The 72,089-nt window shown below is 42.0% G+C and overlaps 1 protein-coding gene and 1 long non-coding RNA gene across 4 annotated transcripts; one reads left to right on the top strand and one right to left on the bottom strand.

Annotated features, from left to right (window-relative positions):
- Nucleotides 1-12,081: 12,081 nt before the first annotated feature.
- On the bottom strand, nucleotides 12,082-34,514 carry LOC109314432. Its single transcript, XR_002102284.1, has 2 exons — nucleotides 30,559-34,514; nucleotides 12,082-12,170 (listed from the first exon to the last, which is right to left on the bottom strand). It is a non-coding gene; the product is annotated as an uncharacterized LOC109314432 (long non-coding RNA).
- Nucleotides 25,396-58,381, top strand: CUNH1orf159 (chromosome unknown C1orf159 homolog). Of its 3 annotated transcripts, none has more exons than XM_019541603.1 (11): nucleotides 25,396-25,568; nucleotides 37,290-37,396; nucleotides 42,403-42,558; nucleotides 42,704-42,794; nucleotides 45,708-45,783; nucleotides 47,860-47,964; nucleotides 48,884-48,952; nucleotides 50,739-50,873; nucleotides 53,840-53,865; nucleotides 54,353-54,383; nucleotides 56,021-58,381. In XM_019541603.1, exons 4-11 carry the CDS (start codon nucleotides 42,723-42,725, stop codon nucleotides 56,116-56,118), a joined length of 612 nt encoding a protein of 203 aa, XP_019397148.1. In that variant the 5' UTR covers nucleotides 25,396-25,568; nucleotides 37,290-37,396; nucleotides 42,403-42,558; nucleotides 42,704-42,722; the 3' UTR covers nucleotides 56,119-58,381. The 3 variants fall into 3 exon arrangements, with proteins under 3 accessions (XP_019397148.1, XP_019397147.1, XP_019397149.1); XM_019541602.1 differs by lacking the exon at nucleotides 25,396-25,568 and adding an exon at nucleotides 36,605-36,651; XM_019541604.1 differs by lacking the exons at nucleotides 25,396-25,568; nucleotides 48,884-48,952 and adding an exon at nucleotides 36,605-36,651.
- The last annotated feature ends 13,708 nt before the right edge of the window (nucleotides 58,382-72,089 follow it).

Consider the following 72,089-nt stretch of genomic DNA (forward strand, 5'->3'; position numbering starts at 1 on the left):
GTGTGTGTGTGTGTGTGTGTGTGTGTGTGTGTGGTGGGGGGGTGCTGAGAGAGAGATGTCTTATTTTCTAATGCTCCATAGAGTTACTTCTTAACAGTTGCTGAGCTAAAAGGCTGTACACAAGATCAGGCCCCACTATGTTAGGAGCTGTATGTACACATGTATGGCACAAAGAGCTCATGGTCTAAGTCAGGGGCGGCCAATTATTTTGGGCGGAGGGCCACTTCCTGATCCATCAAAGGCCACACGACAGGCAGCCAGGGGCAAGTAAATATTAATTTTCTAATTTTTTTAGGGGCCCTGTGGGCCAGACAGAATGGCCTGGCAGGCTGCATCTGACCCCAGGGCCGCATTTTGCCCACCCCTGGTCTAAGTAGATAAACCAAGTCATGGTGGGGAAGCTGAGACACAGAACAAACTGACTTGTCCAAGCTCACACAGGAAGTCAGAGACAGAAGCAGGAATAGACCCCAAAGCCCCTGACTCACCAGCCTCAGTCTCTAATTCAAGTTAGCCAAGTTGCATATTATTCATCTGCATTTTGATTCCAGGACTACCTTGGGATAGGGCATAAAAAGTAACTCCAATGTAAGACCTAATCCTGTGAGCTGCTAAGGTTCCACGACACCCAGGCTGAGGCTGATCACTGCCTTTCAGGAATGTGGCCCCGAGTCTTTCATTTTGACAATCAAACTCTGATTCTGCCGTCACCTCTGAGCAAGCAATGGGGGATTCCTCCCAAGAAGCAAATGGAAACACCAGCAGTCAGTTAACAACCCACTTTAGTGTCCTGAGTTGTTGGTTGGGTGCAGGTAGTGGATCAGGAGAAAATCAGATGGCTCTGGGAAAGCATCCTAGTGGGCCTCAGATCACGGAGGACACTGCTCAAAAGTAGGATGTGACACCAGAGCAAGACAAGACGGTTTTGGCTGCAGTCCAGGCCCCTGCCTTTGTCGCCTGTTATCAGGGACAGATAATGCTGCAAACCAGACAGTAAAGAGGTTGGAGAAAAGCCAGCCTGGTGAAAGACATTGGGTTTCATTCTTCTCACTGGAGCAGCAGCTGAGAAGCATTTGGCTCATTTTCTTTTGCACTTTGCTTCCACCGGCTTGCCATGAGGTCACCCAGAACGTTCTGAGAAATACAGTGAGCTGAAAAACCTGCTATGCAAATCAAACCATAAAGGAATCAAGTCCTCCCCCATTTTAGCATATCTCTAGTACCTTGCTTCCACTCCGGCTCTTTCAGGACAGACAGAGGGCCATGTGCCTTGCACGCTGGTGCCCCTGGGTGGTCAGTACAAGAAGTGCCAAAAATGTGCATGAAGGCAGGGAACAAGCAGTGAGTGCATTTGCTGCAAAAGGAAGGACAGAACAGTCAGATGACAGGGGGCAAAAGAGGAAGACATGGGCAAAAAGCCTCCCTCTCAGCTGAGCCACTATGTCAAGAAAGCTTCTGGAGGGGAATCAGTAGCATCTGGTTGGAAACACTGGACTCAAAGGTCTTTGATAAGCTGCACCAGAACAGGACTAGAGAAAGGATGGGCACAAGCACCTCACAAAGGAAAATCAGACCTACATGATTTATTCTGTAGTGCAAACTGTGCTGAGCAAAGCCAGCCATGCTTCTCCTCAGCTCTGTTCACAAAGGGTTAGCAGCTAGGGTCTGTGCCCAGGCAGGCAGCTGTGGCAGGGGCAGAAATGGTGGTAGCAGTGGCAGCTCCCACCATTCTTGTGCCCCTCTAAGTGGGTACCCAGGGCTGGTGATCACCCGCTCCTAGCTATACTGTTGGCTGCCCATTTAAAATTACACATTTCCCTTTTTGGTTGCTCTCATCAGTTTTACGAGCCCTTTTGCTAGAAAATGACTCCTTAGTACTACAAAGCTCTCTGTCTCTACTACACAGCTTGTCTTGTCTTGTCATATTTGCAAATCAACGTGATCAAAGTGTGACGTCCCCCAGAGCCTAGCTGGCCCATCAGACAAATGCAAGTTAAACCACGCCGGCTTCTGTAGAACACAAGGCAGTGATGGGGCTAGTACCACATCTAGCTGCCTTTGACTCCCCAACCTGAATGATCATTTATACATTTACAGCTGGAGGTGGTCTTTGCTATGAGTCCAGAGCAAGGCTGCAACTTGCATCTCTGAACCTGTAGTGAGACACTTTCTTCACCAAGTGCATTGAAACCCACACTGAATCTGCCTGAACTGCCACTGTGCACACTGGATCTGAAGCTGGAAGCAATATAGTTGTGTTACACCAGGGCTATGCCTGGGCTAATCAATCAGCCCTGTCTCTCAGCAGAGCTGATTTAGCCCAGGTGGTGCCATACTAGCTCAGAGAACTATTTCTCTGTCCTGAGCCAGTACACACAAGGCTAGATCCCCACTTCTGATCTGAAATCCACTGATTTCAGTGGCGTACTATTTCTACATACACGGGGAAACATGATGACAATACTGCTGAAAAACTACTGAGACCACAAGGAGCTGGAGGAGAAGCAAGAGATTGCCTCTCCCATTCTTTTCAGTGGGAGACCCCCATGGAAAATGTATTTTGAACCAAGTAGCCAGTTCCTTTTTACTAGTGTCATTGTAAAATCCCATCAGAACAAATGGGGATTAATGGCTGCATCTACATGAGATGCTGACTACGTACTCATTACTGCGCAGTCATTTAGATGACCGCGCAGTAACCAGCATTACTGTGCAGTAGCATTGCCAAATGGCTTTTAGGTGATGCTGATGGTGCAGTAGCTTGTTACTACCGTGCAGTAGCATCGCATCACGTTTTGTGCCACATGATGCTACTGCGCAGTTACTGAACGGTCAGCATCTCGTGTAGGCGTGGCTAATTGGATGTGCTTGCTGTAACTCCCCTCAGGGTTGGTAGACGTTATATGTAAACACCTCCCTAAGCAAGACAAATGTATGAAGAGAGGTTATATGAGACCTGAAATATATTGTGATAATATTCTGTTTAATGTAAAAGGTTAAACAGCTGCAACACCACTGTGATGACTACCAAAGAGATCAATACTGTACCAGCTGATCCAAGATTTTTAAGACTGTTGTAGTGCTTTACTTTATTAAGATATATTCCAGAAATATTCAAAGATCATTTCTGAAATTGGCAGCATTCAGTTATGGCTAGAACAGTGAAGGTGGAATGAGATCTGTGTTCTGTTTCCAGCTCCGCCACGGATCAGCTGTTTGACCCCAGGCATGTCATTTGATCTCTCTCTGTTCCTTTGTTTCCCTTCCCACTATTTTTTATCTATTTTGACTATAAAGTTTTTGAAGCATGGGCTCTCCCTCACTATATGGGAGTACATCACTTAGCACAAAAGGATCCTCATCTCATTTGGAACTCCAGAAACTCCCCTAATACAAAGAAAAAATAACATGATAGTAATGCACAAACTATATGTCCTTGGCATTTGGTTCTCATGACTTACATCACAGCCATCTCTCTAAGAAGGACACATCCATCCCTGACTCACAGTTACATCAGCAATGTGTTTGTCACAGAGTCTCCAAAAATACCCCATCTTCAGCAATGGAAAAAGAATACGGATTGTGCATGTGATAGCGTTCTCTGATCTGCTGCCTCAACTCAGATTAGTAAAACAAAAAAGTCATAGAAGCAATCAGCACATTCACCCATTCCTCTACAAAGCCCAGTTCCTCTGTTCTTGCTAGGAGGGCATTGAACACCGGCTATATATAAAGCTGCTTTACAGAGCAGGAGCTGTTCAGTGAAGGCAAGAGCATGAGAAAGGTAACACATTTGCTATTCTCTACACTGTGCCATCAGTGAAATAAATGCTAACCTACATTTTTAGAACCAACAATGTTAGATGACTCGATTTTTGGCTCAGTGGCTCAAGACATGTTGAAGGGCCCTGATCCTGAGAAAGCAGGAGCTTGGTACACTCTGAAAATCAGGTTCTTTGAAAGCTTCTCAAGTTGGGCATACAACAATCAGTAGTCATTTCTGAGAGCATAGATCTATGTTCATAAGCTCTGAGGCCAACCTCCACAGTTCAGGTCTGGATCCAAACTCCTCTCCAAATCTACGGGGTTTGGACACTGGGCCCATGTCTAAAGCTAATGGAAGGTTTATTCCAAACCTTAAGACTCTGGGCATTCAGATATAACCTGCTTCACTTTCATCCCCTTTGCTCTCTAACCTCTTCCTCTCCTGCTTTTCCCCCTGTTTCCAGGCCATCCTTATCACCACCCTTCCTCATTGGTGAGTATGCATTAAGATAAGGCAAATAGATAAGTAACCTCTCACCTGCCCATTTACCTGTATAATCTGACAGTTTACTCCAATTAGAGCATGAAATACTTCTGTATCTTCATCCTGTTTAACCTAATTTGTAAAGTAAATATTTGCTCCTGGGGGTATCATCCACTGCTTGGGGTTGCATACAAAGGGGGTCAATTAGAGACAGGTCATTCTTCATCCTTCCTGAATTTGCAAGGTGTTTTGCACACATTACAGTTCTGCAGAGGTCATCCAAGCAATGTGCCTGAGAAAGTGGTGGGTTCTTCATCATTTCATATCTTTCAATCCAGACAGGCTGTCTTTTTCAAAGGCATAACCTAACTCCAACAGAAGTTTGAGGTTAGGAACAGAAATGGCTGGATGCATTGCTATGGTCCGTGTCATGAAGGAGGTCAGATCATAATACCTTGGAACCTCTGAATCAGTATTTTGGAGGTTAGTGCTAGAGTCTAACAACAGATGCAGTTCTAGTGATAAGCAAAGTATGATGCAGCCAGGAGTTCAAGTGAAGCTAAATCTGATGAAAGAGGCAAAGATATTCCTGAAACTGAATCTTGGTGGCCATATGATGACCTGACAAAGTACAGACAAAAGTATGAAACCAATTAAACTAAGTACAAGGTGTGTTCTCTGTATTTCTCAATGTGTCTTCAGGAAACATACCTGCATTGTTACCTGTTGCCTTTTCATGGGAACATGACTGGTTTTCACTTTCTGTTGCCCTGAAGCACCAAAGGTGGGATACATCATCCCACTTCACCTTTTCCCCACAGACTTTGAGATACCACTGAACTTTTGCTGCATGCAATGTCTGTCATTCTCTATCTAATGTGTTCCTATCAGCTAGCCATGGGCAAGGAATGGAGTAGGACAGAATGACTCTCTCTCTGAGAATGCAACAGTTTCTCTAAATGGCTTTTATCATATGTAATGTAATAGTCAAATGAACCCCAGGGATGACTATCCCTGAACCATAAGGAAGTTCAGAACCAAACTTGATCTCTGGATTGGGCTGAATTTAAAATTGCACAGACCTGTCCATTGGCAGGGCAGGGAGGAGTAGGTACCCCAACATTTTAGATCTTGCATCCAGATGAATCGTCTTGTGTTTCAGGTACTGGACTGCAATTTAATAAGTCTAGATTTACTTCCTGGGTCCTCCATGCATTTCTGAGAAAACTGTGACAAATCTTTGTGTGCCTCAGTTCCCCCGCTGTGAAATAAAGGACAATACCTTTTATTATTGCTACCTCTGTCCGCCTTGTCACTAGAGACTGTGAGTGTAAGTATGCTGACCTCATTAGAGCTAACTGAGCAGTTGGCCCATAATGCTTCAGCATCTATATATTGAACAACAACAGCAATAGAGGGAGGTACTAGGGGTACTTGAGGAGAGTCTTTAACAATTATAAAGTTGAATGTGATCAATCAGAATTTGGGGAAAAAACTGCTTTTGAAACAGCCAATTTGCATGAGAAATTCATAAACAGCCAAGTAACATTAATTCACAAGCTCCAGGGTAATAACATTTCTTCTAAAAGCAAATTATGTTATAGCCTGCTGAACAGATCTAAATGCCAAGCTACTTTCCTCTTATAAGAAGAGTGACTTTCTAGCTAAGTCTTGTTTTTCCAGCCCACTTTCCCATTAACTACACTTCAGACTCAAGAACGTGAGTGAACTTTGTTATATTCCAGTGTGTGAGCATACAAAAATGAAAGGTTATTAGTGCATTTCCAATCACAAGGACAGAGCCAACACTTGGCTTCTTTGCGTGAAACTCAGGTGAATCAAGGTCACAGCCATTTCTTTCATGTCTTTTAAGAAAAAAAATTAAAGAAAAACGACATGAAGAAAAGTAAAACGTACCTGTTTGGAAATTCATAAAGCGTTTAAGTAATAATCCATATCTGGATCAAAGAGAGAGACAGGATTGTCAGTCTAGTGGTTAGAGCAAAAGGCCTCTATTACATTACCCTACTCTTCCACTGACTTTTTATGTGAGCTTGGGTAATTCACATAGCCACGTTATGCCCTGGTTATGCTCATACGACATCTTATAGGTGATTTTTGAAATTGCTTAAGGACGGCCATTTTGGCTTTAGCTTTATTGATAACTGGTGACATCTAGCGGTCAGGTTTATGAACCTCGAGACATTTCCTCGTTGAGTTTCCTATTGTAACGTTTGGTTTCCCATTTGATCTTTTCTGTATGGCGAAGTTCTAACAGAAAATGCAGCAGGTAATAATATGACCCTGTGCATAAGAAAATAAAAGGGAATGGAACTTGACCTTTGCCTGTTACCTAAGACCTCACAGCTTTCTTTGTAAGGATCTCCTTGAAAGCTGCTAAGCAAAATCTGGCCATGTTGAGTGCTATTCTATAAAAGGCGCAGTAGAGTTGGGCTCCAAAGGAGCTCTTCTCTCTAAGCCACTTGTTTAACTAATGTGGAATGGAAGGTACATTCTCTGAACGGCTGGATTCCTTTATGTTCATAAGGTAATTTTGAGTAAATGGAAACGCACCTTGTTTTCAAAGGTGAGGTCATAAGCATAAGCCATTTCATTTACATTCAGGAGCTAAATGGGGTACTCTAGTACCTAAAACTGTTTTGGCACTTTGTTGTCCAGTTTGATATTTACATGTGGTATAGGTGCCTACTTTTTGTAATGCATATTAGTTGTATATTCCTCAAATGATCAAGTAGGCTTAGTGGATTATATTCTAAAGCAGTGATTTTCGACTTTTTTCATTTGCAGACCCCTAAAAATTTTTCAGTGGAGGTGCAGACCCCTTTGAATTGTAAATGTGGGTATTCACATACTTTTGATTGATCATAGTCATCTTTTATGGACCCCTTAGATATTGTCTGTGGACCATAAGGGGTCCATGGTCCACAGGTTGAAAACTACTGCTCTACAGTTTTTGGAAGCTCTGCTATTGACTTCAGAAACAGCTTGACAAGATTTGGAAATATTGCATCATTACTTCTGTGACGTGATATCACAAATCTTAAAAGGCAATTTTTATATACATCGCCAAAAATGCCTTTGGCAGATAAAGCTATAGTTTAACCAACATGCATAGGGATGAGAAATTAGTATCAGAAAGCACATAGTTTAAGAGGATTTAAACTATAAAGTCCATTTTATGAACCTCTAGAAACAGAAGGAATAGTTATGAGTGTCTGTGTGAAAAGATTAGAAATCATAATATATATTTATTAAGCATAAAATCATTTCAGTCTGGGTTTTGCCTTTGTCAAAACTTTGCTGCTTTTATTGCTTTATGTTCAGCCAAACCAAATAACTATCATTCCCTAAACTCAATCTCTGCTCTTTAAATTAGCATATGGTAAGGAATCAGCAGTGGAAAGTAAAATATGTTTACGTGCAACTTTATATGCAGAGAAGGCACTATTTGATCTCAGCAAAGAGGTTACAAAATGTAAACACAGTAATTAAGGCACTTGTTCTAATTGCAAGCAGTTAATTGTACTGTATACTACATAATTGAACCACCCTCTGAGCTACAAGCTTTACATTATTGCAACCCCTAAATAATCACTGGGGTTTATTTCAGGAGAGTTATCAATCCCCTCACCTGCTCATTAGGTGGAGTTCTCAGATTCCCCTACTATTGCATATGTATTATTATTAATATTATTATTCACTCTTTAACTACTACCCTTATGCTTGACAGGTAGTAGTAGTAGATTTTTTTTCCCAAAGAGCTAAAGAAGGGAACTGAGAAGGTTAACTGAAGATAATATGACAAGGGAACTGTTGAGGCACATCTTATATTGTTCATATTACACATAACTGACCCTGAGCCTCACTCTTTCCCAAATGTAGTTTTTTAGCTCATTACGTGACAGTAAGATGTCCCTTTTATGTGTGAGAGGATTTTGTTGATTCTTACAGACGCAATCCTGCTCCACTGAAATCAGTTTTGAAGTTTCCAAGAACGGGGCTTGAAGGACTCAGTTTTACCCTGTTTGTTTCTTTTAACAAAGGTTTCCTTTTAAATTCAACAGTTGACCTTATACTAAAAATGTAGAGCACCATTGTCAAAAAGGTAGCTTTGAGGAGTCGTGATAACTAAAATAAGTTCTTCATATATTACAATGGTATTTTTTCATTCTCCGTGTCATAAACAGACAAAGATACTATAGTAAAAGAGAAAGCATCCTGGGCTAAAACCACATGATGAGTTCCTGTGTTCTTTTCATGTTTTGGCAGGAGTGTTTAAAAAATCCTGCTGTGCTTGGATGGTTGGCTGCCAAACCACTCTGCCCTAGGATCTCATTAGGTCGTCTCCTCAAACTTAGGCCTGATCAAGAACTGATTGGGAAACCTCTGAGAAAAACTTCAAGCAGTTGTTCCTAAGAACCTGAATGCTCATTCTTGACTCTAAGACATCTGGTAGATATACTCTCCTTATCTAGACACTCAACTCTGGTTTCAAAGGATACACTGATGATTTGTCATTTCCTGATATAAACTGCTACATTATTGCTTTAAAACTCCTGCCACATTTCACCCTGAAAAATGGAAATAAACACATACATGGTAAAGCGCTCTGTGATCCTTCTGGAGAATGAGGGCTATGTAATTGCATTCTCCTGCCACTGGGTTCATGGTCTGACTAAAACGAGCAGTGGGCAGCAGTTGAATTCACTTGCAGCCCAGCAGGGCAATGGATTTATTTGTCTCAACTTGATCTTCAGAGCATGCCACAAATCATTTAGACTCAGTTCAGCATGACTTGCAGTGTGCAGAAAAAGGAAGTTAATCTAGCAGAAGAATGTAAACTGATGCTATTAAAGGACTGAGAATTTAGAAGGAGCTTCTCTTCAAGTGTCATTGATCCTTCACTTTTGAATACCCTTAGTCGACTGCTGGATGTACTGTTAATTGCTTCCTTTCATTTTACATACAAAACCACCTTACTGTCTCCAAAATGCATTCTCTTCACGTTTTTATGCTAATTAAGTGCAGATAGTCATTTTGTAGAGCTGTTTTTCTCTCCTACCATATTTCTTTCAAAGGGTTAACCCAGTTGTGTAACACCATGTCTTTAACAAGTAAACTAGTGGTAATTAAAAATGACGGCTTTGGTCTGAACAAGGACACAGTATTGTTTCATGTAAGGTCTTCCTTGCACCGATTTCTATGACAGCCAATAATTTAAAAGGGCTTAGTCACTATGTTTAAAACCTTCCTTTTCCTCCCTGCTTCCAGGGACTCATTGGTAGGCATTATACTGAAATCTGTTTCCTTATAAAGTACTCCTTTTGGGATGGCCTTATATTCAAACATAACTCCAAACACCCAGGAGCCACAGGGGTTTGACATCTAGATCCAAAGCCTGCAGCTCAGTCCCATGCCAAGTATGGATTTGTTTTTGCCAGAGGGTTGATTGAGTGCAATGTATTGGATTTTCCAACTCAAAACCGCAAACACTAGCCAGGGCAACAGTGACCGAGGACACATAGGGGACAGTTTTGATTCATGTAGGCTAGTACACAGGAAAGTAAAGGGCAACCACTCCTCCTTCATGTCAACCTAATAATATCACTTCTCCTTTCTGTTCCCCTATTAGTGTGATTCTGCTTGCAGGAGCAAAGTTGGTTTTAGGACATGTGACAAGTAAGAGGGCAGGGAAAGCTGAGCTATTGGACTTGGTCTGTAGGCTAGGTGTCTGAGATGCCCGGCAATTTGTCATTAGCTTCATGGGCTCATTTTGCCCATGATGGCTCAGTTACTATTCAGGGACTGAAAAACTATGAAAAACCACAAGTTTCTTGTAAAGCTGAGGGAGGCTTTGATAGGAAATCATGCTGAGCCTAGGAAAGCTGCAGAATTGAACTTAGGGCCCAATCCCTAAGTCACTGACAAAATTCCTCTTTACATCAGCGTCATGGGCTCATGACCTTAAAGAACGACATGGACAGTGCACACCAAGAAATGGAGGTGAAATCTGGGGGCTACCAGTCTTGAAGTAGCCACCCAAGAAGGAGTCTTTCTCTTTTACCTTCTGTTGTATATACTAGTAGATAGATCATTGCAAATCCCAGTAAAAGCAGCTCAGAGAACTACAGCTGGAACCCTTCTGTGCTGATCATTGCTGAAAAGAACTGAAGCAGCAATAGGACGTGCAGTCTCTAAAGCGGGTTTTACCAGCCTATGACGCACTATTAAACAATGTTATTAAACATTTACTCCCTCATAAAAATGTAATTACTGCAGCCCCTGCATAGGGAGAACTCATTTAAACACAATCTATATATTGTAGCTCTTGTTTGGTGTCATTGCTTGTTTTATGTTTTCTTGTCGTGGTAGTCAGCTTTTGAACAGTATGGGGTCAGACTAACCTTACCTAAGTTTTGCTTCAGCGTGCTTATTAGGTATACAGGCTCTCTCGTACCACCAGCTCAAGTTCACAGTAGAAGACTGTCTTCATAGAATAAGGGTGCAATAAGAAGATAAGGAGGCAGTGTCATATAGGAGGCAGGGCACTTGAGTAGAATCAGGAAGTCTGGGATATAATCTAGGCTTTAAAACTGACATAATGTGTAACCTTGGGCAATGCCCAAACTTTCCCAAAATGTCCATTAAACGCCTGGTCCATGGGCAATTGAAAATAATGTCATTCTTTACATTTACAGCATAATTTTTGAGTGCTTCCCTACCTGAGTGCACACTTAGAATTTGAGTTTTCAGAGCAGAATCACCATTTTGAGTGTTAATTCCTCTGTGCCTTAATTTCTCTGTCTTTAAAATGTGGGAGAAAATATTTACTGAGCTCTGAAAAGCAATTTGAGATCTGTATCTGAACATTACTAAGATTACTATTACTGCTGCTTCTATAGTCAGGTTGCTGCATCAAAACAAGTCTCCATTTGGGTGTTTTACAGGTAACAATAATTTAAATCAATGTTTATTGGCTATTAAACACTGGACAGTTTTTAGTGGCTGTGTCTTTTTTTTTCTGCTATACTTTTGATAGCAATAGGAAAATTCTTCAGCTGAGAGGAATGGATCTTTCTGAGGGGTTGATAATGTGATATGGAACATTTCAGCTCTAGGTAACCAATTTGTATCTAGCCCATGTCAGTCTCCTAAACAAAAAATCATTATCAAGTAATAGCTGCTCAACAGCCTATGTTAAATGAGTTGATGAGTCTCAGTTCCTAGTGGACAGGCGTCCACAACAGCGACACAGACTGAGGCACAAAAGCAAGCTGGTGCATAGGAGTGGGGAACATATGCTCCACTGACCCTGTAGCAAGCGCTTTATGAATAACTAGAGGTCTTCAGAGCTGTCAGTCCTAGCACCGTTCTTGAGCACTAAATTTCCTTTAAAAGTAAATAACAGAAACAACGAAGGATCTGTATGAGAGAAGTTCACAGGCGTTTATTTACCTCTGGTTGTGGAATTAGATAAAGCAGCCTCGCTACTGAATCATGAGTGGAAATGTGGATAATTCATGAAATTATATGCTCTGTTTAGCTTAATCATGGCTCAGTTCTGAATCTCTTGAAAGGATATTTACCTGTAGAACCAGATTACCTCTTGCTGTGTTATCTGAGGGCAGCATGTGCTTTGAATTAGATTTTCAAATAGTATCTCCTCCACCCATCCTCCCTTTACACAGTGGAGAATTTCTCATGAAGTAGGAGGCTTTTGACAGGTCGCAAACTGAAGTTAATTGCAACATTAGGCCTTTTCTCTCCTCATTCTTGATCATTTTAACAGAAGGCCCTTCTCCTATCATCACTGCAGATAATAGGTTTCTATTTATGACTCTCGCTCTCAATCAGAAATAAATTTCCTTACTGAAATTGCATTGTAGATGAAGGAGACCATCTGTAAGGAAAAATAAAACAACCTCAGTTATTTTATATCTGTAGTGCACATATGCAGAATTATTCACCGACCAAGGCAATTAAAATTTCAAATACTCACTTTTGCTGAATTAATTCTTGATCTGCTATAAATGTCATCTGGAGACACCTAATCAAAAGATTGATTTTCTTTTTGATGTGTAATAACTCGCACCGCGTCATTTCACAACAGTGATACACTACAATATGATGCAAAATAACACAGATTCATAACGGACTGTGTAGCCAATCATCCAAAAATCAAAGCGCTCGATTTTCTTACTGTAACTCCACGGACTTGGGTGGAGTTATTCTTGATTTACACCAGTCTGAGAGGAGACTCTGACTCACGGAGGTTTCTTTTTTTTTTTTAGAATGATAAAGATCATTTGGGATATGTCTGGAAATACAAGCAACCAAAAGAATTATAAGCTATCTGTGTCTGTCTTCATTCTGCAAAATATAGGAAAATGATGCCACAGCTTTTAGCACGTTGGTCTGTAAATGAGAGGTCTACCACGAGGGGTCTCTCCAGCACTGCTAACCATTCCAGCCTACCCCTGCAGAATGAGTCATCTCGTTGAAGCGTCTGGTCAGAAAGTTTTGATACTCTGAGGGCTGCGTTTGCTCTATCTGTTTTAAGTCTGCACAACCCCAAAGAGTCTGCTTATCATACAGTTTATATTATTATTGTTTTAGATTACACCCAACACATTATTTGTGGATATCTTCTGCTTTTGCATCCTTCATGCAGCAGAAATTCTTGCAGCCTCCTGGAAAATCGAGTTGTTTCTGAATCTCCTTCATTGGAGCCCAAATCTACACAGATCACATCTTTTTATTTGTCCTTTGGACCACAAAGAGCACCAAATTTCCCCTTTCTCTTTACAGTCATAGCTGTTCCTGTGACAGTACAACTAGTGTAATCTTTTGCTCCCCAGGCATCATTTGGAGAAGGAATGAAGTAAACAGGCTATTCATGCTCTGATTGTGCTAGGCTGTGGTTTGGGATGGGGAAAGGACCAGCATGGTGGAGGGATGCAGCTGAGAAATCTACGTCTTGTTAATCCTGCCAAGAAACGTCATAGGAAGCTATTGGGGCTTTGGAAACTATTCTTGCCCTGGGGTGGTTTTACTTCTATCTCAGTAGCCTGATGGGGACCATAGGAACAGAGCACCAGAAGGGGTTTCCTGAGTTATCAAACCTAGTCCCTAGCATTTGTAGGCAACCAATTTTCGAAGCTGGCCCAGAAGAACATCTACTTCAACCCCTGTAATCCACTACATCCACAAAAAACTCTGTTAAAAACCTTCCACCTTGCTACAGGTGACGAACAGGAGAGAGAAGGGGGAAACTAAAGTTTTATCTGTGCAGTAGGAGGAAATTAGTCAGTTTAGGTTTCTTCTGCTGCCACCCACATAGTTCCCCAGTGCCCTGCTGAATTAATCAGAGTAGGCAGCAGGGAAAGATTTTTGGCCATTAAGAACAACTTCATTTCCCTTTAAGGTCATTCTACAGGACCCAAAGTAGCACAGAGAAGCCACCAAAAATCAGGCAACCAGGTGCCAGGCCATTTCAACCCTGCCCTTGACATGGATTGATTTAGCGCTCCTGTCTGCAAGAGCAAAACATCTTTTCCCAGAAAGTGAGCAAGCCATACAAAAAGTTTCTTGGCTTGGAGATCGGTTTGAAATAAGCTCCTGATATCTTACTGGGTGGTCAGAGGTGGCATACATAAGAGCAAGAGATTAAAGCTGAGAAAAGGAGCATTAGCTTAGAGATCAGATAGCATTTTCTTACTATGAACTCTATTTGCCTGAGGAATTGTCTCCCAGAAGAAGAGGCAGAAGCTTCAATGTCTGACTCATTTTGCTACTAGATTCAATGAAGCATATGAGACTCTACGGTAGGATAAATCTTGAACTAGCACACACACCTGGACAAGATGACCTACCAGTGATAGGTATTTTCTGTCGCTAATTTTTTGGAGCACAGTCCTGAAAGGTGCTGAGTGCCCATTAAAGACACAGAGTGACTCAGCTCCTACTGACTGCACAGGTATTTATGGTGCCTACTTATCGCACAGAATCCTACTTTCTGATTCCAGTAGTAGGGAAGTAGCATCCTTAACCTTTTTATTATGAAGCTTAGAAAAATAGATGCTAGGAAATGGCTCAGAGTGTATCTAAAAACCACAGGAACAGATTATGGCCTCTTTGTAAGGTCAACTTGGAAGGCAAAAGGGCACAAGCAGCCCTTTTCTCCTTGGTTTAAGGAGGAAGCAGATATTATTTGTCTGCTGGCACTTAAAAAAGCAAGGATAGGAGACAAGTTGGTACTTCCATGGAAACCTCGGATGAGAGGAATGCTTGTGACTCCTCCCTGACATACACCCTGCAACCTGCACCTGTTATATAGATACAGTAATAATCACAAGTCAGCACAGTTTCCCTTACTGACACTACTTCTGCAATAAGTGGACAGAATGCTCTTAGCTATCACTACACAGCCTACACACTTTCTTTTTCCCTTATCTCATCCCAGCGGCTTGGCTCTAGCCTGTTCAAAAACAGCAGTTTCCTAAAACTTGAAGCAGGGATGAGATGTGTGTTGTTTGATTTTCCCAGATCCCCAGACATAACAAAGAGAGATTGCCCCTTCCCTGCCTCCTACTTGCCCTGAATAGAAATGATGGATGGAATGGAGACACTTAGAGAATACAGTTCTTGCTGTCATTTTTATGCCCACTATACAAATATATATACGTGTGTGTGTGTGTGTGTGTGTGTGTGTTTTGCTCTCCTTGAGCTCTGCAATACTGAGAGTTGATCATCTATGCACAGTGGTGCTGTTATTTCATCCGTGACGCTTTAGTTATGGCCAGTACATAACTCAAAAGAATTCATAGCTTTGGTTCCTGCAATTATGCCTCCAATTTGATATTCATTTGTGTTATCATAATATACGGTTAATTATTCACCTGTTAAAGCTGCATTTCAGCAATGTCACTAAAATTAGGTGTGATGCTGGTAAGGAAGGACAAGAGAAGAAAATATCGGTAAGATATCTGTGTTTGAGAGGAGATGTTTGGCTTTAATTTTAAAGAACTTATTTGGGAAACTAAGCAAATCATACCATAATCTGAGCTTATAAATGTGTAAAGAAACATTTTGGTATAAACTCAACCCCAGTGAGATGCGGCAAAGTAAAAAGCAATCAGGGTTGGCACAAGGGTAAAATGCCCTTGCAGCATGTCAAATAATTTATCGCCATTACCCTTATATGAAGCTATAAAAAGGACATCAGGATGCTTTTTGTGCCTTCATAAAAGCTTAATTTATAACTTCATTGTAGGGTCTGGTTCTACCCACAAATGCTTTTTGACATACGGATCTCCTTTAGAGAAACAGTGTCTGTCTTGGAGTGCTGGCAAGAATCATCAGTTCAGTTAATGAGCCAAAGGGGGAAGAGAAATCACGAGTGACACCCTTTTAATAAATTTCTCCTACCTTTCAGATACGTATTTATTGTCCTGTTTTGGTAGATTAGGATAACAAAACACTTTGGGGTTATCGCTCCCTGGAAGCCTATGCATTTCTCAATGACTAATGTCAGGTTAGAGGGTACTCTAGGGTGGTTTCATAGAAAAGCATAGGGTGTTTTCATGATGTGGAGTTTAGTGATGGTGATACCAGAGTGAAAAATAGGACTTAAGGGGTCAAACCTTCAGCCCGTGTAAATCCGTATAACCCTACTGTAGTCTATGGAGCCTCACCAGTATACACTAGCTGAGGATCTGGATCTTGGACTTCACACGCGGTGCAACATAGGCTGACGACTGACAAGACAATTGGATAAGAGTGATGCATCTTGTATATTTTCTCCACATGTGCACATCCATTGTTCTTAAAAAACAAAACAAAAAACCAAGCCCTCCCTGTTCTTATTTTTATTGTTTCCCACTGTCACATCCTTTGTATATCTCTGTATGCCTCAGATGAAAAGTTTTGTGTAGCAGAGACCATATTTTCTCTTTTTTTTTATAGCACCTGGAAGAGTCAAGAAAGCAGCTTCTGGGTGCTACCATAAGAAGAATGTTTCTAATTGGTTGAGTTGATCTAATAAAATTCATCAGATTTACCCAAAGAACCTTATCTGACCATAAGATGAAGGTATTCCAGTGTGACTCTAGGCAAGGAATTGCAGGCGAGTTAGTTGGGCCTTGTGAAAGGTCTCTGAGATCTGGGCAGGACAAAATCTTCACTTCCCACAACTTGGGGCAGTCATACACCAGCTACTGACCTACGCTTGTGCTGTGGGGTGGTAGTAACCATTAATTCAGGTAGCTGGGAACCTACTGGCTACATCCATCTATTCTACAGGCTGACAACTCCCCTTGCTTGTACAATGGGGAAAAATGCCTCAAACCAGGATCTATGGAGTACTTTTTTCCATCTGTCCTAGGCACAGCAGTATTATAAAGAAACTTTTTGCATTTAGGCCCTTCTGTATTCATTGTGAGAGAGAAGTAGGATTAGGCCCTCAGGGAATAAATGACTGTAACAATGCCATGTACACTTAACTAAGGAAAGGGGGGGACTGATCTGTTTGTATACCATGTAGAAACTTCTTGAGATCTCAGTTTACAGGCTCTTACCAACATAAGTTTACATGCCTAATGCAAATTCCATCTTTCCTTCCATGCTTTAGAAAATGAAATCCTCTTGCAATGGATGTGCAAGGGCTATAGACTTCTCCAGAAAGACAGGCTCCATGCGGTCTAATCTCCTCAGTGCTTTGAATATTTACTCTGACTCCCTTAAGGCCTAATTCTTTGAGGTGTTAAATTCTCTCCCGGGGCACCACTGAATTCAAAGAAAGTTGGGGCATTTGACAACTCATCTGATCAAGCTTCTGATGCTAAGAGTTCAAAACATCAATCCCTGTCACTTGCTTCTGCAACAGTATCATGTGTTTTTCTGAAATTGAAATATAATTGCCACTCATAGAAAGACATTTCTGGTTTGTGTATAGAAATTTTGCAGCAATACATCATGTTTCATATCCAGCAAGTTACCAGATAGTCCTGGATTCTGAAAATGAAGCAGCAGAGAGCTGATTCTGAATTCATAAAAGAATTCATCAACTCAGCAATCATTTTTTATACATTCCATATACATATATGCATGCCTTAAAGTCTAAATGAACTAGCTATCTCAGAGATCATAGAATCTTAGAAAATTAGGGTTGGAAAGGACCTCAGAAGGTCACATCTAGTCCAACCTCCTGCTCAAAGCAGAACCATCCCCAACTAGTTTATCCCAGCCAAGGCTTTGTCTAGCCGAGTCTCAAAAACCTCCAATGATCGAGATTCTACAACCACTCTGGGTAGCCTGTTCCAGTGCTTTGCTACCCTCCCAGTGAGAGAATTTTTCCTAATATCTAACCTAAACTTGCCTTGCTGCAATTTGAGACCATTGCTCCTTGTTCTGTCACCTGCCACCAGTGAAAACAGGCTCATTCGATCCGCTTTAGAATCATGCTTCAGATAGTTGAAGATTGTTAGTAAATCCCCGTCTTTATTTCCTCTTCTCCACACTAGATAAGCCCAGTTTCCTCACCCTCTCAGGTACCCCAGAAATCATGTGCCCCAGCCCTCTAACCATTTTCGTTTCCCTCCAATAAACACTCTCCAATTTGCCCACTTCCCTTCTGCAGTGGGGTGGCCCAAAACTGGACACAGTACTCCAAATGTGGCCTTACCCATGCTGAATAGGGGGGGAAGAACCACTTCCCTTGATCTCCTGGAAATGCTCCTACTAATGCAGTACAGTATACCATCAGCCTATTTTGCAACATGGGCACACTGTTGGCTCAGATCCAGCTTACTGTCCACTTACAGATCCTTTTCTGCAGGACAGCTGCTTAGGCAGTTGGTCCCAGCCTGTACCAGTACATGGGATTGTTCCAAGTACAGGACTTTGCTCTTCTGGTCTGTCAGGGTAGGTGCTTCAAGGCCTAGGCCCCCTCTGGCCTGGTGTCTTCCCAGTGAATGATGTCAGGATATGGAAGGGTTGATGCTATCCCCCAGCCTCACTCTGGTGTTATTTGTTCTGCCTCGGCTTTGATCTTTCTTTATTAGGGAGCTGGTTCCAATGGGTGATAAGTCAGGCCTGTTGGAGGAATTTCTTTGTGAGGCTCCTTCTTCCCTACATTTTACTCTTACCACTTCCTTGTTGTTGACTGACTCCTTCTTTTGGAGGACAAGCCCCTTGTGACAAATACAGCATAAAGCCCCTTTAGGCTCTTTATACCATTCATACATCAGGTGAGAAAGATACAGCAGATGAAGTCCCTTTTCCCATTCAGGGTGCTGCCCCGTATCAAGCCTCATTAGCAGATTCAGACAGGTGAGTTCACTTGAGTCCAAACCCTCTTCTTTGGTTGATTCCCTCCCCCTCCACACACAGCTTCTCCCTTCTTATCAAATTCATTCAGGAATCCCCAACAGGAAAAGGGGCAAAATCAACTTATTCTTTTCCCTCTTCAGGGGGACAGGGGAGTAATTCACCTTTATCAATTTAGTTAAATAATCCCCCACAAAAAAAGAAAAAAGAAAAAAGAAAAATAAATCAATCCAAAGATGGCACTCATATCAGTTGGCTCAAGTTGCCCATTCCCCAGCAGGGTCCCATGCCACACCTCCCAGGTACTCAGGTACCTACCTGTTCACATGGGAGATTGTAGTCTTCACGGCTGGTCCTCCGACCACCCATACCTCTGGCTGCACTCCCTTTACCCACCAGTATCAGCCAGCTGGCATCAACCTGAGAGTTCTCCTGTGTCTTCTATTTCCCAGCACTGCTGTCTCTCTCCAGCTGCCCCTCTCCAGTGCAGGAGGTACAGCTCTAGGCTCCACCTCCACCAATACAGACCGAGCACTGGCTCTGGAAGTGTGGCGTGGTGCTCTGTTCCCTGGCAGGGTTCCTTCTCCTGCCTGGGGTAAGTAAAAGGGAAGGGTCACCCCCCCCGGTTTCTCTCCATTTCTGGGGGTCTCTTCTTTCACATGGTCCAATCCTCCAATGCATCTACATCTCTCAGAATCCTAGCTCTACCCTCCAGCGTATCTACTACTCCCCCCAGTTTGGTGTCATTTGTGAAGTTGCTGTGGGTGCTCTCCACTTCACCTTCCAGGCTGTTGACTAAAATATTGAACAAAACCAGACCCAGGACTGACCCCTGGGGCACTCCATTTGATACCAGATGCCAACTAGACATTGAGCCATTGATTACTAGCCTGACAATCCAGCCAGTTTTCTGTCCACCTTAAAGTCCATTCATCCAACCCAATACTTCCTTAGCTTGCGTGCATGAATGTTGTGGGGGACCATATCAAAAGCTTTGCTAAAGTCAAGGTATTTCACATCCACTGCTCTCCCCATATCTACAGAGCCAGTTATCTCATCATAGAAGGCAATCATGTTGGTCAGTAATGACTTGCCCTTGGTGAATCCATGCTGACTGTTCCTAATCACCTTCTTCTCCAAGTGCTTAAAAAAGATTCCTTGAGGACCTGGTCCATGCTTCTTCCAGTGATTGAGGTGAAGCTGACTGCTCTGCAGTTTCCTGGATCCTCCGTCTTCTCTTTCTTAAGAACGGGCACTATATTTTCTCTTTTCCAATTGTCCAGGACATCTCCCAACCACCAGGAATTTTCAAAGATTTTCAAAGTAGACCCAGCAGCTCTGTAGTCACATCAGATTCCTACTATAACCATCTGAGATTCATTAAAGTACAGGTTCCTGCTCTCATGCCCTACTGTGAAATTCCTAGGCCTGGGGAATCTTTGAGTATGGCTACTGACTTTCACTTCTGCCAGGAATCAGGACCCCCAATAGCTCACACTGTGAGACCCATCACTTTGTCTGGGCCTTGTCCTACCTGGTACATAACTACCAGAGCAATGTTCTTCTGGACGGCCAACACCTGAATTTAATGTGCATTCAAGTAAGTAGTTCTCTCTGAAGAGAGCACAATTCAGAATCTAGCTCTATTGATGAAAAAGAAATCTGATGACTCTCTAAAGCTTATTTTCACTATTCAGCACAAATAATAGGTGTCATAGCAGTGCATTTAGCAATAACAGTTAAACTAACTATATGTTTATCTGTTTTCCCCAAGCACCTTCTTAGATGCTTATCCAATGCACAGCAAACAACACTCAATAAACAATCAGGTTTTCTGTAATCTTTCTTGCCACTTTTGTTAGTGGTCCATTATGCCTGCAATAAACAAATGATTTCTTTTGAAGATCTTCAAACTTCCCATGGTCTCATGAGGTCTATTTTTTTTTCATATCCCCAGCTAAGATACTTCATAAGTTCCCAGATCTGTGGGTAGCTTAAGTTAAGTTTAACACAGTCTCTTCTCAGAAAATAAATATTAGATGTGGCAGGTGTCAGCAGGGAACAGATCTCTATGTTACATAAGATCTTTGATCAACACAGAAATCATGGTAGAAGAGAAACTGAAAGAAAATCCAGGAAGGTCTCAGTGGATTTGCCACTGAAGAGGACAAATGGAGAAGAAGAAGAAACAGAATAAAATATATTTCTAATGCTCTGCATATCTCTAAGACTCCATACAAAACCATTCATATGCTTTATAATTGCCCACAGTTGAGATAGAAATGTGTCCCAGAATCCCATTTCATATGTAAGGCATCCCTGGTGAACGTGGCTCCATTGTTGGTAGTTTTGATGTCAACTGGTTCTTTCTCAGATGAGCTACCTTCTTTCCCACTTTAGCACTACGTAGAATCTCTCTCAAGGATCTGAGGTAAAGAAAGGCCCCTATTTGTGTTCATTTAGGGCAAGGAGTTGCATCTTTGTTGGCTAAATTCAGGCTGATCCACCTGCAGTGACTTTAGGGAGATCTGTTTTGTTTAATACTTTGACTGAGATTCTGCTGTGCTTCAAGAACTTGTCACAGAAAGCATGGCCAGTGAGAAGTAGGGCAAAAGGAGGTTTTAAGCAGTCTTTGCACCCACAGATTCTGGATGGTTAAATGGACTCCTCTAATTCAGAGAAATCTCCATAAAACTGACTGTGAATTGTTCTGCACACCACAGAAGCACAGAGCAGGGGGGCTGGACCTGATGATCTCGAGAGGTCCCTTCCAGCCACTAACATCTATGAATCTATGAATACTTCCTACCACACTGTCATATGGATCAACTCCATCTGCACCTGGCACACCTGAATTTGTGATGAGGGGCAGTTTTGGGCTGCTAAGTGCTAATAGGAAAGAGAAGGGAGCAGAACTCCTCCCTCTGTTTAAATTTGCAGGGCATTCAAGTATGATCATAAATGAGACCTCAAATTTGTATGAGGTTTGGAAGCTTTTCTGTACTCTGTCCTTGATATCCTACAGGGTTTGCTGAACTGCATCTGGATAATGCTGCAGTTTACCAGTCAGAATTCCAGGTTCATTTGTACCAACATAACACTGGTGTCAAAAGAATAGCGGATTACAAGTAATCCACAACAAGCACACTTTCCCCAGGTTCCCAGAGAGCAAGAACAGGTGACCTGCCCACCATCATAGAAGAAACAGGTGACAGTATGATACTGAACCTGCATTCCCCAGGTTCTAGACTTAGCACCTTTACCTCTGGACCATCCTTCCTTACTGGAGTGCCAGGTATGCAGTTTAGGCATTAGGCTAAAGCACTAACCCACGCACTTGTCCACAGAACAGTAGGTTCAACTCATTTATGAAACATTATGTATATATTTAAATAGTTGTAGGGCAGGCTCGCTGAGAAAGCAGAGGAAGGTAGGTGCTATGGCTGTTAAAAAAGAAAAGGAAGACTTTTTTTCCATTTTTTGCAGAGCTGCCAATTTCTATCATTGAGATTTTGACAATAAAACAGAATGCAACAAACCCAGGGTTTATGGCTACATTTCTTGCTAACACAGCTCATGTTTAATTAACATTTTACTGAACCAATATAAGCAATACACAGGCCCCCCAGCCCTGGCATATATTCTTCTTTTTGGTGTTTCATCTGTACTAAGATCACAGTGCTGATTTGGTGATAAAATTCTTCTGGGAGGAGATTGTCATGTCATAAAAGTAAGATTGTGATGCCTGATCAGAACAAAACAACAGTGGTTTGCAGAAAGATGGGATAAACAGTCCATAAAGAGAATAAGTTATCTCCACAGTTTTCTTTTAAATGACAGTACCTCCTCCATTACCAGTGGCCTTAATAGCACTAGTATTATTAGTAGCAAAAACAGAGTACAGTATTGTGCAATTCATTTTATTGTACCACCCAAAAGTATTAGGCAGTCTGAAGACATACAGGCAGAAGAGGTCTTGGCCCTGTAGAAACCACATTGTGAATAAATAAGAGAGACATGAAAGGTAGAAAAAAAATGATACAGCCTATAATCAGAGTGATCACAGGGACAGGATTTGGGTTGGAAGATTATCATTTATATGAAGTACCTTTAATCAGAGCTTCTTTAGTCAGAGACACTCTCCAAAAATATATCAATTTGTTTATGACTAAGTGTGGCCCAAGTTCCTGGTGATAATAGTTATGTAATATGGATTCCACAAGGTGGCAAGAATAATTCCTGCTGTCTTTGTTCATTTCTTGCCTTGTACTGTATAGCATTTGTGCTCATTAACCAATTAGTCTTTGCAAAGCCACAGTAAGGAGTGCAGAACTATTATCCCCCTGGTGCACATAGAGGAAATAAGGCACAAAGAGTTTTTCAGAGGCAGGATTAGAGGCCAGGAGCTTCTAGCTAGTAGTCCCATGCTCAGTCCTTCAGGCAAAGCTGCTTCTCACTAACTTGGCTGGTTCAAGAATGACTCTGCAGAGCTAAAACACAGAACATGCTCCAGGACAGCCAGAAAATTGAAGTCACTTCTGAAAATACTGACATATGCTTTTGCCTAAGTTAGGGGAGAGAGTTTTTGTTCCTGTTTTTCCTGAGTGACTGAATACATCCTGGTTATTAAGGAAGTGTCTATAAACTGTAGCCAGTGTTCACTTGCATTAACCCTGTTGTTAAACTGCAGATAAACACAGACATTACTTTACCATGCTTTATAAATGAGAAAAATGAATCTCTGTGGTTACATTTTTTATACTTATGTTAGCATGTTCGGATTTAAGTCTTTAGTTAGATCTTTGCATATTTTGAGAAAGTCCCAGGAAGTCATCTTTCAGCGATTCAGGGAGTGTTGAAATACTGTCTTGTGGGTGGACAGCATGTTGCAACTGGACCCAGAAAAATTCAGGTATGATCCAACATAAGAACAGTGTCTATTAAAAGTATATGGAGCCTGATTCACTAGCTGTAAAATAAAAAAAAGAAATGTAAGGGTTGGGGCAGGGAGGGAATGAAACAGCCCTCTCTTTTGTGTAATGCAATGTAAGGAAAGAGTTAAACATTCCAGAGCAGCCGAGCTGATGTTCAAGCTACTGCAGGTGCACCCACTAAAAGGGTGTTAATTGGTTAGCAAATGAGAATATATAGGAAGCTCTGTGGAGGTGAGGGATTTTCTTGTATGTAAGGGTCAATGAAGGAATAAGATCAGTGTAAGGGGCAATAAGAGGAACTGAAAAAAACAGATGTTTAGTTATGTGCTGCTTTGTTACATATGGTTTTTAGAAGGCTTTAAAGTTCAAGAAGTTGAGCTACAAATGGATTCTGGCTGACAAGAGGGGGATTATGTAAGCTTAGGAATCTATCATAGCTTTATTAATACTGGGAAACATCCAAAATAGTAGCAGGATTCTGCTACGTTCTCAGGTTTCCTAGGCACTTGCAAAACCTTGCAGTTTACCCATCAGTCCATCATGCTTCTAAGATGTCTTAACTATAGATATCTGGGATCATCAAATTTCCTTCTAGGATTTTCTCTCAACTATGTCTTGTTTCTAATGTATGTTCAGATGGGAAGAAAATGTAAGAACATCCTGCTGCTTCATTTTCAGTAGTCTCTCTGTAATCTCTCAACACTGTTTCTGAAAGTGGACATCAAGGTCAATTTATGGGAACTATAGACTAGGAGGGAAGCTTTGGGTTCAGTGGACACCTGGTATCTAACAACGATTTAAGGATGTTTCAAATTACTTATGAGAGAGGATGGGGAAAATATTACACTCTAGGCATGTATGATAGCAAGACAACTGAAAAGGGAAACCAAACATCTCAATGTTCTTACTACGCAGCAAATGCAGGCTGACTGTCTATAATACACTTTATGGGAAAAGTGCTTTTTTTTTTTTTTTTTCTCTCTTCTTAATCTGCCTTTCAACCATCCAAATGATCATTTTACTGTAAGAATATTTTTACCACTGAAACTTCTTCTGCTCTTGTCATTACATCTTTAGAAACCACACCAAATTCTTCTGTCTCTTTAGAGTTTCCACCTTTCAGTTATTTCTGTTGTTACTCAGTCCCCTCATGACAGACAGACTCGGTTCTGTTTCTGAAAGTGTACACTAAATATCCTATAATGCAAAAACTTTTGTAGGATGGCACAGACTTACAGCCATACTTTTTTGACTTTTACTATTCTTAAGTTAATGAGGGATACTATGGATTTAAATTTTCGTGAATGGGTCATCTTAAGCTAAACCACTTTTGAATACAAATGCAAATACTGGAGGTGGCAGAAGACTCCTCACTATTCAGCACAAAGGTTTTAAGTTGAATTCCGCTTGTAAATACCAGGTTACTAAAAAGCCCATTCTGTTTTCTAGTGAGGGGGGCTGAAAGAGAGTCTTCAGCTTCACTGGTGTGAATTCATGGCACAACCATGAATATTGATATTGGCACTCTGTATCTGTCCTCGTGATTATTGAGAGGGAATGTCCATTTTTGTAAAAGGATGGCACGCTCTTTATTCTGTATGCAACTCGCTCATACCATTTGAATTAAACTGTGAATGTTCTGGGTAGGAGAGAGGCATTTACAGATTATCAACTGTTTGCTCAGGAAAGGAAAAAGTAAACCCCAAGGGCAGCATGATAAATGGCAGAAACCTCATGCTTAATAAACCCATACAGAAGGAGAGCTATTAAATTACCCAGTTCAGTAGCTGCTAGAAGCCCCTTGGCAGGAAATCCTGTTGCGCAGATCTTTGTTTTCCTGTTACTTCCTTTTGCAGTGTTATTTTTTCATCAGAAACAATCAATCTCATGAGGTCTGCGAAGGGTTTAAAGGACTTTCTTTTTTTGTGCTCCTTGACTTTTTGTTTTGTTCCCAAGGTCCTTTTTATAGATCCAAGGGCTGTTCAAGACAGTTTCTCCCAGACACTTCTAGTGCTCTTTTTGCTCACTCAGGGAAATCTGTAAGTATTCGCATTCCAAGCTGAGTTTTCTGTGACTTACGGCATTAAGTGTTCTGTAAGGGGAGCGTGAAATGTGAAGGAGACTCTGAAAAAGAAAAGGATGATGAATCCTGGTAAATGTAGACAGGTAGGGCAAAGACTTCCTGGAGTTCAGATCAGAGAAGTCCTTAAAGGAAACTTGCTTTGATTTTTTTTTTTTTTTTTCCTTTCCCAAAAGCACTTTGAGGTGTGCTGTTCTGATTATTTCTCAGCTGTACTGGAGACAAAACACTTGTTTGAGCTGAAGCTGAGATCTTATGGTGCGGCATAGTAGGAGAGATGTTTGCTTCTGTGCACGTGTATCCATACAATGTTCAGAAACCTGTCAGAAACCTATGATTATTTTTCTCTCTCTCTCTCTCTCTCTCTTCCTCTTTCTGGCTTGAAAACAAGAACATTCCAGTTGACACCTAACTACATAGCATACCTCTAAAAGAGAGCCTCTACAGCATGCAGAAGTCTGTGACTTTAACTCTCTTTACATCCAGAATGCTAAAAAGCAAAAGACAGAATTTCTGCAATATGGGAACAATTGTGTAGCCAATCAACAGTAATTACGTGTTATGCATGTGCTGCTTTTACAGATGAGAGCTTATTATCGCTTAGGTTGATAAGTTCATGTAAGTTTTTTTTATGTAGCTGGACAGTTTTAAAAATGAAAGCAGAGCTACAATCCTTAGTATTGTGTAGCGGAAAATATTGAGCCGGGGGCAGGGGACTCATGGCTCAAAAGCTGTAGAGAGGTGCTCAGACCACCTGAAGGTGCAACTAAATGCAATGCTTTGCTTCTGCAAAGATCAAGCTCCCACTGTTTCAGGCTGCTGAAAGAAAGGATCTTGGAGCAGAAGAGTGACACTGCCTGAGGGATACTCTCTTGCATGTCAGGACTTCTAAATCCAGTTAGGCCTTTTTGGAAGGACCATGAAATTAGTGTAATCTCTCTAACTTCCTATAAATGGTTCTCTGTAGGCTCTTCTGTCACTTGTGCTTAGACGTACGCTTAGTGAATAGCAAATCTAGTTAAAACTGGCCTGTTTCTTCCAAGAAGTGCTGTTCAATACAGTAGTACTTTGTCAAATTAATCAGATATGAGAGCAAAATTAACCCTAGTGCTCAAAAGAATTTTGATACTTTGTTGTTCAAACTCCATAAGAGTTATTTCTGGATTTCCCCAAGGATATCACACAGTCATTCCTACCCACAACTTTATAAATAGGGGCCTACTTAAATCACGGTTTCACGATTTTGGCAGAAACCACAAAAAATGGCAGTCTGTGATCACTGCAAAAAAAGGCATCGGCTGCAGTTTCCCCAAGAAATCAGCCCAAAAACCCAAAACAAACTTAATAAAAATAAAATGCTGGCTCCCCAATGGGAGGCAGAGGTTCTTGTTACCACGGCCAGAACTTGTAGCCTGCCTGGGAAGGCACCAGCAGGCAGGACAGCAGAAAGGGAAGCTGCCAAATGGCAATTGCCCCATCATGCCTCTCCGCCAATCAGTGCCAAGGGGTAAGGCTACACAAAGGGCAGCCAGTAGTCAAGATGGTGGCTGTGCCCTCCTCCCTTCCCCACCCCCCCAGGCCTCTCTGCCAATCAGTGCTGAGAGGTGGGGCTGCCACAAAATGACTGCAAAATCGGCTCTTTGACCAAGCCATGAAAATGGCTTTCTCTTGATGCCAGTTAGGTGGGTCCCTATTCACAGCACACCATGCTATTTACCTTGCAAAACCAGATATTGCACATTTTTCAATTTTTTATAAGATATACAATGAACACCAGCACATACTAGACCTAGGGAGGTCCTTTACATCCCCACATAATCCAAGTGTGCTTCCATTGCTATTTAGTTTTTGTGCTCATCACACCAGATAACCCACTCAAACAAAACGCAATTTATTTTTTTCAATAAGCTTAAATAAGAGACAATATATTGCTCAACGTAATAATAGAACCTATATATTGCTAAAGGTATTGAAAAAGTTAAGTTTTTAATGATTGTCCTAGAGTGTTTTCTTAAACGTGTTCTTGTATTTCACCTTTGTACTTGTAGCAAGAGCTTTGAGTGTCTAATGCAGCGTTTCTCAACCCATGGGTCACAAAAGTGGGTCACAAGAATATATGAAAGGGTTGCAAATGAACTTTAAAAATGGATTTTCCTTTTAAAGGAGAAAAAGGTGGGCATCCATGGCTTTTCCCTTACAGGTTATCAGACTTCCACCCTGGGGCTGCCGATGCCCCACACAGCCACTCCCTGTCCCACACGTTGTGGGGCATGGGCCTGGGGATGGGGGCCAGCATGTCGGGAGTGAGGAGCACTGGGTAAAGACTGGCCATCGATGTTTACAAATGGGTCCTGGTACAAAAAAGGTTGAGAACCACTGCTCTAACGCATCTACTTATGCCTCTTTTTTCTCCATCCTCCCCAAATGGAACACAGGTCATGTCTGACATAACCCGGAGAACTAGGAAAAGCTGAAGTCCTTTTAACAGCAATGTATATAATTATACCTCTGTGGTGAGGAATGCATCGTAAAATGCATGATATATGAATAATATATTCATCAGGTTTAATTAAATTTCCTGCAGTTTTACATTTTTGACCACTGTGCACATTAACAAATGAATTGTGTGCAAAAAACCAACAACCCATACAATTGCATACAAAGCTTTTGATCTGTATTACAGTTCAGAAGTCCATAAGGAGGAAAGCTACTATTATCACAATACAGTTGGCTGAATAAAAGTTACAGTATTTAAAAAGAGTTTAGGTATTAAAAGGCAAGATGGAAAAGAATTAATTTCCTGGCTATACTGTTCTGGTTTCTCAAATTAAGAGGAGTTGAAATACAACTCATGGTAGAACAAGTAATGCAATAATTTTTTTTTCTATTTTTGCTTAAAAACAAGGACCCTGTAAGAGTTCTTATTTTAGTATCAATCTATTCAAAATTTTACCCACTTACACAGCCTCAAGAATAGTCTGTATTCTTATTCAATATTTCTCCAGGCAAGAAGGGACTTTAACATTTAGCATTAAGAAGTATATTGCTCTGTTATACTTGGAAGTTTGCACGCCAGATCAATCCTAAAGTTTAACTATAACATGTAACTTTTGTGTTTTTACAATTTTTTTTCCCAACCTTTGACAGATTTACCAGTCCTTCCTAAAGAAACATACCTACTCCTTATTGCTGAACTAAAATTATTAGTAAGCTCTTGCTTGTAAGCATTTCCAAATGTCTGTAAGAACTATATTATATATGTCTCTATCTGTTGTCAGCATGACTTCAGCACTGAATAGCCAAGCTAGTATACCCGTGGCAAGTACACTACACTCTATCCTTCATAGCTGTATGAAAAATAAGCTTTTTTTTTTCTGTAGGAGTATTTATAATGTATGTCAACACTTTAAAATAGGACCATAAATGAAGAAAATGAATAATATCCAAAGCTAAAAGTTTATTGTCAATAAGAAGATGTATTTTGATGCAATAGTGGAGCATCCCAAACCAACATGAATACAGGATTAATTTGCATGATTTTTTATCTTATTTTACAGACTGTCTTCAAGATGCATCCCAATATCATCGTTTGCTCCAAATAACTGTGTGTACCAAGCAAACCCTCTGTAGTACATCAGGCAGTGTTGTCTATACAATTATTTATAAGAGAGGTTTTTGCTTAAAACCTCGTTGTCAAGTGGAATCTAAAAGACTTTTAATTTATGTATCACTTTTCAGGTGCACTCCATCTGCCAATCGACTACCACTGAAAAAAACAGTGAATTCAACTGCACAATTGATTCTTGCTTTTCACTAGTAATGCAGTCAGTCATTCAGCTATCATAGCTAAAGAGTCTCAAATTGATAGCAAATAGGTTTTCACTCAAAAAATCCCAAGACAGAAGTGTCACATTTAAAAAACCATGAACAGTATGAAGTGACAAGATAGCCATGTATTACCAGGGACCATTCTGGTCCTGAAGGTACCTCCTAAGTACACAAAATAACAGTTAAAAAATCCTGTAGAACAAACCGACTGTGCAATACAATATGCTGGGTATGTCCTGACATTCTCTTGATGTCAATGAAATACAATAGAAGAGAGTGCCGTGGAAGACTAGCAGGGATAACACTCAAGTGGCAATGTACTTTACAGAAAATGTAGTTGATTACAAGTACAGCTATGGCCTCTGAAAACCTTTCACAAATCTAGCAACACACGGAGGACTTGACCCACATGCATAATGTTCTTGCAGTCCTGTCCAAATTCAAGCAGATGCTATGTGTAAGGACAAGTAAGGTTAAGTGCTAGACACAGTTTTATGTTGAGCATTAATAAGTTTTTACACCTCTACAGAACAGCCTCTTTACTTGCAAATATGCCCAAAAAAAGGGATGGGAGTCAAGAATGTGATGGGCAGATTTTGAGATGTGTGTTTAATTATCAGTAGACACATAGTGACATGCTTTCTGCTTTGACCTTACTCTCGTTAGGTAACCAGGATTCCCTCAGTTACATAGCAGCACCTTCTTAATACAAGATTAAGAGGCTCCCACATCATTCATTAATTTTTATGACGTGTATTCATGTGCAATCCTTTATGTACATTTGTAGGACCAATCCCCAAATTTCCATTGCTATATATTTGATATTGTACTGATAGTAGCTATTTAAAAGGAAGACCTAAAAATAACTTGGAATAGAAACAACTCCTTATGATGGCTACAGTCTTAAAATTAACCAATATGCAGGAAAAAAAATACCATGAAATCTTATCTTGTAGGGGGAGGAAAGTACCTGAGTTGTGCTATTAGCATATTTGATACTAACACCCCAAACCACTCTCCTGTCACAGTAGCATTTTTGTTGTGTGGCTTGTCATATAAACTGCATCACATGGATTACTAATCTCAGTTCCCCACTGTAAATTAGATACAGATCATCTTACCTGGCGTTTTCTTCTGAACTTCTGAAATGCCTCCTGTATGCTCTGGATCTCTGTTTCTTTTTTATTTTTCTCCTGATCTACATCTTCAAGATACACTGTGAAACTGCAGTATTTCTTCATTGTTGCTTCCACGCTTTTTTCTAGGCAACTATTTTGGACCTGCAGTTATGAAAAAGTTAGCTACATAAATGAGTTGTAACTTGAAAGCCATTTGGAAAGGCAAATGATATCTTTGTAAGACTAAATTACATTACAATAAATCCTGCTTGTAAAAGACCTTTTGGTACTTATAGTATAATTAGAAGAAATAGTGGAACAAAGATACCCAGATGTTCCATAAAAAGTGGTCTAGAAATATTCTTATAGGCTCTAAAGTAGAATCACCCACTTGAAAGAGCTCATTGGTTGAAATCTATCTGGCAGGCACTCCACAGGTGAGCTGCTCCACTTTACAGAAACAGTCAATGTGAATTGATAAACTTGCAGTTTAATTCAAATTTCTAGTATAGCACATTAATGTCTTGATGGAGGAGTACTTGCCTTAGGAAGTTTTTTTGTGATTCCTCTGTCTTATGCAATAGATATAAGGTAATCTCCCACCTACTTCTCAATTGTTGCAGTTTTGCAGTTATATTTTGAATTTTCTGTGTAAACTGCCTAATTTTGTATAATCTTGCCAGTAAGAATCAAACCATTTCTAGCAAATACAATATGTAATTTAGTTTGCCCAAGGGTGTTTCTGTATAAGCAAGGAATATGTGCATTTCCCTGGCTGTCATACAGAAACTTTGCTACCATTATAGTGGACTACAAAATTATAGCAACCAGAGACAGATTCTCTTGACAAGACACAAAGATTACAACCACTAGTATTTATACTTTGGTTATGTAGGTCAATTCTACTCCAGTGTGATAACTTTCTGCATGGGTGCCCAACTACATGTCACAAAAGTAATCTTGTAGGAAGGTAACAGGATAAGCAAATTCATTTGCAAAAACACAAAGTATCATTTGCTGTCTGGCATGTACTGTTTGATGTATCCTACTGCAGACTCTTAAAATAACTCTGTAAGAATTGCTATTGAACACTGAGGCCCTGATTTTTCCCCCATGTATCAGTGTAATCCTCTGAAGTTAGTGGAACTACAACAGTGGGAAATGGATGCGAGAGAGAGAAAACAGTCAAGCCTGAAGCTTATCTTTTAGCTCTGTTTGAGCTAAAATAGGCATCCCTGCATGGTCAATGAGAAATAATAAGTTTAAGAGAATGGCTTTGAATATCAGATATTTGTTTGCCTGCCAATCCATTCACTTAATTGACACAATCTAGAAAGTAAAAATACCAGAGATTGAGACTCATCTTGGCCAATTTGGTAGTGTGAGGGTGTTTATAAGGGTTGACACTTTTTCAGGTCCTATAGGTTGCATGGTACAGCTGCATCTTTTGTCAAGCGTTGCACTGCAGCACAGGATGGCAGTAGCCTGGGGAGGGGGATTCGATCAGCAGTTTGTCAAGTGGAACATTGCTGCACCCCCTTCAAATTACCTACCAGGAGAATAAAACACTTCCAAAATAATGCCAGCATGACTCGAAGTTGTGCATCTCTCATAATCTGATTTTAATATCCCAAATCTTTTGCCTTAGAAGTAGTGAGACTCACCGGAGCTCTGCCATTGGTCAAGATAATGAATAAGGGATGGACTATGCTCAGATACCTCTAGCTTTCTACAATAACCCTCAGTCTCATTGCCATCCTCCAAAAATACATCAAATAAATCTTCAGGATCACAGCATCTCTTCAGTCATAAAGCAAGCTGGATTTTTTTCCTGCCTTGGATAAAAGGAATCAGGTTATATGTCAGTTTGTCTTTAGCAGCTTTACAGCATGCCTTCGTATATACCTTTCTGTAAAGGTAATTGCAGCATTCTGTAACATATAGACTGAAAAGTTATTGCACGCACAACCGTACGTGAGCAAGGCAGAATTAGGTCTCCCTATGGGCATGGTGGTGTTTCGCCAGCCCCTCAGATGAGCCTGTGTATGATTGTCCCTTCTGTGTGTTGGAGGCCTTCCTCTCAGCACTCCTGGTACTGCTTTGCTATACCCAAGACCTGCTTTGCCTTTCACTTTCAGAGGCAATGTGAGTAATGGCCTCAGCTAACAGCTCGGTGCACCAAATCAGGAAGTCATAAATGACAGGAAACTGTATTGTGCAGAAAGAGATAAATAAGAGGCCAGAACTGAACATCTATTTAAATACTAGAGAAGTGACTAGACTGACATTAATCTTTCATGCCCACAAGTGGCAGAAAAAAGCCCTTTCCATGCTAGCAACACAAACACTCCCCCATGGGCTCCTAGTGATAAAATACCATTGATAAACTACAGATAATATGGTCCAGAAAAGCCATAGCTCCCTTTCTGGTAGCTTTGATAAACATCTTTACTATCTTGGGTCTTATCTCCCAGCTGCTACTTCCTTTCATTTAAAGGCAATTTACAATTCTCCCTTATGTCTACTCCAGAACATGTAACATTCTTGGACATCTCTCCTGTCAAGCATACTTCTATCAGATGTTCTTTTATCTGTTCTAATGATCCCCCCCACACCATCTCAGAGAGCTGCCTGGACATATTTCATAGGGAGAACTAAACAAGCAGGAGCAGAGGAAACACTTCAATAGTGCTACATAATCCTTTAAAAAAATCAGCATTGGCTCTATCGCAAAAACAGCTTCTATAAATCATGCACCCATATTTAGTTAATTGTCTCAGCATGTCTATTAGCTTGTATAGTGCACGCACAGGATGAGACCTTATACCATCCTCACTTGGAAAGATTACTGCAGAAATCTGGCTGGACTGCATGCCTCATTTATCTACTTAAAGCCAGCTTTCTCTTCCATGCTGAGAAATGTGTGTCCATGGACAGAAACCTAGTTTGGAAGGACCATCCTCTGATTTTTCAAGTGGTGCAGTAGTAATGACTTTGGGAATTCTAGCAGCCAAGATAGGTAGTTAGTGTATTCATTTACATTGCCAACATTTGGGATTCTTTTCCAGCAATTCTATTTCACAGCAGTGCTGGACTCTGAATTATGCAAACAGAACAATTTAAAGAACTGGCTATGGTTGTCAGCGCATAGAATTTCCTTCTACCTTGTAAATTATTGAAATGTTTTGCTGATTCCTGATTCAAAAAGCACCCAATTTTCCATCTACAAACTTGAAAGTAGCATATCTTGCTCAGCACGGGCACGTTACATAGAAATGACACTGAGAGTTTTACAAAGTCCCCAGTTATTGAAAAATGCAATAAGTTTGGGTATTGTAAAAGCTAAACTATTCAAAGGATTTGAAGGACTGGCTCTTGCATACACTTGATCTGGTACTGTGATGTGACTGGACTCCTTTTTCATTATATATATTCAAGCAAGAGTTTCATTTGTGAAATTCTTATGGGAGGGGATGGTAACGCTACAAAGAGCTTATGAAGCTTCAGAACAAGCTCAAAGTGATATATTCACTGAACTTTAGCGCAAACCACGGTAAACAATGCAAAGCAGGAGAGGAAATATATATTTTTAGCACTTATGTCCACTGTGCGTTTATAGTGATGGACAGAATAGAAAGTGGAGAGAAGGGTGGGGCTGCTGTCTTGGTTAAATTCGGGGAAAATGTATGACATCAACAAGACAATCCCTGTAAGTTAAAATTCAGGGTCATTATAGTAAGCCCTCTCCTCAATATTTTAGAGAACCTCAAAGTCCATTTGTAGAGATACAGACAGCTTGAAGAGGTATATGCTTTAACTACAAGTAATGCCTCAGGATATTCTACAACAGAAGTTAGCAAAGAAATTCTTGCTATTTTTCAGTGTTTACTTTGGGCATCTGTTTATGAGAAGCTATGACATATTTATCAAAAGTGTCAAATAGAATTACAGAGCTGACAGCAGAAATTCAAGGAATATCTTTTTTATTTCTTTTCTTTCCTTCTTTATGCCTCTTGGGCAAGCTAGTCTGACTGGTACCACAGGTTTGTATAGTGTGGGTGAAGCACGAGGAGTGCTCTCTAGAGGTTCCCCAGCATCTTTTTGTGCTAAGTGTCTTCCTTGTTCTCAGGGAGTACACTTAAAAGGAGTCTTCCTGCAAGATTTTTGCTTTAGCTTTTGGGCACTGCAGCTTCGATACCAGGCTGCTTTCCAAAGCTACTAATCTGGAAACTTCAAAAGGCGTATATTTTTAAAATGTAAACCAGCAGCTTGCTGTTCAAATTTTCTTAAGCTTTCCAGTTATCTTCCTATTTGCCCAGCCAGGAAAATATTACTGGAAATCCATGCATATCTGGAAATGCTTTTTGTAAAGCAAGTTTCACTATTTTTATTTATTGTCAATTTATTTCTCCCTTTACTAGAAAGGCCCATTTAAACATCCAGACGAAAGCAATGTTCCAAGGATTTTCTTTTAAATATATGTACTCTGGACTTCCAAGTTTAAGGAATGGTTTGTCAAATTGGAATTTTGTTAATTACCCCATGGGCAATGCCTCTCTAGTCTCCCATGACCTAGATTTTGGGCTGTCTCCTGTACCAGTTAGTCTTATTCAACAACTTTTTGTTCCCTTGCTGTAATATTGCCCATCTGCAGGTAACTGCTGTTTTTTGTGCTCCTGATAAATGAACATGGTGTCACCATGCCCTTTGCGGTAGTCAGATGAGGGAGGAAAGGTAGGCCCAGGAAGTATAACAGCCTTTGCTCACTCACTGGAACAAAATGAAATGCTGTCTACGGTATTGTGTACCTAATGGGATCACCCCCTCCTTGCTGGTTTCCTGCGCCGGGCGATGGTTTGGTGATGACAGGTATCACGTTTAAGATGCTGGCATCAGTCTGAGGGCCATGCTACACGTTACACTCACTATGAGCTGCACAAATATTGATTGGCTGAGTGCAAGCTCGCAGTCACACCTCCAACTTGGGCGGCACATCTGCGGGGAGGGGTCCCACCTCAATGCAACAGGAGCTGGGTAATGTGGATCAAGAGATAATCCTGCCCCGGAGGGGCGTAACTTTGAGCCACATAGCATGTGCTTTAAGCCACGTAAGGCAGGCAAGGTTTTCTGAGTAGGCAAGGGTTTTTTCTTACATCACTGAAACGTGCTAGCATGCAGGGGTGAACTTAACAACCCAGGGGCTACGAGCTCCACCAGAATGAACACGTATCACATCCCAGAGAGAGCCCGTCTGCGACACCGCACCTGCATAGGCTTCAATCCCTACTTCTAGGTCTCGTAGCAGTTTGTACGATGATTTTCTGAGTGAGCATGGCCCAGTGGGTGCAAAGAGAAGGTGCTGTCATTGCCCCTCCCGCACCAGCGTCCTGTTGCACGTGCGATGCCCTGTATTTCCACACAAGATGCGTCGCCAGGGCCAGGCAGGGCAAGGGCGTTGCTCCCTCCCTCCTGCCCTGCCCCCGCACTGGGAACCCTTGTCATGCTGCCGCAGCTCCCCCCCTGCCCCTTTCCAAGCCCCGATCCCTCCTGTACAGGGTATAGCCCTCTATACCCGTGGTCCAGTCATGGGTGGAGTCCCACCAGGCATGTACCCATGTTGCAATGGACAGGATGTGAGGGAGAGGCCCAGCTCCACCCCCAACCCCCTCCCAATATCCTCCATCCTCCCATTTTTTTTCCATCCTTCAGCCATCAGCTCACCTGCTCCCCCCTCCTCCTCCTCCTCCAGGGGCGTCTGCGTCTCCTAGCAACGCTCAAAATGGCCGCCCGCTGCGCACAGCCTCCTGGGACGCGTAGTCCCCGCCTCGCGGCGGCGCGGGCACAGCACGGGCCGCGGGAACTGCATTTCCCGGCAGGCCCCGCGCGCGGCGGGGGCCTCTAGCTGAGGGGGGGTTACCTGCGGGGAGGAGAGCGCAGGTGTGGTGCTGCCGCGGAGGCCGCCGGGAGTTGTAGTGCGGCAGGCTTGGAGCGCCGCGGCCGCAGGGCGGGGGCGGACTACACGTCCCAGGGAGGCGCGGGGCCACGGGAGGGCGGGGTGGACGAGCGGGAACCTGCTGCCGGCGACTCCGCGCCCAGGTGAGGCGGGGGCGGCACTCGAGGCCCAGCGGCCCTGGGGGCGACCTCTCGGCCTCATGGGGGTAGGGGAGACCCCTTGCTTGCACCGTTCCTCCTCCTCGCACCCCCAAACCCAGTGACACTCGTGGGCTGGGAAGAGGAAGGGGCCCAAGGGCCCGTTTCTGGAAGGAGGCCTGGCAATGTCCAAAAAGCGTCTTGACCTCATCTGACCCCATCAGCCTTTCCTGCCCAAATGCAAGGGGAGGGGGATGGACCCGATGATCTCATAAAGCCCCTTCCAGCCCTGAACAACTGGGAATCTATGGCGTGTTCCGACCCGCCCTGGGCTCCCGGGGCCGCAGGTTGAACACCTTTGTGTCTAGAAGTTTTTTTTTTTAGAAAACCTTGCCGGCGTCAGCGTCGTTTAGCCACGTCCTGTCCTAGAAACTAAACCGAATTTAGGGGTAACATCAGCACCCGTGTCTGCGATGGGCGCGTTTCGGCTGTGCCACCCTCATGTTGGGAGCGTGGCTTAAAGTGGGCCCAACTCCCACCGCCTCATGGGTGTGTTAAGGAGAGCTGGAAAAACAAGTCTGCCTCGAAGCGTTCATTGTGCTACGCTCGGCTCAGATGCTGATTTCTGTTCTTTTACCGTGTAGGTTTCTGGCTAAGTATCTGTGATTCGAATGAGAAATTGGCAGCATCCTGTCAACTTCTGTATAAAAAGGGAAGATGCCAGACTGAGTGTGGACCTCTGAAAAAGATGGTAAGTGAGAGTTGTTTGGCATTTCTAAATCTGTGGCTTATAAAGCTGGGGACAAATGTATTGTCTGTGCGGTCTCCTGAGAGCGATGAGTGACTCAGTCACTTCTGAATGGAGAGTGCACTTGGCAGTAGAGCGAAGATGATAAAAATTCACATTTGGATCTAATAACCAGACACGAAAGCCACCTGAAATGTATGCACCAAGTTTCTCTCTGCTTTCTTTTCTCTTTGGCCTAGACGTGGCCAATAAAATAAGACCATATGCCTATGCTGTTTCTTCATAATTCTGTAAACCGAATAGATGCTGAAAGCACACCTATGCTAACACAGTTGATTGTTCTTAGCTATGAAATCTTTTAATTAGCTCTTTGTTTCCTACACCGCGCCCTCATTGGAGTAAAGGGTTAATTTTTTTGCTCATCTGGTCATTTGATTTTAAAGGAAACAAAGGTACAGGCAATGAATGTACAGCTTTAGTAAAAACTTGAAACTTTTCAATGCTTTACTGTACTCAAGATGATGTCTAAGCATATGTTTTTAGTATTTTGATATTCATTGTTTTCATTTTATGTCTGTTTATAAGTATATGTTACTGTCTAAACCATAAATAGTCTTCTTTGGGGCTCTTAACTTCTTAAACTGAAAGTAGAAGTCCTGAAAAATGTACAGCATATTCAAAATGGAGCTCTTTTGTTTGTGTTCTTGGCTTTGGGTTTGTGTTTTGTCTAATTGTTTTGTGATTCCTCCCCCCCACATCCTGACCAAACTATATCCCCTCCTGTTTAAATGGCAAATTCTAATTTTTCTTCCTCCTTTGGACTGAGATTTTGTGTGCAGTGTCCCATAAAGGAGGCTTCTAAGGGTCATACAGTCTTTCTTCTAAAGTCAGAATGACTACTTAAAAGTGTTTTCTAAGGTGATGGTAACAAAGCTGTTACTATTTCATGACTGGGAGCCTGTGCAAAATGAGTAAAGTGCTCTCATTTATTTCTTAGTGGATTAGTGTCTGCAGCACAAAACCACTGTCATAATTGTGACCTGGTTCTTTAGAACATACTATATTAGCTCTTTCTCTAACCATGCTGAAGCAGGAGTGCGGGAAAGATCCATGCACTAGCAGCAAAACTTCAGGAAACTTGCATATGTTCTGCACAAATGTATACAAATAATAAATTTGAGTTTCTTGTTCTGTCTGACACCTTTCATTAACATTTATATGTCCTTATACTGGTTACTGGTATCACTCATTGTCTGAATGTTCTTAGGGCACAAACTTCAAATTACTTTTGGTGTTCTCTAACCCCAAGTCCAGTGCTGCAAAACTTTTCTTACTATAAAGTTTACAAGAAATAAGCTGGTGCCTTGAGCTCTAGTTTGGAAGTGGAGGGGGCATAGAACATTACAAATGGTATTTGGTCTTAAAAACAGTTATTGGTGTTTGGTCTCATTTTTTTATAGGCAAATATTGGTTCAAACAAAATAAAATGCTGCCTTTTGTATTTTTTTTAAGGGAAGAAAGATCAAATCACACTGACAGTTCAGAGGCAGATAATCTCATGTTCTATTTCTGCAGGAACAGCTGCAGGGCAGATGTTCTAGTTCAGTGCAATCCGCAGCAGCTGTGAACAAGTATTTGTCCATAAATGCAATGGTCTTGTTGATTAGTAGCCTAATGTATTTCAGGAATGGAAATACAAGAGATGTAGAACCTATCCCGAAAAGCCATTTGTGTCCCACAAGAATAAGCATCAGTCATTCTGAAAGTAGCTAGTTAGGCCAACGTTTTCTTCTGCAGAAGGAATTCGATTTTTCATTCCTGAAAGATAAATATGTTTTAGATGACAAGAAAATACCTGTTCAAATAAATAGATTTCTCCTCTGCTTCTCCCCAATATTTAACTTTTATTATACTAATGAAGGAAGTATTGACGGGTGCTCATACACAGTGCCAAAATAATGAAAATTGATCCTCACCTGGCTATAGCAACCAAGGACATTTTCTCAATGGAGGTCTAGTTCAACATAAAAGCAATATTTTGTCTTTTGGGGATGAGATGTAAAAAATGATTGATAGATAAAGCAACTTCTCTTGGTGTATTTTGTGGGTCTCAGAAAATGTTAAAATATATGCACTGTTATCAAATGATTTAAAGCTTTAGATCTGACTTCCTGGGCTGGATTGATCTGAAAAAACATAAAAAATAGCGTTGGTTCCCCTGTGCTCATTCACAGCAGCTAAAATTTGGCCAAAAGTGCTGTAACAGAACATTGATGTGTGTGCCCTTTATAAGTAGCTTTGTGCTGGGTATATCCAGAGAGGTGGTGGAATCTCCATCCTTGGAAGTTTTTAAGACCTAGCTAGACAAAAACTTGGCTGGTATGACCAGGTTGGGGATGGTCCTGTTTTGAGTTGGGGGTTGGACTAGATATGACCTCCTGAGGTCCCTTCCAACCCTCACTTTCTATTATTCTAGCTATAGGCCAGGTGTTCAGAAACCAGAAACAGGTCTGCTGCCATCTGAAAACTCTAGTTGGGGTGCTTCCTTTAAATCCATAAAGAATCTGGGGGTTTTTTGTTTTTGATAAGTGTTTGGATAACGTGACAAACTTTCTCTCTAATCTGATGTTTTTGAATCCTATTTGTCATTTCCACTATGAATCACAAGCCCAGTGGCTTTTAAAATTGTAAGTATGTAAACAATACCAAAGATATTTTTTTTCAATTAGAATATATTCGATGAAGATGTGTAATTCTGCAACATTTATCCTTTGTGCAGGGTTCATGCAAGGTAATCTTCATTATTCCACTATTTTGCTAGAGGGGCTTGGCCATTTTACCTAACCACCATATGCATCTCATCTACACTATCAGTCCATTTTCACTTTGGTTTTTTTGTACAGCTGATGAATTTGTAGTTGAATTGTAGCAGAAGGACATTTAAAGCAAATCTTTGTGGAATCCTATCCTGTGAACAAGGATGAACCCACAACACAGAGCAAATGTGTTCTTTCTATAGTGATAACCCTACGCAGATTTTTATGGCCAGAGTGGGTATGTGTGAGTGGGAGTGTGTGTTCCCTGCTTTACAATTATGTCAATTGCAGCATGGATCAACTCTGTGTCTTGCACAAGTAACTGGGAGAACCAGAACTGTAATTTAGGTCCTATGCTCTAATCTCGAAACAGTCTGTCTCCTTCAGTTATCTGAGAAGAATGCTGAAAATGCAGTTTTGAATAAAACTTACAGTAAAGACTTTCTGATACCCAACAAGCTCCTAAATAACTCGTTGACCAGCAATTTGGTAACCTAACTATGGGTTATACATTTATTCCCATCCTGCTTTTAAGCTACTTATCAAAATCTGAATCTTCCGCTTTCTTTCATAACCACTTTTATTTCTGAACTCTCTCCCCCAAAATCTTAAGAGCCCATTGTCTTAAGTTAAGATGACTCCAAATTCTCTCTTCCCAGTGCAGGATATTCAATAACATTTTGTAATAGGAAGGCCGAGTGTGGCAGAGTTAATCCAGTCACTCTTGAGGCTCATTAATTCTCTGTAAGTGTCTCATTCTGGAGAACTATTTCATTCATGGTAGAAATGTACCACTTATATCCTCCAATTGCTATAATCTACCTCACCAATAGCGAGTCTAATCAGGTGCTGAGCCTTCTTCTGCAGTTTTCAATTATCAATGTCACCTAGTGCCAAGGGCATAATGAACTTGAACTCACTGACTGCTTATCATTTGGCAGTAGTGTCATTTTATTCACGTGTACAAATTTTAAAGTTGAGTTGAGGAAATCATGCAAAGTGTCAGACTGACACGACCAAAGACTTGACATCACTTGATTAAGCACAGTAATAGGTAGTGAAGCAGTGCAAGCTTTTCCCACACAGCACTGCCAAAGTGCCTAATTCAGCCCTAATTGAAGGGACCACATCTAGGAGTATTTCTTCCTCTTTCCTTCAGTTGTTGCTCTTTAAGCTCGAGAGAGCCTCTGGGGACGAGGGTGCAAACTGTGAAGGCTGCTAATGTGAAGTGGAGGCTTCTTTCCCACAAAACTGAACTAGTCCAATTTTTGGAGTTAAAGGATTGTATGCACATGCCAGCGTCTACAAAAGTTAATACATAAACATTTTGTTTTCCTCCAAGTTACCTGAAGTCAAAGTTGTTTAGCACAGTTTATTGATTCCTTGTGCTTTCTTATACTTGGTCAGGGGCTACATTTACATGACTCATGCTAATTTAGTAATGTTGTGAGTTATTTAAAAGTCACCCACTGGACATTTTTATAAAACAGGTTTTTTAATACAAGTTTTGGTTTGTGAAACGAGACATGTGAAGGCCCACCTGGAGCTTTCAGGCTGCAGTCAGCCACTTCTAACTTTCTCCTCTTATTAAACCGCAATCAGGATGTCTTTCATGTTTCCAATTTTCCTCTTCTAATATGAAAGCGGAAATTTTAAAAGTGGCCAAGCTGCAGGCATAGCAGTTCGGAGAAAATAAGTCTGGCTGCAGAGTGTTTGGATGACATGATGGTGACACAGAAAGGATCTGAACAACACAAAGGCATAGGGAATACCCATTTTGGTTATTTGAATATCTTATGGGGAGAATGGAATAGGTTTTCACAAGGGTTCTTTGAGGCTTGGTATGAAAAGTGGGGAAAAGAGACTGTACATAGCTTGAAAAACTATGTTCTGTTTTAAATATGAATAGCCTGGAAATAACCTCATTAAATTATTGCTGTCAGAAATCCTTGCTAGCTGATCCTCTGCTTCAATTTAGTAATATTGCACCTTCACATCCTGATTTACGCTTTAGGGCCGTCCGTGCAGGAAGAATAACTATGACATTGCTTTTCTGAAGAGCTGCTCGCTCTCTGTCCTGGTCCCAATCCCTCCCAGTTCAGTGCTGCAGCCGGAGTCAGTTGTTGTGGGGAGGTTTTATCAGTGACAGTGCCAGGCAGTAACTGTTCCTATTGCAATCACATTGATTTTTAGATCCTGGGTGTGGAATAGTCTCTACGTGGCCCTGTTGGGAGCGGACTGATAAGGCTCCTTGTTTCCTAGCAACCGCACGTCTGCCATAATCAGGACCTGCCCCTCTGCAGCTGGAATGAGAATACTGAATGTCTCAAAATTGTACCTTTAACTGAGGTAAGTCTTTCCCCTCAGATCCACTTGATCTAAAGCGTTTATATTTGCTTAAATAACATTTCAGCAGAAGTTCCTTTTGGATGGAGAGAGGTTCTACTTTCTTTGTCTTTTAATGCTGCTATACTTTTGTCCTCTTTTTATTTAGACATCTCTCATCCCTGGGCATGGCAGTGCCATATGTCCTTCTCTTAACTGGACTCGTAGCTGAAGTTACCAGCAAATCTACCGAAAGTTCGGTACGTATTGTATGCCATAGCACTGCACAAATAGTCACGCTGCCCTGAAGGAAAGAGGGTTCAAATTTGCCCCATGTATGTGCTGATTTTCTCCCAGGAGGGATGTAGGTGCATTTTCCCTTGCATTGTAGCTTAGAGAGGGTTCACTGATTGCAGGAAAACTGGTGCACCAGGATCTCGGCTCTAAATGTCATTACCCTTTTTGTTCTTCCTCAGGAAGAGTTTGTGGCAAACAAGCCATTTGTTAAACTGAGCAGACCTTGTCCAACAGGGGTGAAGAGCTAGCCCTCAGAACAACATTTTTGATTGGATGCTGTATCCGGCTATTAACTTAGGTACCCAGTGAGATTGAACTTGCCCTGAGAACAGATTGTCTATCAAAGTACTGAACCCACCCAAGGCACACGTTTTGGCTAGAAGAAAGGCAGCTGGTAGCAGAACACCCACTGAAAAACATGATTTTAAAAGCTTTTTCCATCTTTCACACTTTATGGTAGTATCTTAGCTAGATACTAAGGCCTGCAATATAGTGACTTCAAAAAGTTGCCCAAGAATCTGCCTCTTGCTTTATTCCATAACAAGTGGACAGAAACCTATAAACTCTCTCCAGGAAAATTCAACCTACAAGCCTTTATATGCACTAAACAGCCTATTTTCTCATTGATGACTCTTTCTAGTTCTTTACTGTAGCATAACCTTCCCTCCCACGTTCTACTGACTCGGTGAAGTTTGTCCCTGTAATTAAACTTTATTATCTCAACTACCTCAGGAGTAAACGACACACTATCTGATACTCTTATTTCTCATCACCTGTGTGATCTGTCATGCTTGGGTACTAGTCAATCTTTACTTTCTACCCATTTCACTTCAGTCTTTATGATTTGAAAATGAATTAGCTCGCTATTTTTGCAGGAGAATTTCACTTAATCATACTTAGTATCCTCAGTGTTATACAAAATGCTACCTAGCAAGCTTACAAGATGGTAGCAGGCTTGTACTTCATAGGGGTGTTTTGTAGCGTTATTCTTATTTGACTGGTGATCAAGATGGGTATGTGCCCGTAGTGAGCCTGTGCAGAGCTGGAAAAAGCTAGGGAATTCCCAACTCCTACCTCTGCTCAGACCAATAGAGCACATTCTTTTATTCTCCTTCTTGTTTTGGTTTTTAAGAAACGTGTATAATTAAGTAAGAAAGAATGGTCTTCAGGGACATTTTAACCCTGTAAAGAAGATGCTTGTTCAGCTTTGGGCTGTTTTGCTTTTAACATGGAAAAGGATGTTATTGTTTATTGCAATATGGGTATCTAACGACAGAATGGCTTTTCCACTTATTTTGCTAGTAACGTTTTCCTTGCAAAAACACTTATTTTTAAAATTTCCCATATGGAAATTGGCTTGTTTACACCAATGTCAAGTTTTCTAATGAGTGCTTTTTTTATAGCAGACTTCCTAAGAGTGAGAGCAAGTTTATTTTTTCATAATTGAGTCCTACTGTCAGTGCATCTAGACAAGTCAAAAAGAGCAGCTTAATTCAGTGAGCTGTCGCACACGAGCTTGGTTCTTGCCGTGATGCTGACAGTCTTACATGTTTGTTTTTTTATTTTAACTACAACATCAATGCAAAGATCCCTATTTCTCCATGTGCTCTGTGAAATTAAGAGTCTACCCAAAAGTGTGAAGCATAGACAAAATAACAGGCTGCCTTGCTTTAGAGTGCGGGGAGAAAGATAGACCCTCAGATCTGTGCCAGGAGGAGGCCTTGCTCTGCTGTCTTGTCAGCAGGTTCCTGCATCCTGCAACGGACTTTTTGCTAGGCTGCCGTCTCTGAAAAAAGGGTGAGGACTGGGCTAATCAAGGTAGAGGATATATTGTCTTAACTGTAAATTGTGGACTCCTTCTCTAGAGGGGTTCCCCCGTGTGAGGAAAGTTTTTGAAGTAGTCATGGCCTGGGGAAGTCTCTGGTCACACAACTCCAGTGAATCTTTTGTGTCATCAGGAGATGTGACTGGGGCCATCAGGGACCAGAACTGTTCTGGAAGTACAGCCTCTCGTAATGAAGGATCCTTTAGAATCTGTTACACTATCAACACTCCTATGATCTGTTCTTCTCCCCAAAGGAAGTGGCCAGGGGAAAATCTATTATTGGAAACTTGCTGAGATTTCTTTTCCATGGGTTTACCAAAGAAGAGAAAAATCTTTGGTAATAGCTGTACAGTGTTGGCTTAGCCAGTGCTGTTAAGGGCCATTCGTGGAAGCTATATCCAAAGTCAGCACTGATGCATAGTGTTTTTAAATTCATTCCCCAAAAACCTGGCCTGGGCAAGTTTAAGTGTGTCATGTTAGAACAATACAGCCTGTTCTGCATCCCTTAGTATTGTTTATCCCAAAAAAGTGATGGTGAACTGACTGTTGCCACAGGTATCACCTGCTGTTGTATTTTACCATTCATATAAACTGAGTGGGTGCATCCAGACATGCATGGACACTTGGTTTCCCAGGGACAAGTAGCAGTGGTGCACCTTGCACTACTGCTACTTGTCCCCAGGAATGTCCATGCCATGTGCACTTTGGCACATGGCAAATTACACCAGGGGGCAGTAGGGGAGGCTGGGCTCCAGCAGCCTTACCTGGTGTCCTGGGGGTCTCTCAGGGCTGCAGCTGTGGCAAACCTGCTGGCAGCTGTAGCACAGCTCCAGGCACCCCAGCTCTGCTTTTCAGCAGCATGTTACTCGGGTGTGTGCTGCTCTGGGTTTATTTCTGCAGCTTTTTTTTTTTTTTCTTTTTTGACCCCTGGGTATCCAGGGATCCAAAAAAAAAAACCATGGAAAAAAACCCTGGAGCAGCATATACTTGGACAGCATGCCCTTGCGGTGCAGAGAATGCTGTGGGAAAAATGCTCTTTTTCTCTTTTTAGGTTTCGCAGTCAGAGTGTTGCATCGATGTGTTGGATGCCAACAGTACTTGTCCTGTCACCAACCAGTGCAGTCCAGGTAGTGTCACCTTGCTCAAGGGAAATCCCAAAGTATTTTTCTGTAGCCAGTGACAAAACAGAATTTAATTAACTGGAGAAGGAAGGAGAAGATGCTGAATATCAGCATTTTGAGGAATGTTTTTCTCTTCTCATTATGCTATGTGTATCTTATAGAAGTTAGATTTTTCACAAGGGGAAGAAAAGTAGCCTTCCATTGGCATACCTGTTAGGTTCTTACTTGGTACAAGTCATATGATACAAAATGTGTTGTAAATTAATATTTACAAGTACCTGTGTTGGGTATGTATCACAAAAACACAGCAGCATGCAGCCAGAGGAACAGAAAGACAGACTTCTGACTTGGCTATTATGATACAACGGTGTTATCTTTTTTATTACAGGGAAATGCTGCATTTTCTCTTTCTGTCACAGTAGGCCTTCAGAGAAACCCTAGTTGATTCCCTCTGCTATTGTCATTCTCCAATAATGTTATGAAATAAATTGGCAATCTAATGTTTAAGACGAATTTAAAATCTTTAAATTAATCTGTTGTAGACACCAAGTCAGTGTAAGAATGTGCAGGCACAAACATTACTGACTCTGCTTTAAAACGAAAGAGTTGAAAATCATATTATCCCTTTACCTAAGACACAGACCCTGCAGTCTGTCTTTTCCTTGCAGTAGATATTAAAATGCCAATTAAACGCATCTAATCTAAGTGCTTTGCTTTTAGTTTATTTAAACATTACTTGATTACTGCTTCCGTTTCTGTTCTTAAATGATGCAAAACATGGCAAATCTGTGGTCCATAAGTTATGGAATCACGTTCTCTTATATTGCATTGTAAAATGTTAATCTACCAAAATCTTTGGTGTCAGATAAAGTGCTTTCTTACTTCCTTCCCATTACTGTAGAAAGGCTTTGCCCTTACAGTGGGTCTGTTTGTGTTTAGATTAAATGTCAGATGTAATTTATTACTAAGGGCATCAAATGTGCAGCTTCCCTCTGAGGAAAACCTAACAGCAGAGCTGTTTTCAAATCAGCGCCTTACTAATGGTATGCTTTATGGGATAATTGATCCCAGTTTGGCTGAAGGCTCAGAAGGACTGGATTTTAGCCAGCACAGTGAGTTTTAACTTTAAAATCTAGAGTGTAATATGATCTAGTAGGAATATCCTACTAATCTCCAGGTTTGTGTGTCATAGGACACAAGGCAAAAAGAAAACGATTGCATCTCTAGTCTATTAAATAGAGTTGGTGTTGAAGGTGTGTCTTTAACATTTTTCCCCCTTTCTGTATCAGAGAGCGAGAAACTTTTGTCCTGAAACATAAATTGAGAAACTTGGAACCCAAAGACATTTCCTACAACAAAAGCTTAATCAGTTTCCACCCCTATCTGGTAGAATGGCTGATATAAAAGATCCACCATCTGTCACAGAATAGTTGAAACAGGCTTTGGTCCTTTTGACCTGAAACAAATTACACAATAGTAGAGAAGGCTTGGCCATAAAAAAAAAAAAAAAAAAAAAATCTGTATTATGGGCTATGTTGATGCTATTAATTTGCCTGCTCTCTGACTGACTGACAGTGCTGAGTCTCGTGTATCCGTTCATTCACGAAGGATTTTTTTTCCCCTCCTTTCTGAGTTTTTAAATTATTTTTCTTGGTATTAAATTTTTCTTTAGCAGTGACTGAATCTGAAGATGCAGGGAGAATGAAAGGAGGGCAGGGCTTTTTCTGTGTAGTAGTTCTTTAAGGGTGGCTGGGGGAATGATTGAAGAGAGGAAATTATAATGTACTTTAAAAAAGCTAAGTGGTGAATGGGTTTGTCTTAAAATAACCTCTTGTGTTTGTTTGCTTGTAACTTTTATGTGTCCTTAGTTTCCTGTATAAAGGGTACATCTTGTTACAATGGGAGCTTTAGAAATGAAAGGGCTTTGTTTTGCTTAGTGTGATAGTAAGCAAGACCACTTTACTGAACAGAAGTTCATGCTTTCTGATGCTTGATTGTAAAAAAAAAAAAAAAAAAAAAAAGAAAAAGAGCATGTTCCTGACAGTTATTTCCTGCATGGTATACATTTTTGTTCTTGTGCAGGTTGTTACAGAAGGTGGAACGAGGATGGTAGTAGCAGCTGTATTAAATGCAAGAATGACACCACTCCTGTTACATCAGCTTACAATCTGAGTGATTGCAAAAATAGTAAGTTATCTATCGCCCTCCTTTCCTGTGTGCCAGCCTCTCTATTTGTACACACTTTGTCCAGCCAAGACTATCCTAGAAGAGGCTGAGGGTTTCTGGTTTCTACATTTTTTTTTTTCTTGGTTGCAAAGCTACTTAAGGGTAAAATAAGGTCTCTGAGTTGGATGGAGGTTTCAAACTCCCTCCAGAGCCTGTCAGTCTCCCTAAAATCAGCCATAAAAGGCTGTCAGGGAACCATGTAAGGTTCAACAGGCCAGAATCTAGGAGACAAAAGATCATAATCTCCTTTTTGACATATTTTGTGTACATGCCAGAATGTCTGATCTTTACAAGCAGTAAGAACTCTCATTGTGTGAATTTTTGCAAACTCTTCAATACCAAAATGTTTAAAAGAAGGAAAAGACTTGCATGGACCAACATAATGAACACTTTATTTCTTGGTTGCTTTATCCTCTATTGTCGGAAAGAGGCAGTCGGTGTAGGCATGTGCTAGGGATCCCTCCTGAGCACAAATAGCTCCTTCTTTCAGGAAGCTCAGCTGCACTCTCTCTCACAGAAGAGGTTAGATTTCTCCCTCTTTTGCTTTCCTCGCTGAGGTATGCTTTTATTTGACTCTAAATCTTTTAGCCAAACTAGGAAGGGGAGAAAAAAAGCTTGATCCAAAAGGTTCTGGGGAATGAATTGTTCTTTCCTTTGCCAGAAGAGGGTGATCAAACACCTCTTTCTTTTTTCCCCTGTCTGGAAGTGGCAGAGGTGATATTGTGAAATAGCATTATCTCGTGGGGGGAAAACAGATTTCAAGCTTCTCAGTAATTAGCTGGTGTCAAATATGATGAAGTTTATCACTTAAAATCATTAATGAATGTGCACAGTTTTCGTGCTTCCTAAAAAAAATGTTTTTTTTTCCCCCCTCACATAGCTCCTCCTACCAGAGGAATGCATTTCCAAATGAATGTAAGCACTGTAACCCCCATCCTACCAAATATAGGTACGTAAATAGAAATGTCTTATAATGGGGCAGCCTTCTATGTTGTCTTTTTCCATTCCCCCCATTATCATTCTGTTTGCTACTTTTTGTGAGAAGCTTTATCCCCTATCGTAAGGGTTGCGGCTACCTTTAATTCGTTCTGTATTTTGTAGAACTTTTCTTAAAAAGCAAGACTTCAGGGTGTCAAATACCTGTAGTGTTACCCTAGCCTTTTGCAGCAAATCATGAAGAGATTAGTTTAGAGAGATGTATAGATTATGCCGCTTGCTTGCCAGTTGAGTGTTAAACCTTGCTGCAGCAAGGCTCATGGGGAGTTTTGTATGCAATTTTAATGTTACTAATTCTGATGAAATCTGAGGCACTACAGCCCTAGAATAAAGGCTGAAACTTTTAATTTTGGGGGCCATTTTAACCCACAAATGATTGCTCACCAATCACTTCAGATTGGTTACTTTGCATGTATTGCAAGCAGATATATTTGACTGCTGAAGTGTGGGTCACCATTGGAGGTAGAATCCCAGACAAGTGACTTGATGGACTGGTTTTAAAATAACTACTTTGTGTTAGTACTCATGCATTGGAAGATTAAGTGCAATTTCTTAATCTGGGTCCACATACAGTTAGGTGTTACTCAAGCTGCTTCTAGACAGCTTTGCTAGTGGACACGTGTTTCACCTTCATTATTTTGGACTTGTCAAGCAGAACCTACCCAAGACATCCAGTTGTTAGCTTGCGGTCTGCTCAGGAGACTAGGCAGTGTAGGATGTGCCATCGTACTCGTATGAAGTCCATTATGATTCCTGGTTTCTCAATCAAGTTTGTTTTCATACACGTATCAAACAAGTACTGAATTTCTTTTAGTCCTTCATGTGATCGAGGCCAGACTTCTTTACAAAAATATCATAGAGAAGTTAGCATCCAGATGGTGTAGAAGAGCTATTTTGCTTAGGAAAATGAAGCGTTAACAGAATATTCTTCGTAACGCATCGCAAATTTTTGGGAACCAGCATTGGAAGGTACAGTCGCATGTATACAGATTTTTTTCGGAAAATATTTGCAGTTTTAGAAATCTCACTACACAGTCTTTTACCCTGATTCAGAATGCAACAGATTGAAAATAGAGTGATACCACAGCGGTTTCTTTATGCAGAAAAGTCTGTTTTCCAGTAAACACTGGAGGTGGTGTATCTGTTGATTCTTTGTCCTAATCACAACAAGAATTTCAGCATTCCTTTGCTTAAAATAATTTGTTGCCTATTCATGTGATAATGACTTCGATGAAGAAAAATGAAGCAAATTGAGCAAGTATTTTGGAAGAAAAATGTTACTAGTGTCCCTAGGAGATGCATGTAGGCTGCTTCCAGGTACAGTGGATAAGTAGTCTGATGTAGTTTGGCCAGTTCTGTATGAAGCAATTTAAGTTAATCTAAAATGCTCTTTTTATTTTGGATGCTTTTGCTCAGTGCCTGCCAACACTGGTTTCAAAAAGCATAAAAGTAGAAACATTTAGAACAAAAGTATATGGATGTTTTCAGAAAAACACAATTGCATTGGTTGTTGGTTCAGGCTGTAGTGTGGTAAAATTAGTATTGGAAGATGATTCCTAACCATTTCAAGAAGGCTTTCGTGAGAGAGATTTTGGTATACAAAGATAATGTTGTTCTCCTGTAAATAGGAAGGAGTTACTCCATAGTTTCCATAACAGCAATGAGAGAACAAATTGCTTTGCCCCTTGTATTGTAAGCAATTTCTAGTGAATAATAGGCTATTTCCTCTGATTTCACAGCAGGTCCAGAAGTGGCAGCTTCGCTCATCTTAGGGACATTCTTCATCAGTTTATTCCTAATTCTGTGTGTGGCTTCGTTCTTCTACCTCAAACGTGCCAATAAACTTCCAAATATATTCTACAGAAGAAACAAAGGTAAAGTCTCTCTAAATAATTACCTGTTTCATCTTAAGTTTAGCAGGGAAATTTAGCAAAGGCCAACCCCATTTCCATAACTTCCAGAGTTCAGCATTCTAAATTATTTTTATGTAGCTGTTGTAAGCTGTCCAGTCAAAGCAGAACGTAATGAATAAACACTCTATCTGCACTCCACTGGCTGTGCATACTTTTGTAGTGCAGCAGTACAGTCTTGTCCCAGACCAACGTTGATTCTTTTATGGTCTGTAGCACGCAAAGGGGTCTGACAGTCCAGCACGTCACGTTAGATGTCACTAAACATTCTAGATCAGATTTATTAGCTGATACTATTTGTACAGAGAGCATTGCGGAATAATTGGGCCCAAAGAGATCTCATGAGGTTCAACAACGACAAGTTTGAAGTCCTGCACTTAGGACAGAACAATCCCATGCACCAGTACAGGCTAGGGGCTGACTGGCTGGGCAGCAGCTCTGCAGAAAAGGACCTGGGGGTGACAGTGGACAGTCAGCTGAATATGAGCCAGCGATGTGCCCTTGTTGCCAAGAAGGCTAATGGCATCCTGGGCTGCATTAGTAGCATTGCCAGCAGCTCAAGGGAAGTGATTATTCCCCTCTATTCAGCACTGGTGAAGCCACATCTGGAGTACCTTGCCCAGTTTTGGGCCTCCCACTACAGAAAGGATGCGGACAAATTGGAGAGAGTCCAGTGGAGGGCAATGAAGATGGTGAGAGGGCTGGAGGACATGACTTATGACAGAAGACCGAGGAAACTGTGCTTATTGAGTCTAGAGAAAAGGAGACTGAAACGGGACTTAATAGCAGCCTTCAACTACCTGAAGGGCAGTTTGAAAGAAGATGGAGCTGGGCTGTTCTCAGTAGTGGCAGGTGACAGAACAAGGAGCAATGGGCTCAAGTTGCAGCAAGGAAGTTTAGGTTGGATATTAGGAAAAATATTTTCACTAGGCGGGTAGTGAAACACTGGAACAGGTTACCCAGAAAGGTGGTGGAAGCTCCATCCTTGGAGGTTTTCCAAGTCCCAGCAAGACAAAACTTTGGCCGGGATGATGTAGTTGGGGCTGCTTTGAGCAAGGATTAAACTAGATGTGACCTCCTGAGGTCTCTCCCAACCCTAATTTTCTGTGATTCTGTATAACACTACTTTTCATCCCAATGTGTTCAAAACACTTTTCAGACATTGACTGACCCTCGCAACACCCTGCTGCATTATTTGTTCTTACAAATAGGGAAAACAAGCTCAGAAGGGTAATGGGATTTACCCAAGATGAGGTAGCAGTAGTAGAACAGGGTAAAATCCACCATCCCTCTGCATCTTCCTGTCCTGTGTGTAGGGTGACTTGGGACTCTCAAGAATCGATCACCTGACAATTATAATATGAACCTGTCACTATTTTGTGTTTGTTTCTTATGGCAAGATTTTTTTTTTTTTTTTCCTGCTTCTGCCTTTCTACAACAGTGTTGGGAAGTAATGTGAATCTGAAATTCAATTATATAGCTAAGATGCAATGAGTTGAACTCGTTCCTGCAGTATCTCTATTGAAATCAATAGTACTACACAGGGGGGCAAACTTCCCCAGTATTTCGCTGTTATGGTATCTACTGGGCTTTTGTTTCAGTTGCTTCTGCTGCAATAGATTTATGTAACACATCTGAATGTTATTGGACTTCAGCCTTTCAAAGCTAGGGAACAAATGTGTTATATTTGATCAGTAACTTTGGTACCATTAGAGACATAAAAAGAAGCTGAAATGTATCTGCCTCCCCAGCACTTTCTTTGTCCAACCCCATGTGCAGTGGTTACCATCTGAGAGCTGCTTCTGTCTTAGCAAACTTAGGTTTCGGTACCTTGTTAACTAGCTTGGTAGTCCATTCACCTCCAATTAGCCACAAACAGAGCCAATTCAGAGCCAAACTGTCTACACAGAAATCACTAAATAAGAGTGATAAACAAGCAAAGAAAAACAGGTCTTCAAAAATTAGATCAGAAATCTTCTGATTAACCATAGTAACTTAATTATATATTGGAGTTCCAGTGAATGTGATGCCTTTTAATATGAAGTGTACAATAACAGATACCTAGGGTCCAAGCGTTTTAGTGTTAAAGAAGCTGTGCGTGTCACAATAACGGACAAATTGAAATCTGCAGGCTGCTCTTAGGTGTCCCTTTCAGTGGATTTAGTTAACATGGGACTCGCTTTGGGTTTGTAAGTGGGTCAAGAGCCTCCATGCTGTGACATCTTTAATCTTGACAGGGCACCAAACTAGCACAGAGGGTTCAACGGTATGTGGAGCAGAATTTTTCCTTTGTTTGTCCTAAGAAGCCCAAGTAGTTGAAACAATGGTTTCTCACTGAAGGAGAATTATGACCCCCTGGAAGGCATTTCTTAGAGGTGTCTCCCTTGGTTTTTAACTTTTGGGGGTTAATATTTGGCATGCTGCCCACAAAAGCAATTCATAGTCTGCAGAAAGGTTGGTATGATCCTATATCTGCTGCTTTCTCCAAACTGTTTTGCTGCCTTCTGTTCCTGAGAGCCAGCTACTGCTGCTTTTCTTCCTTGCAGCTTGTTCTAAGCATAGTAAGGCTGCCATGTGTTCCTTTTTCTGGCAGCTCTGGGAGCAAACTGAGAACAGGATGAACCCTGTAAGAATGATATATATATATTTTGGAGGGCTTTGTAACCCTGTAATGCTGCAAAAGTTATTTGGGCAATGAGCTTTATTAATGAAAAGTTCAAACGTGGCTCAGTTGTTGCTTCCCACAAAGCAATGCAAGAGATTTCTGCCTCAATTCAGAAATATTGGGCTGATCTGATTATTCAGTTTGAAAGATTTAAATAATTCTTTCACTTTTACTACAGAACTGTTTCCAACAGTATCTACACAATTGAAATGAGCAGCTCTAACCTTCTAAAGCAGTGATGGTCTCTGTCTCTTTTCCCCCTTAGCATCTGTTCTGCAGCCCAGTGAAACAGTAAGTAAAATCATTCGTTTTAATGTGCACCGATGTCATTCTTCACAGGGTTGAATACAGGGCTAGTTCAGCCCCAAATCTAGTTTTTGTAAAGTGAAACGTCTTTCAAAATATAAGACCCATAAGAAAGGTCCTTGAATTACTTTAAAAGAATCCTGTCAACCCAGCAAACATTCCCTTGTGGATGTGGAAAAGTGGGTTGCTACCCTGTATGAACATGTAAGAAACTGGAAGTAAAATTGATCAGAAAATAGAGAATTTGCATTATGCATGCAGGGGGGAAAAAAACAAGTTAAAGGCAGCATTTCACAATGAGAAAATGGATTTTTTAAGCATCACATTAGCTTTTCCTATCTTGGAAAGTTATGATGACACTTCTTGAATATTGCATTTTTGTAACCTTACAGTATCAACTTTTAATTTTTGTAGTAGAAACTGTAAAGACAAAGTTGTTTTGTATCTGACTCATTCCTTATTAATTCTGCAGGCATCAATGATACCTCCACCTACTTCTTCAGGTAGGCAGCTGTTCCCTATTTTACAACCAATATTTTCATGTCAAACAACTTGCCCCATTTCTTTGTTTTCCTCCTTTGTTTAAAAGTAGGTAAGAAATACAAAGTAATTAAAAAATATCCCATACAATATAGAAATACTTGGTGTATCAAGAGGAGACCACAAGCCTCAAACTAAAAAAAAAAAAAAACCCTCCAGAAATGAAACCATGAAGGCAGCTGAGGGTACAAATTCTGGCAATGCCTGAATTATTATTCTTAATTGGGTATAACTGGAGGCATTAACGTAGGCATACCATATTACTTTGTAAAAAGCACACTTTCCTTAATGGTGGCTTTGACAGCTAAGATAGAGAAGGCTTAGAAGTAGATGAGTGAGAGTTTAGCACGATGGTATTTTTCAGAGGTATTCAAAAAAAATGAATTATTCAGGCTGGAACATATTTTTAGGCTGGAACCATCTTGAGGATTCCTGGATGGCTCATTTTCAGGCTCACTGGATTGAAGCATGTCACCCTTCCTGAAACAAATGACACTTGTGCTGTTTGGAACACAAAAATTGGGATTTTTGGCAAGGCAGTTTTTAATAAGCATGAAGAGTTCAGGCTGCGACCTGTTCCCTGGAGAGGAGCTCATCTAACTGGTCTCTCTCTCCCCTAACAAGCACTTCATACAAGTAGCACTGAGTGTATAATTAAATCATCCATTCTAGGGAAATGGCTTTAATTTAAAAGAAAAAAAGCACCAAGGGGGGGGAAAAAGCAAGTGCTTACAAATGCCACCAAAGACAGCAACAAATTAATGAATGCTGTTTTCAAGGTTGCTAACATGCAAACAAGAAAGTTAAATGGCAGAGACCCCAATGGCTACCTCTTCATTCCAGACATGGGAGAAGGGGAATTCGGTCTCATTGTAAAAGGGAGAAAAGCTTTCTCTTGCATTCTGCACATTTCTGAAAACACAGCAACATCTTATTTTTATTTTTAAAAGTCAGTTATACATAATACAGCTTATAAATGCTTCAAAACTGTACCTGCCAATCTTGCATCAAGTTATCAAAGCAACTTTTATATTGGCTACAAAGCGGTATAATCGCTGCAGTACAAGAAAAACTAGCTGACTCCTAAATGCCTGGTCTTTTGAAGAAAATGACAAAATTCAAATCTACTTCAAAGGGCAATGGAACAAACTGCAAAAACTGGATGAAATGTCTTTCTAAATGAGCTAAATTATTGATTTCTATTTTTAATTTGCATGTGTAGATCTTTTTTAAATGAGGTGCCAGAATTAAGATTTTGAATCTTTTATAAGATTCATTTTTAGGCCTTCCTTCAGGTTTAGTCTAACTTGTTCTGAATCCAGAATTTCTGTGTGTTAAGGCTAGCTCTAGCTCTTGATACCTGGGCCCTGCCTGCCCTTTGGCAATACTGTTAGCTGCAGAAACAGTAAGCAGGGACACTATGAAATATGACTAATATGTGGCCTATCACTGTAAGGCTGACAGTGGAAATATCTACAAGATTTGGAGCTGTTGATCACTCAAGCAAGCGTTCTCTTCAGAAAAAGGGATATTTAGTAGTCTGTTTTCATTTTCTAATATTGTGCCATATATAGAATTTTATTTTCTACCATCTTTTCAGTTCGAAAGCCACGTTACGTCAGGCGAGATCGGTCACTAGTGATGTCTGCATCTGCTGCCATGATCTCTTCTGCAGAAACCAGGGTCAGCAATGTCTAGCCTTCAGTACTTACCGGAGGACTTCTTAAGTGTCCGTGATGTCAAAGAAACTTTCTGTGTCTACAGAAGTGCCAGGAAAGCATCGCAAGCAACTGAGTAAATGCTACTGTGTCAGAAGGGTGTGTGCCAAATGCAGACCAAGGAAGACAGACTAATGCAAAGATGCTTGGCCAAATCCAGTTCTGTGAACTGTTTTGTTGCGTTTGAAATGCACTGTTCAGTTTTCTGGTTTCATGCGTCTCCTAATAGATGTTATGTTAAAATCCTGTAAAGAATCTGCCTTTTTGGTACACTCTATTCTGGTGAGTTCCTTTTTCCTGCAGCGTGATTGCATCTCTGGCTTTGGAGCTGAAGACCTTGATGCCACAGTCCAATGAAGAGTAGTGGGGTTACTCAGTGAGGAGGGCTTGTTGTAAAGGACTCACTTGTTAGTGCTAAGACTAAGTGCCATAACTTTAAAGCTGCAAGAAAGTAGGAATGTAACTTACAATGCAGTGTTTTTCAATGCAAAAACCGATGCCTTCAGAAGCATCTTCAACCTCTTAAGCACGGAGCACCATGGTTCTTCAACTGGGGTCCAAACCTGGAGTTATTATCCAGGGTACTGTCATCTTAGGTGCTGACAAAGGCCGTGATTGGTATGGGTCAGATCCAGGCTAATGGGAGACTTTCCAGTGATCAGTTTGGTTGAGACCATTTTGCTGTGGTTTTGCAGTTGATAAGCTACTATTTCTGACTCACTTCATCCCTCTCTCCTGCTACAATTTGCTTGAATTCTAGCATGTCTGAGGGTGGTTGGGGCTGGGAAAGGAAAGGCTCCTTGGGTAGGTTGCATGATCCGTAGTCATCTCAGTGGGCGTCAACTTACTGATTTCAATCAGAGCCATCATGAATTCTGGACAGTACCATAACATGTTTCACAATCTAGCCCTTCATTAGTGTGTGTTAGACCTACAAGTCAGCAGATTTTGGCAGGCTTTGGGTTTCCATATTCACACCTGCCCTTGTTTGAACCTCGCTACCAGAATTGGCCTTCTACGTCCAGAGATGAAATGACACATTATGGTGCTTTGTCATCAGTTGGCAGTATGGCCATCAGGATTTTGGGAACATAGTGATTTGGTTTGAGTTAATAAGGACTCACCCTCACTATCTCCAGAATAGTTGTCTCGAGCCAATACAAACCTCTGGATCCAGATTCCTTTCTGCCCAAGGTCAGAGGCTTGTTCAAAGCCATACAGTAAAATTTCATGGGGGAGCCAGGGAGGAGCTGCCAGTCTTGTTTTAATAGCTTTCAGCCAGAAGCAAGATAGTGGGGTAAAGAGAATTCATGATGGAGTGGGGCCTGCTGACCACAAAAACTGATTTATGAAATATAAAACTTTGACTCATACGATGATTAAATTGCACCTACTTTACATTGTTCCATCTGCTCAAACTCAACAGCCACAGCAAATGTGAGGCACTGATGAGAGGGGGAGATTTCAGTCTTAAATACTATGTGTATTGTCTGCCTGTTCCTCGATCAGGTGACATCAGCTTTGCCAGTGTTAGTCTGTCATCTCTCCTCCTCATATCAGTAGGATTTATCATTGGTACAAATGAGTGTTTGAGGTAGTAGGAAAACATAACAGCTATGAAGTGACAAAGTCCAAATTTAACCTTATAGGAAAAGAAGTAACTATGCAATAATAGAGTGCAAAGAAATTGCATCTTTTTGAAGGCAGGGCGTTTCCTCTTAAGAGTTTGTCGCTAAAATTGCATAGATGCTTATCTATTCTTTTGTTACATAAATCATTGGTGGGTCATCCATTCCATTGCCGTGTTGGGACTGCAAGTCACCTACGTGACTCCTACATAGGCATCTGTCCAGTGAACCCTGCCTGACCCTCAAATGGGCAAGTATCTGATACACTAGAACCTTTTTCTGAAGATAGAGTTCAGGCTTCTCAATGCTGACTGTTCTGTTCAAATGAAGTAAATTTTATTCTTATTGGCAGTCAGAAACTGCTCTGATTTCATTAATGCATCTGACCCAGTTGTTTCCCCAGGCAGAATCCACTATTGTGTCTCTTATGGTGTTATTTTTTATATATATATTATGGCATTGGGTCTTTCATTTACCCCTCATACAGCTGGCTTTAATAAACACTCACTCTCTGAGTCTTGAACTTAATGGGTTAATTCAAGGACATAGGAGAGTATTTAATGTACTGGGGTATTTTTAAATTGTGCCAAAATAAATATATTTGAGTCTTTTTTTTACCATTGTGAAGTCACGTGTGTATTTCCTTTCCAAGCCCAGGATGAAAGGGACAAAATTAGCACATAAAGCAGATCGCTAGTCCATCTGATTTGGCATGTTGCCTCTACCAGATTGGAGATTTCAGGAGAAAGTAAAAAATCTTCATAATGCTCCTATCTAATTATGCACTATGATAGCAGAGATAGTAAGAGGAAGGCAGACTTCCTTGTCACTAGCCGACAATCTCTCTTTAAGCATTAAATTTTCTGTCCTCTCTAAGTTGCTCACCATTATAAGTACTCATTTACAAGGACTGGAAGATAGAACCACTTAAGCCTGAATTCTCTACTGGCATTCACTCCTCCTGAAGTCAGTGTATTTACGCTAACAGAGAATTTGAGGCTGATGCAAATGACAGTAGAGTTGCAGGTCCCTGAATTGATATAAGCTAGTTCAAATCTCATGCCAAAGGGACAAAAATTAACATGACAAGGCTGTAGGGTAAAAGTTCCCACGTGTACATGCACACAAACGCACACAAAGAAGGGGTGCAGTGTATTGCTTAATTGTGAATCCATCAATAGTTCTGCAGCTGCATAATAGACTTCACTGAACTACAAGCAGGCTTTTCCCCATCTCTTGTTCCTTAGTAGCAAAGAGCTTCCTTTGAGCAAGGAATATGGTGCAAAAGTAGAAGAGATATTCTTGTGTCCTTAAAACTTGCTTGGCAAAATAATCGATGCAACAGCAAGAGCTGCGTCAAATGGAAAGCATAGTGCGCTGTGAGACATCTAAACTCCAGACAGTGAAAGCACAAAGGTGTTTGTTTCCTTGCAAAGCACAAGTTAAAGTAGTGGAGAAGCGACCCCACAGAGGAGAAATCGTGCTGTTTTTTTTAGCAAAGCTAAACCAAATGCTGATACCTGGTGTTTATGCACTGTGAAAACGCCAATAAACTGTTGTCAAAGCAAAGATGACAGTGCATCATATAAAGGGCAATCAACACTGAAATGATTCCACTGGGACTGAGGTGGGGGGGGGGGGGTTGAAAGAGGATTTCTCACTTAACCACGCTCTGCCCACAGTGCACATTGAAAATGCCGCCAGCTCCAGAAGATGAAGTGTCAGTGCCCGAGCCATTAGCCACCCAACTGAATTCAATAGATGGAATGGGAAGCAACTGAACCGAGGAGAGCAGTAACCAAGCAAATGTACAACAGCAGAGGACAATTTGAGGCAGCATATTCTGCATACTTGAGAGGAGCTGTCTCCCTGCTAAGATACACACATGACACCAGCTGAAGGTGACTGCACATTGCACTGTGAAGAGAATGTGACAGATTGACTGGCTGGCTTTAAAGCATAAGCCACTGTGGCTTACTAAAATCTGATTCCCAATTATGTCCTCTTGCAAATCAGGTGCTGGTGTCCTGCTGTTTAGGCTAACTAATGCAGGAATGACATTGCACAGAGCTATCATCAAGTGCAGTGGCAGCTCATGCAATGAGTTGATAAGGCTCATCCCCTTGGATTAAAGCCCAGAGTGAGGTTGGACCTAGGTTGCTGGGAACTGTGTATCCTGAAATGGCCTTTTGAGTCTTTCACTAGGAGGAACAAGAACAAGACAGTTTCCTGGGGAGTATTTCTGGGGAAAAAAACATGGGTGACTAAAGGTTTTCAAAAACTTCCTCAAGATAAAAGTTCAGGGACGGGAGGAAGTTGTCTTTGGGGAAAAAAGACATCCTTATAATTTGAGACTCTGCGCAGGTGGGGAAAAGAAAGGACAAAGTCACTGTTCTTTTGTCTCATGAGATAAAGGGCATGCCCATGACTTATCACCTCATTACAGCTGCCATCCAGTTTCTTGCTCCCTTGATCCCTGCATGAGATGACAAAGGATATGTGGATGGACAGTTGGCAGGATGGGGGGATACTGAATCTACTGGGATGGTACCAGGTCCAATGCCCTCTCCATTCATAAAGTGCCACGTAACACTGTGGAATGGGTCTGACAGCAGAGTGCGACGTGACCATGCACACATGCTATCAAATGCAGCTCCCCAAGCCTAGTCGGCAGGCGGGCCACAGCATATTTGCTGCAAAATGAGTCTCTGCAATGTTTATTGGCTTCAGTAAGACTCACACCTGAGGATGCATTTTGGGCCTGTGTACTTTTAGCACTGCTGTGGGTGTAAAACCGTTTGAAGGCACATGCCTTGCATCTTTAACCGTGCTGAATTATGCTGGCAAACCTACTGCCACGAGGTGCGGTGAGGCCTGTTAGCATGGCAAAAAAACTATTTTGCATCTTTGTCATTTATTTTTAATGCTCCCTAGCAAGCAAAGAAAAATGAAATGGTAGAAACTTTATCATTTTAAATCCATTCCTTGACATGCTTTTTATTACATGCCGATTGGATAAAACATGGCTCAGATAATTACATTACCTAGCTCAGCACCTAGTATTCATGTATCTTTAGCCAAAGAGCTAAAAGGAAAAAAAAATGTGTGTAAACAATAGCTTTCAATAAATGTGGATGCGTGTCTCAGGTTTTTGTTACAAACAACTTGGGCTTTAATTATGATTTGCCCGTATCTTTGTAATGGGACTAACATAGGAGGGATTAGACAGTCGGCCTGTCGGTTTCTTTGTATAATGAGCATCGTTTATAAATCGATCGTTCACTTCCTTGGAAGCCCCTTATGCCTCCACCATCCCATCCATCAAATTATAATGTTCTCCTCTGTTTCACCGCCTTGATCCCCACAGGAGTGCGATCCTTAGACCAACACGGCTATAATCAACAGGGGAATGCTTCCTCAAGGGCTCAGACTGATCCACAGCACTGCAGGACATTTTGTCAGCTTATCAAATGGCTAGGCCACGATGTTCTTGCCTGTACCGTTTTGCCAACGAAGTTTCGATTTCCATTGGCTCCCCTAACATGCCAACATCACAATATCACAATGACTTTTGTGGCCTTGATCCTATTTATGGCTCCCACTCCTACTCTTCCTATCCAAGTATATTCATTATGGTGCCTAAAAATTGCTCATTGTTCATTGTGGCCCCAGAAATATGGACCGGAGGGGACAGAAAATGTAGCCTTTATACGCTCCAGTCTACTCAGAATTCCCAGCCTTGCATAGGAAATTCTGAGCCTTTGTTGGGAGGTGACGTTGATTGTAAATGGCTGCAATTTTCTGAGCGCTTTGAAGGCCATTTAGAGTGCTATAAAAATGTCTTTAACAGCACATAGCCTGACAACACTGAAGTTTGGAGATGGCTATCCAGAGAAAGGAATTCTTGTTTGCAAGCTGTTCTGCATGTTATGTAATAAGCTACCAACACGTGAAGCATTGGGAAATGAGCCATAAATAGTAAGGCTTAGTTGGCTCAAGGCATTTGTAATGAGATGTACTGTAATGAGAAACAGAGCCTTCCTCAGCATCTGCTGACGATTCGCATCCAGCCCAAACCATTGCTCACTGTAAATCGTTGCCATCTGATGACTGCTTGGTGTGAAATGTGTTTGACAGACTGAGTCAATTTCCTGATGAATGAGCACCTGTGTCGCAACTCGCTGCCAGGGCTGGTCGTGACTGGCACCTGGGTTGGCACCCTTGTCAGGGCGGCCAAAGAATGAATGCAAGAAGTGGACCCTGTGGGTCTGGACTGAGAGCCTGGGGGAGCAGCTGCTGTATTCATAGATTGTAAGGGGCTGGAAGGGACCTTGCAAGATCGTCAGGTCCAGCCCCCCGCACTAAGCAGGAAAGACAGGTGACGCCAGTGAGGTGACCATCCGGGCTCCTCTTGAAGATTTCCAGGGTAGATGATTGCACCACCACTGAGGGGAATTTATTCCAGTCTGGACACTGACTGTGAAGAAGTTTTTCCTAATGTTAAGCTGAAAATGGCCTTTCAGGAATTTGTGGCCATTACTCCTGGTTTTCCCCAAGGATGCCTTGGTGAACAGTTGTTTGCCGAGCCCTTGAGGTATTCCCCTGATGTAGTGGTAAGCTGCTACCAAGTCCCCTCTCAGCCTTTTCTTTTTTAGGCTGAAGAGTCCCAAGTCCCTCAGCCTTTCCTCGTACGGCTTATCTTGCAAGTCTCTGACCATACGGAGACCAAGAGCAGTGGGGGAGACAGTCTTATGCTGTTATAAATGGGAAATCCAGAGTAAATATGCACCTTATAGTCTAGATGAACTAGATAAAAAAAAAAAAGAGTATAAGCTTTTGTGAACTCTGTATCTCAGTCTATAAGGTGCATATCATCTACCTTGCCTTCTGCCTGACTTCAGATGAGCAAGGTTAACTCTACCTCTCTGTATAACTGGGAAATAACATAATGGATCTAAACCACTGCAAATGCTGGAGGAGAGGAGCAGACCCTTAGTCTCCAAGGATACCATTTATGCCCCTTCATGATCATGAAAATAGCAAACCCGTAATATATTCCTAAGGCTTTTACCTTTAGGTTGTCACTTTCTTTGGGACAGGAGGCATCAGGTTTTTGTGCTTTGTATAGCAGCGATACCTTTAGGAATAATGCGTCTCAACACATTTGAGTCTATTCTTAAGTGAACTAATTGGAAGAGTAGATTAAAACCTGAAGCATAACTCATAGTCAAGTGAATGCTGCAAGCACAGGTTCTGATTTCCAAAGCGTTGCTGGCAGATGACATAATGCCTGCTAACGTGTGGTGGCCTTCACAGCGTGCGTGTCCATCAGAGCTAAATATACCTGAAAGCTTTTAGAGATGAGTTTTGCAACAAATGACTCCTGCCTCTGTGCTCCCATCTCAGCGCTGATATAATGCGAAAAATGTTGTATCAGAAAGGAGTTGCACAATAGCTCCACGATTTAATGACTTGACACCAGATATGGTTCAGTGGTTTATCTTCTGAACTTTTCGTCCTGGCTTCTCTGATCTGCACAATGCTGTAGAGATCAGAAACAAGGGGCAGGGGCAAACACAACTGTTAATAGCGAGAGGAGTAATAAAGATGCAGGAGTGTTTTAGGAAATATTGATAAGCTTGTCCCTGGAGCCGTGACTAATGATTTAATAATGAGTCAGAGAGCTTCTTAGGCAGATCCCAAATAAAACACAACCAGAATCATATAATACAGTTTGTTTCATGTGTGTATAATAAAAGCATGTTTGGAAACCTGCTGTACTTAGCTATATAGTATATATTTATATATTTGGAAAATGTACGATATAAATATGCTCCCCACTGGCAGGGTTGATGCCTTAGAAGCGTGCTAATTTTTGTTCCATGAGTTCGACTCAGTATCAAGTCTCTTGGGGACTTCTGTAGTATCGCTGGGACTGGAACGGGGGAGAAAATGTTGGGACACAGAGAAAAAAGAAGGCTAAAAGGCAGGAGAGAGAGGGGTGAAGAAGGTCCAGGAGAAATGTTTTAAAGATCCTTTCCAAGCTCCTTCACTCCTGCCATCCCTCTCTATTATACAAGCCTAACAAGAGAAAAATCAAGTGGCATTCTCACTCTCCTGTATCTACACTGATGCAAGAGAAGCCGGCAAGTGCGTATGTTATAAATAAGGCAGACAAGGTTCTTTGAGTAGATGCGATATCTTTTATTAGACCAGCTGAGTAGCAGGGAAAAAGTTCTTAGCAAGCTTTTGGGTGCAGCCACCCTTCTTCAGGCCTAGGGAGTCTCTGCTGGTCTGAGACCCCAAGGAAGGAGAGAAGCTGGAGACCAGCAGAGACTCCCTAAGCTTGATGAAGAGTGGCTGCACCCAAAAGCTCTCTAAGAACTTTTTTTGCAACTACTCAGTTGGTCTAATAAAAGATAGTAAGATACCACATCTACTCAAGGAACCTTGCCTGCCTATGTCCTTAGACCAACATGGCTAAGTTATCAATAAGGCACTTGCACTGTACCAGGTAAAGGCTTACTCAAGCCATACGTAGCAGTGTTAAAGCATGCCAGTTCTCTAGCTGTCAGCATCCAAGAGAGTGACATGGTTGGCATGAAGTCCAGCCTGAATGACCATCTGGGTTGACTTGGGGCAGCCCCTGACACCAGACCAGAGTGAGACTTCCAGCTTGTGCCTTCCTAAGCGCAGCAGGCCTCCTTCGCTGCTCCCCTAGCATGTCCCAGCTTGCACTATACAGTGTAAAACCTTGTGTCAACAGTCCAAAGAGAGCTTGCTGGCTGACAGGTAATGTGGTGATACTATGTTTCACACCCGGAAGATGCAGCAGGGAAGCGCTGCAACCTGCAACAGAGGCAGGAAGTGAGCATTAGTGGGAAAACTAAAGGAAACTGTTGTTAACTATATGAGGAGCAAACGCAGACTTAAGTCTTTATCTCTGTTGTTTGCCAGGGCCTAAGCCCTTCCCCAGGACCCAGAGCATTACAGTGATTCAATCATGTTGAAACTAAGCCTATTGCTAGTTCTACTAAATGTTCTCCAGCCCCAAATCCTTGTCCTCACCTTCTCCTTCCATTTGGCGTTCATGGCAGTTCCCCAGCTATAATGCTTTAAGCAAGAAGGTAGCTAGGTGTGGAGTCTAGGCACCGATGTATGCCATCTCATTCAATTCTGCTTTATTCTGCCATCACCTGTGATATCCAAGCATCAAATGGTTTCCTGCTGCCTGTTTTGCAAAACCAACATATGCCTGGCAATTCTGTTTGTCTTAGAGGAGGGATGTAAAGTGGTATCAACACACTATCTCCTTTCCCCTTCCTTATTTCTGATCTGCCGTGTAGTTTTCATAACTATCTGATCCAGCTGAACGGCCATAATAAAGCTTCCACGTCAGTTCAAAGCGTCTGTCATCTTTTTATAACCTTTCCATTTCAGGGTGCCCATAAAAGATTTGATTGATGTCACTAACTCCAATAAACCTCCTGCACTTCGTGGAATTTCTTTCCGTGTAACTGGCTTATAAATTGCAGTAAACGTTTTTTTATTACAAGAGTAGAAGTCACCACCATCTCTCCTTACCTGCTTACCACCCAAAAGCAGGAGGTGGTTTCATAAAAGGACGCTTGCAAAGAAATCCAGTTCGTCTAGACCAGACGGGCATGTATGTACCCATGGGGAAATGGCAGGTTTCTTTAATTATTTAGGCTAACATGAGGGAGTACTGGTGCTGCTCAGACCACAAAGCACGCTCCTGGATGATTGCTGAAAAAAAGCTCCTTCATGTTGATGGCTTTGTTCAATTTTTGATTTGGGGGCAGATACAAATTCAGACCATGTTCAGCACAGTGTGTTATAAGCATGTATTTAAAAGCTCTCCTGAATAGAGGCCTAACACTATGCTCATGGACCTCCCCTGACTTCAGAGAGTGAAATATCCATCTACTGGCTCCACCCACCGGAGCATGTGGCGGGCATCTCGGTGCCCTGCGCCGTGCAGAACATGGCAGCCCTCAGAGATGCTGTATGCATCTCCTCTTCCCTCTCCTGACAGCTGCCTTGCATCTCATCTGCTATGTAGAGGGAGGAATTGCCTTTATTTCATGCAACTGTTGCTAAAAAAGAGCTCAACAAAAGCCTTAATTATGGCTGCAGTGGTTTGACAGGTTTAAAATAAAGCATAGTTGTAGTGAGCAAAGTGATGTGACATGGTTCCCTATTTATTCTACTGCTGTGATTCCAAACTCATTTATCTCACCAGTCAAAAGCCCCCTTGTTCACTGCTGCTAAAGCCAGAGCACTGCTTTTTGTTCTGCTCGTGTTGCCCTGAGTAACAAAGAGTTTGCTCTTGCAACGCAGGTGACAGCTTATACTACAGGCAAGTGAGGCAGAACACAATCCCTGTCCCATTGTGGTGTTGACTGCACAGGGCCAAGGGACCAGATAGCAACAGGCAGGCTGTATTCCAACCTGCCTCTTGCACCGAGCCTGCGGGATCTGCTTCGAGTCGGCGCTCGGCTGCTGGCGATGACGAATTGCGCTGACAAAAGTTTTTATGGGTGCCAAAGGCAGCTCGGTTCTCAGGAAAGGGGCTCAGCCCACCATTTGGGCAGTGAGGATGGTTGGCAGAACATCAGAAAAATCAACAAAGGTTAAATATTACCAACCCTGATGCACATCTGATGACGAGGCTTACTGCATGTGTAACTCAAGAACTGGGCAGAGCAGGAGAGTTCGGGATTTCATGATGGTTACGTAACAACATCACAGTTGCTCTAGCAACAAAGATGAACAGCATCCTTGATGTAATACGGGCGTGACGCACCAGATCCATTACTCTGTGCATCTAGTCTGCCCCTCTCGCATGGTGCTGGTCAATCTGTACTGACACCGGTCGCAGGTTGCATGATTCATAGTTTCATAGTTGTTAGGGGCTGCAAGGGACCTTACAGATCATCAGGTCCAGCCCCCCTGCACTTGGGCAGGAAAGACTGATGGGATCAGATGACTCCAGCAAGGTGGATGTGATGGTCTCTTTCTCCAGCGAATTTCTCTATTACTAAATAGTGTCTCCATTGCGATGTCTCTTACTTGGTTTCATTTCAATATCATGCTCTGTGCTATTTAAAGCTTCTTGGTCTCCTGATGACAAGGGGCTGTCCTTCTTTTCCAGATTCCTGCCCAGGATTTTGGAAAAACCGAAGGAGTTTGATATGGAGTGCTGCATACGTAGGTGGGGCTTGAGGGGTTTAGGTTTTATGCAGAACGTTGTATGCAGTGTAAATGTCATCACTAATGCTGGTAAAGTTTAAGGCTGAACTTTTGAAGAGAGCTTTAAGAGAATTAGGCACTGAAGCGTACACCTGGGAATGAAGTTAACTCCTGGGAATTTGATAGATAACTAATCCTTACGAGCAAATTGTGGCACAGGGCTCAGGGTGTAATAGGGTTGTCTTAGTTAATATGGCTGGGGCTTGCTTCGCCTCTTGGGAACACCATGGACCAGGATGACCCACTTTGCTGCCCACGAGATGCCCAGGATGGGGTTTGGCCACGGCTGTGAACAAAGAGGACTTTCTAAAAGCCATTTTTAAGTTTAATTTGCAAATGGTTGCCTAGGAGAGGACCTTTCACAACCATGTGTTCCTCCAAACACGAGCAATCAGCCAGAAAGTGTTTTGCGGAGGGATTTTTTTGGCCCAGAACAGGAGATACTTATTTTAACAGAGAGAAATAAGAGAAAGCTATTTACATCTCAGCACTGAGGTGTGAGTACAGGCAATCTGCAATGCATTCGCACATTGAGCAGCCTGGTGCCACATACACAGCATACCTCAATAACCTCCCACTGCTTGTAGGCCTTGACACATCGTGCCGGGCCATGCAGTCTCCACTTGGGCAAAACTCCCAGTGAGCAAAAAAAATTGCAGCCTTTGCCTTGTCTATCCAGCCCCTGACACAGCAGGGACACGGTACATTCACGGATTGCTAGCAATGTGCTCTAATCGGACGGCCAAATGGACGAGTCCGCTGTGCTGAATGTGTTGCAGCTTGTCTCAGCCCCTGAACCTATAACCTACCACCAAGTGAGGCCTGACTCGTGGGGGTCCCTCTAGTCAGAGCCTGTGAAACCAAATGCCGTCAGAATGACAAGCAGTAATTGTTGGCTGCTGTGATTCTGGTGCCTGTCTGTAGGTGGACACCATCCAAGCTGTCCCTTCCTTCCTTTGCCCTGTCCCTACATGCCAATTAATTAAGGGCTGTTCAGATAAAGAGCCTGGTTATGGCTAGTTCTTGCATGAATCTGTGAGCTGGAAATCTTCGGCAAGGAGCACTGACAATAGCGGCTTTTGCATAAAGTGCAAAGAAGTCAATTTAGTGCAAGACGCATCTCAACATGCGAGATTTTAAGGTCTTCCTTGTGCACTGCCATGCTTTTCCTAAGTGGCATCTTTCTCCTCCTCCTTGTTTTTCCCTGGTAATGAGTAAGGTATGTACGTGTGTATGAGCCATCTTCATGCTTCCCTGCACTGCTCATCTGTGTATCCTAGGCCCTGTACTGCTGAGCAAATTCTCCAGCAATGTGTTCGTCTGAGCAAGAGGGGAAGAAGTCTACTTCCCTTAGTCACTGTGAGGTACTGAAGAGTACCAGGTGAAGTCAAAGTAAAACTCAGTGTAGCTCTAGATGGCTGTGGATGTGTTTGCCCTGTGATACCCAACCTGCTAGTGTATTTGGATGCATTTGCTTCTCACAACCTGCTCCAAAGCAGGTTGAATCTTGCCGTTAACTTCAGTGATCTGTTGATCAAACCCTTTCTTGCAAAAGTCACCAGCTCTCCTTTTGTGCTTTTACCTTTTTTTTCTTCCCCAGGTTGGATCTTTTCCACGCCCGCTTCTCTCGTATTTGGCTGACAGTTGTGCTCTGGAGACTTATTTCTTGAGATTTGCTCATCCGGCTGGCTGCGGGACCAGGTCACGATGCAATTGTCAAACTCTCTGCTCTGAAGTGATGCTAAGGCTCAAAAAAAGATCATGCTTCTTCCAAATATTGTGGCTTTTCTTTCAAGCACAGTGTTTCAGCTGAACTATCTTTTGGCTTTCAATCTCTCCCCAGTGGACTGTTTGTGTGTGCGCCTGGATTCATGCATGAATTACTACTTTTGTATACAAAGGCTCAAGGCTCATTTCTAATCTCAAGTAGACACATCCTGCTGTTTCTAAACTCTGTCCAAGCCCTATTTTCCCCAGTGATCGTACTGGCTCTGGAAAAGTTTCCATTTCCTCCCCAAAGTGCCTGCATTTCTTGCAAGACAAAGCATTAAAAAATGGACTTAAACTGAAATATTGGGTCATGGCTCCAGTGACAATTACAATCTGGGCCCTTCTCCTTAAGAAGCCAATTGGGTTGTGCACAGTAACAAGTTTACTTCAAGCGTTCCAGGTGAATGGGCATATCTTTTCCCTCAAACTAAAAGCGTACATCCATACCCCAGTTTAATATTCCCAGCCTCAAAAGTAGGCTGGAAAAGTGAACAAAAGGGGCGTGAGGACTCCCCTGAAGGGTAAAATGCTGTATTTTCTTGCATGAGACACACCCCTGTTAGCTGAAAACCAGCTGCTGGAAATTGGGGTGCACACAATACATGAGAAATTACGGCAGCAACAGTTTTTGCCACTAAAGCTTCTGCTGTGCAAAAGCAAAAGCGACTTTGCACGGGATTCATGGACGGCAGAACAGCGAGCAGAGCTGGCTCCCTAGCTGCAACGACTCGGTTGCTTCCTACGTGAAAAGATCTCTTTTCCTTCATTCTGCCTTTCAAAAACAAGATGAATATTTTATTCCGGGGTGTGCTCTATGTCGGAAAATACGGCACTCACCCTTGCAAAATGTATCATGACAGAACTCATTTTTTTTTCCTGCTGCACTGAAACTCTTCCTTTGGGGTGGGTGAGAGCCCAACTAGCTTCCTAACCTCAGGATTCACATGAGTGGATCCTTTGTCCCATAGAGATTCCTCCCTTTCAAATCCAATAAAGGCAAGGCGGCTTAATTAAAGACAGATAGAAATGCTACCTAATTAACAGTCCCTCCAAAGCCTTGTGTGGGGCTGTCTTGGGTTTGCCCTTCAGCCAAACGGAGTCATCTAACGCAGACGGCAGACTGTCTGCCGCTCATTCCTCTGGCTCTGGCTTCTCCCTAGTAGCTGCAGGTCTTGGAGCGTGGCCGCCTCCACCTGCAGGGGTGGGTGGAAGTGCTCTGCTGGCTGGGAACATGGTCTGCGTGTCCTGCCGAAAGTTATGGCCTGCATCTAACTCCATCAGTGCACTGGGCACTACAGCTCAAAGGCATGGAGCCTTTTACCTCTGGTCACCAGTTCACAAACCTGCCTGCAACGGGTCAGGGGGCATCACTGCCCAGTACATACATGGGGAACCTCAGGAGAACATGAATTTTCTACCACCCAAAATCTAGAATTGCCCTAGCTCATGCCCTTGTTGGGCTCGTGCCCCAGCTCGTGCCCTGGCAGTGGCCATGATGGGGTGGGGGATGCCAACTTCGTCTCACTCCTAGAGGAAAGCCTTGGGTACGTTGGCAAGGCAGTGGGTGCTGCCTATACTGTTGCTCCTCAGTAAATGGAAAGACCTTTAATTCTCTGGGAGCTGTCAGTCATCCTGGCACCTTTTAGCTGCATGAACTGAACAGCCACAGTTAATTATTTTTCATCAATTTCCAAGGAGAATGGCACAGATCCTAACGAAGTAATTGCATGACAGATTAGAGGGAGCGCTGAACCAAACTGGGTATTTCATAACCCGGAGCACTTAGAGAATTATCTTTTTTTTTTTTGTTTTTTTTGTTTGTTTCTTCCTCCTTGTTAAATAAATAACCTCAAATGGGGAAATTAAATTTTAAGCCCTTCTTTGTTAGCGCCGCGCTTCCTGGAGATTGCACCGCACGCGGACACAGACCAGGAAATTCAAAGCCCACGTTGATGCCCCATCCTTTAAACATGCACCATTACAGCTTTTAATTTATTTCCACAGGGAGAGAGAGAGATTGCAAAGGGGGGGTTTGCTTTGATACTACCTGAAAAGTGAGCTGACATCTGCTGCCATTGTAACTTTGCTGGATGGTTTCAGAGAGCCACAAAGGCAAAGCAATGAGGAACTGTAAAGGGATTCACGCTGGAATTTTATTCTTACTGGTAAAAAGGACTTTGGAGGGGACTTTATAGTAATGAAAAGAATGGATGTGCTTGGGGAAGGCTGAGCTGTTTGATAGAAACTATCACTGGGTCTAACCGGTGTTTTTAAACATGACCTGAAGCTACAAGCATTGGTGTGTGTACTGCACTGCACCACCCAGGCCTGGGACCCCAGACGTCTTCTCCTGGGGTACAAGGAGCATCCCCTCATGCAGGCACGGACCTGTGGTGGAGAGGAAGGAAAGGGCAGTGGTTAGCTCCCTTGCCTTGGCCACCGGAGTATGGTGTATAGCCAGTGTATAGCCAATTGCTTGATGTGGGGCAGAGCCCGGCCTGGTTTCAATTCCAACAGCTGAGTGGTTAGGGAAGCAGGAGATCCAGCGTCTAGGGCTGTGCCACCACGAGGTAAGCCTACCTTTCTCGGGTTTCCCAGCACAGTGCTGTAATCCCAGGTCAGGCATTAACTCCTGAACCTAATCCACAGCCTCTTGCATTCACCAGGGGAGTTTCTGCCGTAGCAATGGTCCAAGCTAGCACGCAGGACTGCTCCCTTCTAGGGCAGCATCCATCTCACTGAGCCATCCCAGCCTCTGGCTTGCTCTTCCCACCTCCTTTTCTTTCCCTCCCTCTTCCCATATATGTCTATCTCCCTCTCTTGCCTGCCCTTGAAGCCAGCTTCAAAAAGAGGGCTGGAGAGGGGCCTGGATAATGCCTATACCTGCAGTGGTGGTTGGGGAGCACTATTCTGGGAAATCAAGAAAGGCAGGCTCACACCCTTGCTGGGTAAGGGGGAACCTAGACCTTGGGGTTCCTGGGTGAAGGCCCCTACCACGTACCTGTTGGGGCTCAAATGTGGGCAGATCCTTTGGCCCCTAACACCTGCCAGGGGGGTTGCCAGGCAAAACGTTGCATCTTATGCATGCCCAGGGGACGTGTACTTAGCCACGGACCAGCCCAGAGCACGTGAGATGGCATCACTGCATACAAGCGTGGAACAGCAATGGTGCCGATGCGCCAACAGAGAGGGCAACCGGGCAGCTGAGCTAGTTTCAAGCCTGATGAAAAGAGGGGGAAAGTCCATTGTCCGTGGCCAAAATTATTGTAATGAATCCCAG

Source organism: Crocodylus porosus, unplaced genomic scaffold (assembly GCF_001723895.1).
Source record: "Crocodylus porosus isolate Cpor-Errol unplaced genomic scaffold, CroPor_comp1, whole genome shotgun sequence".
NCBI lineage: Eukaryota > Metazoa > Chordata > Crocodylia > Crocodylidae > Crocodylus > Crocodylus porosus.

Excerpts from the sequence above, each read along its gene's own strand:
- CUNH1orf159 (XM_019541603.1), top strand. The coding sequence starts at position 42,723 with ATGGCAGTGCCATATGTCCTTCTCTTAACTGGACTCGTAGCTGAAGTT. Across the intron at positions 48,953-50,738 it reads CCCCATCCTACCAAATATAG|CAGGTCCAGAAGTGGCAGCT; the intron begins GTACGTAAATAG and ends CTGATTTCACAG. Across the intron at positions 50,874-53,839 it reads ATTCTACAGAAGAAACAAAG|CATCTGTTCTGCAGCCCAGT; the intron begins GTAAAGTCTCTC and ends TTTCCCCCTTAG.